A 70,002-nucleotide genomic window follows, 5' to 3' on the forward strand; every position below is an offset into this window, starting at 1 on the left:
CCCATCCTAGGCTGCATACCCTGAGTGCTGCCGGGCCTCCAGCAGCACAGGTTTTTTGCGAGTGGAATATTTATAGCTGTGCATTAAAAGTGGAATCAAGGGTTTAAGTGTACCGTTGCAACACTGCTGCCGTTCCTTTGTCTGGGCCTGTCCAAAAATGCCTCGCTGGGAGCTATTTACAGCGCTACCTTGAAAAATGGGAGCGATATCACATGCATGCCGCTGCACTGGCAGTGAAATCCATTAAAGTGTCACTCTGCTGGTTTTGTTTGATCTCTTCAAGCGTGGGAGAGGTGACTTAAATGTCAAAAAGTCATGTAGCAAGCATTCATTTGAAATAAAAATAAAAACATCTTTATTATGGTTTACTAGATTAACATTAGGAATTGAAATGTGAAAGCTTAAATTCTACCATCAAAGTCTGATATGATATGTGATATAGAATGCCTTTATTCAAATCAGCGCAATCAACACAAATGACAAATTTACACCACACTGCCATCATGTGGCAACAACAGTGCAAGTGTAAATATTAAGACAGTCAACAGCAAAGTAAACCAACTTCCTACTTTATTAGGTCTGAGTCAAACAGTAGACATGTCATCGCTAACAAATAAAAGTAACCAAAGCAACCAAGGGTTACAATGTTCCAGAAAAGCACACAAGGTATTCAGCTAAGGGGAAACAAAATGTTTAATAGCAAATGTGTTCCAGTGCACCCCCAAATAGTGACGTTTAACAGACTGATTCAATGCTCGGGAATTGCTTCCCTCTCGTGGCCTTGGGAGCAGAAGAGCTGTGACAAAGAAACGAGACCATGCCAGGCATGCTCTTGACTCAAAGCCAATTGCCTAACTGCTTACTGTAAATCAGTGTTGCACAACTCCTCGCCATTATTCTGCCATGCCAGTGATTCCCAACCACCATTTGTTTTTAGACAAGAGCATTATTTTAGTATATACAGTGGTGCCTTGAAATACGAGTGAGCCTACTTTCCCTTACGTTTTCCGAGATATGAGCCGTAGTCTGAATGTTTTTTTGCATGAGATACGAGCGCTGTTTTGGTGGCAGTGAACTCAACTCACAACCAGCAGCAGTTTGGCAGACAGTGAACAATCCTTCAAAAAATGTTGATTGCCACTCCCAGTTCAAGTTTACTGTCAAACTAAACCTAAAACAATGGGAATGACACATTTAAAATGTCCACTAGCCTACGTGGCAGTGTTATAACGCCTTAAGGAACGGATATTTAAAAAACAAACGGTGCAACATGTAGACAGATAATATAACAACACTCACAGGCTTATTATTATCTTGATCCTCTGCAAAGAAAGACTAATATTACTGCAAATTACTAGGTCACTTACAGTAGTTGAGTGAAACTCTTCGTTTGTCCACATGACCGTATTATACTGCCGCCCTGTGGCCAAGTCGCAGCGACCAGAAGTGGGCGCAAAGAATTAATCATGACGCACCAACTGTTTAATTCTTCTCATTGTATTTTATTACTATGTTTGGAGGAAGTACAATATTAGTACTACTTTCCTTATTAAAATACATTAAAAAATGTTTGTTGTTTTTTTTTTGGTGGGGGGAGGCTGCAACGAATTTCTAGCTTTTCCATTCATACAAGTGGGGAAAGATGATTCTGGGAAACAAGTGTTTTGAGTTACGAGCATGGTCATGGAATGGATTCAACTCATCTCAAGGCACCACTGTGTGTATACATACACATACATATTATTTGTTTTTGGTGGGGGGGGGTGACATTTTTGTTTGCTGGTGTGCCGTAAGATGTTCCTAATGTATGATTGGTGGGTTGGCTCAATAAATGTTGGGAAACACTGTGCTATACTATCATTCACTTCTGTCACAACTTCTTTGTTTCTGCTTTCGTATACAGTTACTGGTTGCCAAGGTTTGTGCGCATTGCCTTGGTCCTATTCTTTCAAAATATGACAATTCACTATGACATCACACATTCTTACGGGTGGCAAAATCTGAAACGCTCACCGATGGCACAACTAGTAAACAAATACTCCCGTGTCATTTGACTAAGATAGAACCATTTAGAAAACGGGGGAAATGGCTTGAATGACTATTTTAGCCTTCTTCTCTGCTGCCGTAGTTTGAACGTTTGAAGGGTCAGTCAAAAAGATGTTATGTGAGGTAAACCGCTGAAGGGATATTTAATGCCGGCTGTAATTTAAACTTCAACAGGTACGTTGATTCAAAAATAGATGTGGTTGAAATTCAGAAACAGTTAACATCATTCAGGGACTGGCTAATAAATTCCAGCGATAGAAATTAATGCCTGCTGTTATCGCTTCAGGTCAGTGGTGTCACTCGTGTTCCACCACCTGAAGTATCCTGGCACCTATTGTTTAAAAACATTATGAATTGGTCAATAAATATGCATTTACTCAATAAAACAGTGCAGGGAAAGAGTGTACACTAAAATGGAGCAAAACTGCTGACTGTGGCGAGAAAGGGCTGCACAATTACAGGGCCAGAACATAAACACAAATACTGTACATAATTACGCCACGTCCGAGTTCTGTGCAGTCCAAACAGAATAGAATCAAATTAAGAGTTGCACGAGTACCAGGCATGAAGACGGGTCAGAACATCAATATGCTCAAAAGCGTCAAATTCTACACATACTCCCAAACATTTTTACACAGTATGTGAAAACCAATGTTAATCAACAGAAAAAAAAAAAGACAAAATTCCAGATACAGCAGAATCCGCTGATGAAAGTATACAATAACTGGCAGTATCACACCGTGATTACGTGGGGTGGTGGCTGCATTAACATGTAGAAAAGCAAGGGAAGAAACACAACAAGCTTATTAAAACAATATCTGCTTCTCTTTACTACAGTAGAGTACACGTTTACTTACTCACACAGCCCCAAATAGTGTAATCGAGTTTGGGCCCATCCCTGAGAACACATTATGGTTCAGTTCTAAGTACTCCTGAAATGTGGTCATGTGGTCAACATAATTGAATGGAATACAATAGGTAAAATTGCCAAATGTAAAAATGGCTGCTTCCAATTGTCTGTGAGATTCTTGTCATTTGTTTGCTTTGCTAAGAGTTGGCTCCCGGACAATTGTTCACCAAAAGCAATCCTTTTGTACAGTATACTGTATTTGAATATACCATATAAAATCGTAAGTCACCTTGCCTTGGCTTTATTAAGTTAACCCTGATTTTAAAAGCTTCTAAAGATCATATTTTGTTACATTACAAAAATATGATATTTTGTGTGCATAATGTAACTAACATCAGGAAGATGTTCGGGCATATCCTTCCTAACTTACTGCTTTAGGCCTCATCATCCTGCTCACTGTCATCTGACCCTGCCACGTAAAAGAAAGACCATTAGTATTTTTCTTCACTTCGTATATGAAAGCCTAAAATATTGAGACGATAGAACACTTCACTTACCGTCGATCACAATTTCTCCGCCTCCACCTTCTTCCTGGCTCTCATCTGAGGGGAAGATCATTTTTAGTTTTGATGATTCAAAACTGAGTATTCATTCTGAAAAACACTAAGTAAGGGTGTACTCGCAATGGTCGGCCAATTTTTGTTTGTTGTCTTGATTTACGAGCACTCGATTGGCAGCAGCGAACTTCCCAAAATGCGGCACTTTGGCGAACAGTGAACAATTCTTTAAAAAAAAAAAAAAAAGCTGTTTATGTCTACTTCCAGTTTAAATTTATTGTAAAACTCGACATAAGACAAAGAGAATTAAATATGTATTTAACCAAAACTACATTAGCGTTGTTTTACGAAAGTCCAGTACATCAATGCTCACACACAATGCAAAATACAACAGTCGGGTTTACGAAACTACCATCGATGTATTTGAACACAAGCGATAGCAACACGTACACACAGACAAAAGCATACAACAATACACACAGACATATTGTCTTTTGCAAAAAAACATTATTACAGTTTAGAGTGACAATCTTCTTCTGTTTCAGCATCAAATCTTATTATTATGTCTTATTATTATGTCTGTATGTATGACACTGCTCCTTGGTGGCAAAGGGCCACACACCGCAAGTAGCAGCACAATATCCACTGAATTGTCATGATACACAAACTGCTTAATTTTGTTTTCATTCTTATTCATGTCATTACTGTATGTCTTTATAAAGTAAAATACAGTATATATATATATATATATATATAAAAATAAATAAAAATATATATATATATATATAATGGCATTCTCTTTTTTGAACCTCATTGACAAATGACCTGGCCCATCAATTGTAAAAATCCAATTAGTCAATCCCTTGAGCAATGAAGTTCGCCCACCCTTTGCCCCTTGTGAGGACTCCTAAAATTAAAGAACCAACCTGCACTCGGCACCCCCTCCTCCTCCTCCTCCTCCTCCTCCTCCTCCTCTTTTTCCTCCTCTTCTTCCTCTCCGCCACTATGGCCTTGTTCCGGCTCACCAGTTTCCTCGTCTGAGTCGGAGATGACCACACAGTCATCGCCATTGCCGTGGTCAGCTGCTGCGGTGCCGTCGCCGTCACTGGAGGACGGACACAGCGGGCAAGCTCATGAGGAAACCATAAAAAAACATCAATGAGCCGCACAAGTGTGTTGTAGATCAGCTGCGATTTCGCAAAGTGTGGTGTGCATTCACTCTATAACTGGGATTCTCAACTAGTGTGCTGTGAGAGATCAGTTGTACTGTGGGAAATGATCCAATTTCACTTAAATGGTCAAAATATTCATTTGTCTCTTGACTTTCCTACATCATCAACCGTAAGAATAAAATTCTAATGTTTCTGAACAAACCTCCCAATCATAACAGCATTTGAAAAAATAAAATAAATTTTTTTTTTTTTTTTTTTTAAATGCACTGTTCCAAACTATTATACTCCACAGAGTTTCAAGACATTTGACAGGTATAGGTTTGACTGGAAAGAGGCATTTATTGAATTTGCAGTATTAGGAGGTCATATTTACTCAAATCAAAAGCTATTTCAATAAAAACATCTGAACAAGTTACATTTTGACATAGGATCCATTTTTGATATCAGCTTGACAATTCTTAGAACCATAAAGGTTTTTGGAGTTCCTGTTTGAATTATTATTATTATTATTATTTTATTTTTTTTAGATGGTGCATTGTGATGCTTGTAGATTTTGTTAACGAAAGCATGGTTCTTTCTTTTGGTACCATGGAAGAAAGTGGTCAGTCAGAAAGTCCACATACTTTTCAGAGGTCATTTTCACACCTTTAGGCCAACATCCATTGAACTTGTGACTTTTTGGAGAGTTTTTGTTTGAATTTCTTTGCAGGTTGTCAGAATAGCCTCCCAGAGCTACCGTTTGGATGTGAACTGCTCCAACGTTTCTCAACCGGGTTGAAGTCAGGGGGAGGGACGGGGGCCACAACAGGATTTTCTCTCCTTTTATGCCTATAGCAGCAAATGATGCAGAGGTATACCTTACAGCATAAGATTGTCCACTGATGAGTGTCGTGCAAGCCTGGACCGTCAAGACGAATGGAGTAGTGGACGTTTGGTGGAAGGCCATCATGTCCTAACAAGGCTGCAACGTCAGCAAGGTGGCGGCAGACTGGCAGACTCACATATTTGTCGAGCAATGTGCCGGGGAGAGATCTTGTCGGCCCCTTTGGGCTCCCTGAAGGTGGGAAAATTACCTCAGAAAAGAATGTGGACTTTTGACTGACCGCTTTCTTCCATGGTACCAAAAGAAGAGCCGTGCTTTCATTAGCAAAATCATCTCCAAGGCTGACAATGCACCATCTCAAAGAAATTCAAGCAGAAACTCTCCAAAAACTCACAAGTTGAATGATGGATGTAAGAATTGTGATGCTGCTGTCAAATAAAGGCGTCCTATGTTAAAACGGAATGACTTTAGTTTTTGATTGAAATAGCTTTTGATTTCAGTAAATATGTCCTCCTAATCCTGCAATTTCAATTACTATTTCAAGCTCATTAAAACCTGTCAAATGTCTTAAAACTCTGTTGTACATAAGTTGAAACAATGCATTTTTTATTTAAATTTGATACAGCGTTTAATTCAACTGATGACTAAACACGATGGTAGATGCTGTAGTCTTTCGTGCAGACGGTGCAGTTTCAATTCCTGGCCAGTGCCCCATAGAAAAATAGGTGGGTTGACTCGAGAAAGGAGTAAGAACAGTGCCAACCAAATCATGCCAGTAACTCGCTATGGCGACCCCTGATGGCACAAGCTGAAAGTTGCAACAACAACCAAACAGTGACAAGCTATAAACTGCTTGTTTTTTAACTTTTGTTCGGGTGCGCGCAGGAGAGACAGGGTGTGAGGCTTTAAAGTTCGGAAAGGGCTGGTGTAGACAACCACAAGGCTTCCAATTAATTTACTCACGCATTTTGTAAATGTTTGAAAGCACAATTAGAATGACAACCCCAATTCCAATGAAGTTGGGACGTTGTGTTAAACAAAAACAGAATACAATGATTTGCAAATCATGTTCAACCTATATTTAATTGAATACACTACAAAGACAAGATATTTAATGTTCAAACTGATAAAGTAAAAAGCTGGGACAGGTGGCAAAAAAGACTGAGAACATTAAGGAATGCTCATCAAACACCTGTTTGGAACATCCCACAGGTGAACAGGCTAATTGGGAACAGGTGGGTGCCATGATTGGCTATAAAAGGAGCTTCCCTGAATTGCTCAATCATTCACAAGCAAAGATGGGGCGAGGTTCACCTCTTTGTGAACAAGTGCGTGAGAAAATAGTCAAACAGATCCAGGACAATGTTCATCAACGTACAATTGCAATGAATTTAGGGATTTCATCATCTACAGTCCAAAATATCATCAAAAGGTTCCGAGAATCTGGAGAAATCACTGCTTGTGAGGGGCAAGGCCGAAAACCAACATTGAATGCCCGTGACCTTCGATCCCTCAGGCGGCACTGCATCAAAAACCAACATCAATGTGTAAAGGATATCACCACATGGGCTCAAGAACACTTCAGAAAACCAATGTCAATAAATACAGTTTGGCGCTACATCCGTAAGTGCAACTCGAAACTCTACTATGCAAAGCAAAACCCATTCATCAACAACACCCAGAAACGCCGCCGGCTTCTCTGGGCCCGAGTTCATCGAAGATGGACTGATGAAAAGTGGAAAAGTGTTTTGTGGTTCGACGAGTCCACATTTCAAATTGTTTTTGGAAATTGTGGACCTCGTGTCCTCCGGCCAAAGAGGAAAAGAATCATCTGGAGTGTTATGGACGCAAAGTTTAAAAGCCAGCATCTGTGATGGTATGGGGCTGTATTAGTGCCAATGGGATGGGTAACTTACACATCTATGAAGGAACCATTAATGCTGAAAGGTACATACAGGTTTGGAGAAACATCTGCTGCCATCCAAGCAACGTCTTTTTCATGGACACCCCTGCTTATTTCAGCGAGACAATGCCAAACCACATTCTGCACGTGTTACAACAGCGTGGCTTCATAGTAAAAGAGTGCGGGTACCAGACTGGCCTGCCTGCAGTCCAGACCTGTCTCCCATTGAAAATGTGTGGCGCATTATGAAGCGTAAAATACAACAACGGAGACCCCGGACTGTTGAACAGCTGAAGCTGTACATCAAGCAAGAATGGGAAAGAATACGCTGGTTAGAGCGTCAGCCTCACAGTTCTGAGGAGCGGGGTTCAATCCCCGGCCCCGCTTGTGTGGAGTTTGCATTTTCTCTCCGTGCCTGCGTGGGCACTCCGGTTTCCTCCCACATCCCAAAAACATGCATTAATTGGAGTCTCTAAATTGCCCGTAGGCGTGACTGTGAGAGCAAATGGTTGTTTGTTCGTATGTGCCCTGCGATTGGCTGGCAACCAGTTCAGGGTGTACCCCGCCTCTTGCCCAATGATAGCTGGGATAGGCTACAGCACGCCCGCGACCCTAGTGAGGAGAAGCGGCTCAGAAAATGGATGGATGGATGGATGATTATTTGCTAAAAACAATAAGGTTTATGAGTTTGAACATTAATATATTGTCTTTGTAGTGTATTCAATTAAATCTAGGTTGAACATGATTTGCAAATCATTGTATTCAGTTTTCATTTATAAAACAAAACGTCCCAACTTCATTGGGGTTGTACGATTCAACAACTCTGTGAACAATGCTCTAAAGTTCTCTCTGCTGATATTTAAGGAGATATCAGTTTTGGCCCCACTGAGAGCTCAAGTAATGTATACATACAAATTGTGGAGAGAAAAAGGACTATAACTTCAGTGTACACAATACACTTTGGGAATGTGACCGACCTGCCGTTCTCTCTTGGCTGCCAAAGAGGCGTGAGGTAGTATCTCAAAGGGTCCCTGTACAGGTCGTCCTTCAGTATCTAGACAACCACAAAAAAATGAAATTATCACATTTGTGGTAGACAACATTGGACAAAATGCATGCAAGCCAAGTAAGCGTCCTGAATTGTATATCCTTAAAATGATTACTTCAATACAAACAGAAATGCAAACAATTTATTTTTCACAGATACCTAAAGGAAAAAAAATGGTTGCTCCATGAAAAAAATAAAAACGAGACAAGATTATTGCAACTAGGGTTGAGTGTGTGTTGTAATTATTTTGGCTTGTCAAAACATGTTTTCTAGCCTAAATTTTAAATGAAATGACTGAAATTGGAAAATATCTTTTCCACAGCTGAGCCCTGCCTGTAACGTATCAAAATCAAAGGAATCAGAGGACAAATTGTTAAGTGGCACCAAATTATGTATAAAAAATTCTTGCTGTTATTCGAGTGGGTAGGTATCGGATGTATAAAACCCCGTAGTACCATAATGGTACCCTGTTTTGGTGTCCAACCCTACTTGCAAGTGGTGCCAAGTCACTCGCCATCAGCCATACCTGCGCTACATCGTCTTGCCCGGGGTTGCTGTGGTCTCCAAACCAGCTGAAAAACGTCTGGTAGACGCCGCGTGACATCTTCCTGGGTTCGCTGTGGGCCATTAAATTGTGACCGCGATGCCACAGGATGGGATTGGAGAAGGACATGGGAGTTGCTGCAAAAAGGCCAGATGTTAGAAGCAGCGCTGTCCCGATCCGATCACGTGATCGAGATTGGGTGAAAAAGATCAGTTTTATCCATTTTCTGAGTTTTTAAAGGTTAAAAAGTGACAAAATAATCCAAAAGGTACAAAGATCTTGTCAGAAGGAACTGTAAATAGCTTCATTTTTAGATTACATAACGTAACTTTTCGAGGTAATTTTAGTACCGGTATAGAGTGCCTGTACAAGTGCGTGACTCCACTCTTGTACAAACGACACTATTGATTTCATGACCTCGCTAACTGCAACCAGTGTGCAAAAAGCTTGCCTGTCACAAAATAATTCACACTTGTTAAACTTCTATTTGAAGTGAAGTCTTTTGAATGTGTTAAAATTGCTGAGCTTTCTGTTGTTCCTCTCAACTCTTTGACTATGCCGTTCACCGTGACGGCTTGATACATCAGGCTTTGCGGACTTATTTAGAAGTATCTTTCGAATGGGCCTGAGTGGCGTGTAAGCAAACTGTTTTACGTTTTGTTGTCTGAAAGCCTCCACAAGTTTAGGGGACAAAGATGCTGCTCCTTCTACGCGCTGTGCTGCAGAGGGCTAATAGAATCAGCTCAAGACTGTGCACCCACACACACACACCGCTCTCAAAGTCATATATATAGCTCTAAGTCATACCACAGCATCTCAGGACTTTGACTGAGCCAGTCAAGAACATGTAATTTCTTCTTCTGAAGCCATTCTGTCGTTGATTTGCTTCTTTGTTTGCGTTCAAGAGCAACAGAAAACCCCATCCTCTTTACAGATTAAACTGGCCTAAAGTTCTTCTACAAAATATATTGATAAACTTCCGAATCTTTTTTTCCATTGATGCTCCTTGAGCCGTCACCTTATCATGGTGGAGGGGTTTGTGTGTCCCAATGATCCTAGGAGCTAAACTGTCTGGAGCTTTATGCCCCTGGCAGGGTCACCCATGGCAAACAGGTCCTAGGTGAGGGACCAGACAAAGCACGGCTCAAAGACCCCTTATGATGACGACAAAAAAGATTGACTCAGGTTTTGTAGTATATATATATTTTTTTTTACCTCCCTGACATTGCCAGTCAACACTGAACATTATCTTTTTTGTATTGCATCTTCCATGATGCTGGTGTACCAAATTGGCTCCTTCATTTTGTGACCAGTGAAAGAAAAGCCGCCCCGTGTTTATTTGTACCTCCCAGTCCAAGGTGCAGCTCCTTCATGATGATGTTGTTCTGGAAGTACGGGTTCCGTCTGAAGTGGAAGCGGATGCGGAAACCCACTTTGTGATTCTTGAAAGTCTCAATCTGAGGGAGGGATGTTTGAATGTTGCTAGAATAAACCAGTGACACCCAACACAACCACAATGTTCTGCAAGGGAAATTATACTATTTCACATAATTGGCCTGAAAATTATTTCACCAATAAAGTATATTTGTTCATCTACAGGAGTGGTTCACCAACTTTTTCACTTAGTACCACCTCAAAAAAATACCACCATCTTGACCAACATTAAAATGCAGTAACGTAATAAAAACTGTTGATTCCTAAAAAGCACATTTATTAATGTAAGCCACCTCATTATGCACAGTTGGAACATTAACACTGCACTTAAAGGAGCTTTAAAGAAAAGAAAAAAAAATGTACTTAAAAAAATTTACTTTGCTTGAAAAGTAAAAAGTGGACTACACATCCATCCATCCATTTTCTATACCGCTTATCCTCACTAGGGTCGCGGGCTGCTGGAGCCTATCCCAGCTATCTTCGGGCGGGAGGCGGGGTACACCCTGAACCGGTCGCCAGCCAATCGCAGGGCACATAGAAACAAACAACCTGGACTATACATGAAAAGTATAAAAGTTAAGTAATGTACTGCATTAATAAAAAGGTTTAAACAGGCTGAATGGCTAGCTACAATCTTCATTCAAATGTTTTATTGCAATGATTTTTTTATGATGAAAATTCTGTTTAAAAAAAGGTTTGGGGAAACCCTTCTATGAGGGGATTCAAAATGAGCGAGACGTTGCGAGTGCGTCACCTACCTCCAGATCAGTCATGTAGCTGAGAGCATCCTCATCCGTCTCATCGATGTGAGCCGAGAGGTGCGGGTGGTTCAGTAGCTGGCATCTCAGAGTCAAGGTAAAGCATAAACATGGTTACTGGCATTCGGTATTCACTCAAAGTACAGCAGTCTAGGAAATGGGGAAGGTCTTGGGTGGAAGGATACAGCGGTCACCCAGAAGCCAGGGATGGTTTTTGTGATGGAGCTACGTTGCTCGAGATGAGGCCGCCGCATGCGGCCGATCTTCAGCTCCAGGCGCTGGTGGAGCCAGGCGCTTTTCTTCTCAAGAGCTTCCAGTCTCATCTGTACCTGCGCCAGGAGAGCCACTGACTGTCTCATCTCGGGAGCCATCTTAACAGACACAATGGCGCACTCACCGTCCTCATTGTCCTCGTTCTCGGACAGGAAAGAGGAGCTCGGTGTGGAAGAAGATCCAGACATGGATTCGCCACCTTGGCCCGCGTTTGCCAAGTTATCTGCATCCTCTCTGTCTCTGCTGTGCGCAGATGTGGAGCTATCTGCGGCAGCTGCCCATGTTTTAGAATGTGTTCTGAGGAGCAGCTTGTCACCACGCTGTTTGACTTTGCTCCCTTGCTTGACTTGCTTTGCTCTTTCGGACGAGCACGGAGTCTCTCGGCTGTCTTCGCCGTCTCCTCCTGTGAGGCTGGCGAGGGCTTCGGCGGCTGCTAAATCAGATTGGTCCAAAAGATTACTGGGCTTGGGTCCCGTGCTCGCATCCGCATCATCCTTCACATCAGCACATCTCTGAGTCTTTGAGGACTGTGGTTCCTTGGATTTGTGGTCGGCGGAATTGGAGTTGTTGACAGGTGCAGAAGCAGGGCTGTGGACACTTTGTGAGCTTTCTGCTTCCTCTTCACGATTTGAATGTCTCTCTTGCCCAGTTGCTTCAGTGCTCTCACTGTTTTTGCATCGTTCCGGGGCATCCTGTACTTCATTAGATGCGTCCTCTACTTTAGAAGATTTACTGGGAATAGAGGCTCCCTCATCGTGGTCCGGTGACGGACACCTTTTCCTCGATTCTGAGTCGGCGCTCGGTTTGCAATCTGTCAGTTCACTCATGTTGGCGAGCTAGCCCAAACAGCTAACAAGCTAGCTAGCCCGTGAGCTCAATTACGAGAAACTTCAACGTAACCACTAACCGCCGAATCTACACACCGGATTAGTGTCGTGTTTGCGCGATTGTGTTATTCGTCTCTTGACGTAACTTACATCGTCAATGACGACTGAAGAGGAGGATGCAGCTCGCTCGCGGCCTACGGTGAACGACAGGAAGTAGCAGTTCAACGCTAAAGCTAGTTAGCTCGACGTTATCCACGTTGCGTATCCTTGGAGTTACAGCGCCACATTTCCGCAAGACAAAGGGGCGGTCAGTTCAGCGGCATTATCCCACAGTTGCAACGAGAACACGTTGTTTGTATTAGTTCGAGTTTGGTTAATTAATCCCTTATCTTACTATCCGCGTTATCGCCGTGTAGGGAAAAACAATGTCCTGATTGGCTGTAGCACGTCGCGCTAAAAGCTCTCGACCAATCGGATGCAAGGGTGTGTTTATTGGCTGATATCTGCGCAGAAGTCGTCGGCTTCTTCCACTTCCTTGGTTTGAACGGTTCGAGAAGACGCTGCGTTCAAATGTCTCCCCGAGGCTGCATACAAGGTATGGATTTGTGTGACCTTAAAATGACTAATAAGGTTATCAGGATTATTTTAACACATGAATTGTTTCCCGGCCCAGTTAGGAGATAATTTATTATTAGGGAATATAAAACTGATGAGAACAAACAAATTAGAAGTAGATCTCTTTCATTTCCAGACCCCCCCCCCCCCCAAAAAAAAAAAAAATTAAAGAAGTAAATTTCAAAATTCTAAACGAGATTTACCCCACTAAGGAATTTTTAAGACTAAAAATGTAATATTGAAGCAAATAGCTGGGTTTTTTTTTTTTTTTTTTTTTTTTTGAACATCTATTTTTTTTTGTTGCGAATCAGTACAGACCTTTTCGGTTGGATATGCAGGGCTGGCTTCACTCTAAAAATATTGAATTGTCACCTTGGACGATGGAGTCCATTAAGTTTGGTGTGTTTGTCAAGGACAAGAATTTGGATTTTGGTTATGGATGTGTTGCTATTGGAAGTTTTTTATTTTATTTTGTTATTCACACATGCAAATATTTCAAGACAAAATCTTAAATCATTGGTTGAACGAGTCTCTGATTTGTTATAAATCTTCGAAGTTTGTAAAGAATAAGAAAGCCCTTAAACTTCTTTCTCTTCTTGGTAAACTTTAACTTAAATTTATAAAGCCCTCTTGTTTTTTTTTTTGGTTTGTTTTGTTTGTTTGGATTTTACTGTAAAGTTCGACATGCGGCTCATGATGTACAGTTTGTGTGATATTTAAGAAAATGCCTTACGTTGTTTATATTTGTTCTTTCAATAAAACATTTTTTTTTTAAATTGTCTTCTTCTTGTGTTGTTTTATGGCGGTCGGCAACAAAAGCTAAGGTGCATTACCGCTACCTACTGTTATAAAGTGTATTTTAGATATGCCTACTAACTTATTACCCCTAATCAATTTAAATACAAATAAACATAACTATCTATTCTATACTGTACATCCTAATAATATTTGCCCTCATATTCTTTTCCTAACTCGTGCTCTCTTCTGTCACTTCCGATCCATCGCTAATTAAAACGATTATCCACCCATCCATTTGACTTCTTGACTAGATGTCTGTTCCCGAAGTTCATCCCTTACCTCGTAGGTGATCCACTGCTGTTATGACGACCACACAAATTCTTTCTGTTTTAGATTATATCTGCATTCCAACATGGATCTCCTCTGGAAGTTCCTTTTCATCAAAATCCAAATCCAAATCAAAATCTCCGCTTTCTCTGCTCCCCCATTCATTCGTCTTGGAGTTTTCAGCGAGCTATTTCTCACTTTTATGTCATCTTTCATTTATTTTATATAGTCATCCTTAGAGGTACTCCATAAATCAGCCCTTTACAACCACTTCCTCTTTGTGCTCCCACTCGGACCACTTTGCTCACTCTTAACATTGCCAACATATTGAATTATTTTGATGTTCTCCACCAAATCTTCCCCACACCCTATCAACAAGTTCCCTTAACCTAATATATTTCCATATTTGAGCTCTCCCACTTGTTCCCTTCCATTTTTTTTTTTTTTAACTTCTTCGGTGGATCCATGCCCTTAATCCCTCCCTCGCTCTCTACCCTCACTACTTTCAATCTCACTATATGACCCTAACGAGTCGCCTCTTTTTCTTTCTCTTTACCAGCTCCCATTTAACCTTATCCTTCTCAACCCCCCCTTAAATCCATTCCATCACCACCTATAGTCCTCCGACTCTGATTTTTCACTCGCCACACATGATAAAGCTGGTCAACAAACAGCTTCTTCATTCAAGTCATTTCAGTGAATAAAGCAATGTTTCTGTAAGGCATGCATGTGTTTTAGGGTACTTAAAAAAATGTTTTTTTAAAAATTTAAAAAAAAATGAAATGGTGGCAGCCTAGCAGGTATGTGTGGCCTCCCATTTGAATGTGATTGGTTACTCCTGAGCACAGCCACATGTCAGTTATAAGAGGGAGTGCGCCCTTGCGCAACCTGATTTATTCGATTACTATTCTTATTGTTTTATTTAAACTTTATTTAACCATTTAAAAGACCAGTTTAGACAGAACATCTCTATTGCAATGGTGACGTGAACAAGATTATTTCAGTTTATTTTCACCTACCCTCTCAAAAACATCACAAAAAAACCTGACATTTGACCAGGGGTGTGTAGACTTTTTCTATCCACTGCAGCCTTGTTCCGGTTTTTGTAATCTTTGCCTGTTGAGCCTATTGTGCTGTTGAACAAGTGGAAGCAAAATAGTATAAGATTTATTGGAGCGGAATTTTCCTTAAATTGTTACTTTACAAAGATCTTATCATTTCTTTTCTTTTTTTTTGTATTAAGTGACATAGTTCAGCAATTTCTGAATGTGCACATTCATATTTTATGTAGTTATTCTTTAGTTATCTTAATTTTATTTGACGTTCATGTTGATTTAAGTTCCTCACCAATGACTCAGTATTTTAGTTTAGTTTTTTTGTTCACTGAGTACTTTTTTACTCTTAATTATTTGGATGACTACTTTCTATTTTTTACTTGAGTCATTTTATTCTAAAGTAGCCGCACTCCTACTTGAGTACAATATTTGGCTACTGTACCCACCTTTGTAATGTGCCCATGCATGCCGATACTTTTTAATTATTTAAGGTTAATGCCTCATGTCATCCGTTCAGTCTTTTTGTGATTGCCCCCTTTATTAATACGTAAAAACGCCGGATCGAATTTGGACAAATTTTGTATCAAAAATACTTATTGTAATAAAAATTCTGTGTTCAGAAAAAAAAATAGACCAGGAGCAAAACAAAACATTGAATTGTTTTCTCGAACAAAGACTGCACAAAATTATCATTTGTGAACATTTAACCAAAAAAATGTCCTGAAAATACGTTTTAAAATAAAAATTCTCCCTTATTTGCATTTCTTTTCTGTTTATTCTTTAAAGAAAGTGTAGAAAATCATCACTTAACATCAAATGTAAAAAAATAAAAAATAAAAAACTGCCGATATTTACCGATATATTGCGCAAAGGAGCTGCAGAAAAACGATCATGCATCGCCGCAAATTTATTGTCGTTATTAATGAGCTGTAATGATGGTTGAAGTAATTGATTTCTGCCTGCCAGGAATGCAGCCCATCGTATCGCATCTCCTTTGTGGGCGTGCAGCCAGGCCAAACCAAACGACCGGGAAAGCAGGGGTGGCATGGGGAGATCATACCAATTTGAAGACACATTCGCAGCATGGAGAGCCCGATAGGTCAGGGCTAAAATTGGACTCCAAAGGTTGATGTTTTAGCAGGGGAAATACGATCGCAAGTGCTGGCAGCAACAAGTTTCCCATGCGTGACATTTAACGCCGCACGTTAACCGAGGAGAGTGCGCGTAATGCGCCGTCAGTGCGGGCCAGTGCTGTTAATTCTTCCCGGGGGTCGTCGCATGCGCTCCCGTCGGCGCACAGCAGAAATGTCTTTTTTAACCATACCGAGTCAAGAGAGTCTTTTTACTCCCATCCAAAGTGGCAGGTCACCTGACGAGGTGGAAGGCCGTTTGGCGGACGATGACGACGACGACGACGAAGACGACGACGAAGACGAGGGGAGCGAGAACGTGCGCCTGATCCCAAGATGCTCCCCGGTGCCCAGGAGGCGAGGCGCGTCCATCCACGACGAGACGGCCGAGTACCTGCGCATCCAAGCGGCGCTGTCCCCCGGAAAGCGAGTGTCATTCGCCGACACAATCGGCGGCGACCTGGTGGACGTCCGCGAGTTCGTCACCTTCGACTCGGACGACGAAGAGGACTTTGCGCGCTGGGACGAAGAGCGGGCAAAGTATGGCAAGACCGAGCGAGAGCCGGTGTTCCTTGTGCATCCGGAGTTTGAGCCCCTCGGCGGAGGCGCGCTGCTGGAGGCCGTGCGCGCGCAGCAAGTGCGCATCGAGCACATCGGTCCCGTGGACCATGAGCCTCTTGCCTTCAGTGGCCTTGTGCGGGTGCTCAACGTCTCCTTCCACAAAGCGGTCTACATCAGGTCCACCATGGACAACTGGGAGACGTACTTCGATCACCCCGCAGAGTATGTCCAGGGATCCCACGACGGGGACACTGATAAGTTTTTCTTCAAGCTGTCTTTTGCACGCCCGTACGTCACTCATGGCTCTCGCATCGAGTTCGTGGTCCGCTACGAAACCACCGAGGGAGACTACTGGGACAATAACTCCCATTTGAACTATGTGGTGTCTCTGCATCTGTCCTATGAAGAGGAATCGGAGGAGACTGAGAGTGGGCAGCAGGAAGTGAGAGGCATCATGAGAGCCCCCAAAGACTACAGGTAAATAACCCACCGCTGACAATAAGGAAACAAGACTGGCAGCCACTCTCACGACTCAATGCCAATTTGCATTCACGCTTGGCATCGTCTCGCCGCTATACTATTGTTCGCTTCTCACACGTTGCTGTGCTATTCACTCTCTAAACTCAATAACCATTTTGGTGTGCTTTTTCTATAATGCTCGAAGATCCCACAAGATGTAGTAGTAATTGGTGTCAAGGCCTTTTTAAGGTCATGCCACTGCATTTCACTTGGATTCAAGTCTGGACTTTGATTAGGCCACTCCAAAACCTTCATTTTGTTTATTTAAGCCATTCAGAAGTTGACTTGCTGGTGTGTTTTGGGTCGGTAGCCTGCTGGAAAACCTAAATGTGCTTCAACTTGAGGTCACAAACTGATGGCTGAACAGTCACCTTCAGGATTTTCTCTTAAAGAGCAGAATTTATGGTTCCATCAATCCCAGCAAGTTGTCCAGGTCCTGAAGGAGCAAAGCAGCACAATACCATCACACTATCACCACCATGTTTGACCGTTGGTATGATGTTCTTTTTCTGAAATGCTGTGCTACATTTACGCAAGATCTAAAGACACACACACCTTCCAAAAAGATCAACTTTCATCAGTAATATTCTGCCAAAAGTCTTGGGAATCATTCAGATTTTCTTTATTTAAATTGTTTTGGTATAAGTAAGACGAGCCTTTATGTTCTTTTTGGTCAGCAGTGCTTTTGGCCTCGGAACTCTGCCATGTATGCCATTTTTGCCCAAGATCTTCCTTATTAATGTGTCATGAACACTGACCTGAACTGAGGTAACAGAGGCCTGCAGTTCTTGAGAAGTTGTCCTGAGTTCCTTTGCGGCCTCCTGGATGAGTTATTGCTGTTCTCTTGGGGTAATCTTTGTAGGCCGGGGACTTCTAGGAAGGTTTCCCACTGTTCCATGGTTTCTCCATGTGAGGATAGTGTCTCTTCCTATGGTTCACTGGAATCCTAAAGCTTTAGAATTGGCTTTTGGAACGCTTTCCAGATTGATAGATGTCAATTACTTTATTTATTGACCGTTCTGGAATTTCTTTGGAAAACTGTCATTTTGTTGCAGCTTTTTTTTTAGATCTTTTGTCCGACTGGTTTTTGTCGGGACACGATTCTGTTTGAGATTTCTTGATTGAACAGGTCTGGAGGTAATCAGCGAAAATGAAAAACTGTGATTAGCCACAGTTAATTGATGATTTAACAGAGTGTGTGTGTGTGTGGGGGGGGGGGGGGTAATTACTTTTTCACACAGGGCCAGGTAACTGAATATTTTTTTTCTGTTCTTAATAAATGCAATTAACATTTAAAAAGAGCATTTTAAGTTCACTTGGGTTATATTTGTCTATTTACATTTTTTTGATGATCTCAAACAAAGTGGTGAAACTATGCAAAAAAATAAGAATTTGAGAAGGTGGCCAATACTTTTTCTCATGACACAAAGATTGTGTTTTTATCACTCTTTCAAAACACATAATTACGACTATTTTAAAAAAAAATGTATTTTTAAATACTTTTTTAAATGAGTTGATGACCTGTCCACTTAGGCATGTTTGAACATTCAACTGATGGAATATGATTTTAATAAAACAATGAATAAAATAGAGGCAGCACTGTGTGGACAAGTGGTTATCACATCTGGCTCAAAGTAAATATTCTTGGTTTGAATCTCAGCTCGGGCCTACTGTGTGGAGTTTTTATGTACTCACTGTGCTGCGTTGCAAAAACATTCAACCTCACGAGAGTGGACAGCTATTCGAAAGCTGTTTTCTTCTACTGTACAGTATATACTCGCGTCTTGGGCCCTCTTCAGATTCTGGTTTTTGCTTCGGAACTTTCCTAAGGTTTTTGGAATTATAAAAATGCTTAGGAAAGGTGCATCGATACAACCTTTAACCCACCTTCAGCATGGGTTTACGGTACTCCTGACCAACCTTTCTGAAAGGATGTTACCCATAATTCTCACTGGTGGCAACAACCTGATCAAATTAAAATCAAGCGCACACAGATCGAAGGAGTGCTTTTTATAGTTCAACTTTGGAAATATTATGATTTCGATCTCATTTTAAATAGTAATAGTCTTTTCCTATATGTTCGAAAGAAAGGCCCTTTTCATCTCGCCTTGTCCCAAAGATGTTTTCCACAAAGGTTAAGGAAAGGTGCTGTAAAAGTTTGATTTGACTTTCTGAAGAGGCCCTTGACGTCAAAGTTGTGCATTGTCACTGCAGTGGACGCTTTTGTGTAAAAACCCATATACTGCTACCCAGTGCTCAGCTGTTGCAAGACTGGAGTGGCTCATGCACAGAGAAGTACAAAGGTACTTTACTGAAAAGCTTTCTACTGTCGAGACCACAATGCGTGAAAGGGTTAAGAGGGTTATGAAGTCAGAGGACACGCCCCTGAAAACACCAGTCATCCAGTGGTGAGAGAGGACAGTCAAAACAGGCAAAGGGCAGGTGTCGTTTTCACCCTGTGCATTCCCCTTTGCTAAAATTCACCTCTGAACTTTTCCATCTGCCAGCTCTCATTTGCAATATCAATGCGAGCAGATAGTGAGGAGTGCACGGAGCGTACACTACTCACGAAAAGAGAGACATCAGCTTTCGGTGGAAATTTCAGAGTGAATCTAAATCTACTCAACTTTTCAATGCACATGTCCAACTGTTCAATGTTTCAGTACTTTTTTTTTTTTTTTTTTAACACCAAACTTGGAAGTTCTCGCAAAATTCACAGCTGGTGTTTGTTCTGTGAATGGACCAATACATTTCCTGGTTAAATTAGAATAGGTATTTAAACAGTCCTCGTCATCATTCTGTTCCAATTTTGACATATTGAGACCAAGAAAACGACACCTAACAATTGGTCAACCATGATGTTCTCAGAGGGAAGTGGCCACTGAGCTCATTGTCAGCAGGTTGTAAAATAGACTGATGGTCACAGGCATAGGACTTGTATTGATCGATTCATGTAGCAAACACCTGTTGTTAATTTTGCCATTCTGGTCTTTATTAGAGGACATCAAGTTGTGCAACAGAAACTGAAACACTGAACAGTTGAATATGCGCATTCAAGTTCTGAGAAAGACAAACTAAGTTCACCTGTAAATGTTATACAGTGTTGCCTTGCGATACGAGTGACCCGACGTGTTTTTTTAGATACGAGGTGTCATTCAGCTGATTTTCTGCCTTGACTTGGGTTAGGGTAGTACCTCAAATTTTTGTATTACATCAAAGGACATTCTATTCTGCAGCTACGTCAACCTATACATTGGTTGTAACCTGCTTTTTTTTTTCTCCATCTTTAAACACGTAAGCCATGATTACTCATAACCAAGCCTTGTGTATTGTAATATTTTAAAGCACTTTTTTTGCTTTATTGTATTCATTTAATTTCTGTCTTCTTTCAGTACGTGCATTGGTTTAGACTCAAGCGACAATGAAGGTAAAAGTACACGTTCTATTTTGGATGCAATCTGTCAGGTAATTGTGCACGAGATTGATGTGGTAAAGAATGTCAGATTGTTTTTTTTTTTGTCAAGCAGATGAAACAGAGACTTCCAGGTCAGGAAGTGAGGGTCAAGAAGGCCCCTGCCCAGTCATCATACCACCTGAGCTCGACAAGGAGGGCAGATCAATCTTAGAAGAACTGGATAGGAAGCACCAGATTTTGCAGTTATCACAATAAATCTTTAACAGAATTGCAATTATTTTTCTTTAGGAGCAAATAGTCCACAACAATCAGTGTTTCGATTATGTTGAAATGATCTTAATTTACATCCATGTTGAAACAAGCGTTCAAATGTACAGTAGAAGCAGGTTGTGTGTTTTAATTAGCATCCCGCTTATTACCCTTGTGTGTAATCTTGAGCTACATTTTGTTTTTACATCCAATTTACATTAAACTAATTCAAGACAAGCTTTTTAAAGGGATTACATCATCTCATCTTCAACTAATGTGTGCCTGACTGAACACTAGTTGTTGGGTTAGGTAGAAAATAAAGGGATGCTGACCAAACAAACGTATGGCTTGATTGGTAGTAAATAGTTTAGCTGGGAAAAGCACCGAAGTGCTCAAAAATACACTTCTATATTGATTGCACTTTTACAGTAAAATTTTCGATCGAACAGCCACGTTCATTTTGGCCGCTAATCACAGAAATGACATGCGTGTGTCAAATTTCCGGGTTCCTAATCAATGCTTGTTTGAACAGCAAAAAGGAGTCAAAAGAATTCCATACTGGATAACGACATTTTATATAAAAATAACTCTTAGCATGCAGAGGCAATGTCTGCCATGAAAAGGATTTTTCGCAGACCTTCTGGCAAGGATATGCATGCAGGTGCTGTACACACAAGGCATAGTAGCACCTACACTATTCCTGGTGATTGATGACAATCGTGACTGCAAATTCCGAGAGAAAGGAGGCCAAAATGAAGACAAAGGTAGGCACACGAAAGCCACATTTACAGTTACACTGCGTAGACCGCATTTATTCATTTTAGCAATTTCAGTCAAATACAAGTCAAGCCATTTATTTTGAAGTTGCACTTGGCAAAATACTGGCAGCGTGTTACCGTATAGTATGAACAATCATTGTGGCGGCTGGTGTGACCATAGTCTTAATTTGTGCCTGAAAACATGACATTCAGCACTACAGCTTTCTCATCCGAAGGAGGATCTCTCACTGTAGGCCCATTTAGTTGTGTTGGCTCGAAACGATATGGCGGAATCCTTACAGGATTAACGCTAGATGTATTCGCATCAGCATAGTTGCGCCATCTTTGTCCAACGATTACACATGACGTTTCATTCGGGTTATCCGGTCATGTGTTCAATAAACATGGTGCCGCCCTGCATTATTTTTAGTCGTTATTAAATGTAAATAAATTCACATCATCAAATTAATTATGACAAATATATGAACTGTTCACTGCTGCAAAGAAAAAAAAAATCACTATGTAATAAGTACGGTATCCTTTTATTTCTCCTACCAGTTGACAATCCAGTAGAAAGCATGGAATTGCCTACAAGAAACTAATGGTTTGCCATCTAGTGGTCATCCAATGACAACTTAAGATTTTTTATTTTTTATTTTTTTTTAGTTGAGCTCCACAAACATTGCCAAACATTAATTCCCCTTACATTTACTGAGCATTTACGATTTCACTATCACAAATATCACCCAAGATGTTTAACACACACAAAAACACAAAAAACACGCGTGCGCACACAGAAAAACACTACTAATAACAGCAAAGAACACAGGATAACTTTTTAAAAACAAAAACATGCAACATTTGAAAACCAAGATCGATAGAAAAAGAAACATCCATGAACTGGTCTCAACAGCAACCAATAAAATGACATTTTAAACTACCATGGGAGGGAAAAGGGTCCTCGGAACGATGCTCCGACCCTATTGGAGGCCTGGGCTTCTGATCTGTTGGCGAGAGCCAAAGCAAAATGACAAACATGATGTACCTTCGACTTGCCGTGCTAAAGACCAGTGTCGAGGCCAGCCCTATTTTGGCTGGTCTATAGCCGAGCCAAAACTTGCCTTAGCCCACCCTATGAATTCGACCTCAATTTTATTTGAATTTATTTATTTATAGAAAAAAATATATCTGTTGTGACAGTAAACACTTTGGCATTGACAAAAAAATAAACCTCGTGAAAATGGGTTGAGAAATTAGCAAATGACGACTTAATTTCAATGTCCATGCCTTGCCTTTTAAGGGAACGTCGACCTTCCCAACATGGCCGCCACATCAGAATCCTCTTTATTTGCCAAGTACCGGTATGTCAAAAACACACAAGGAATGTCTCCGGTCGTTGGAGCCGCTCCAGTACGACAACAGTCAATTGACAGAGAATACTTTTGAGACAAAGACATTGGGAGGGGGGGGGGACAGTCATTGAGCAATAAGGTTGCCAGTACACTGGTAATGCCGGTACAATTAATTAATTTATTTATTTTACAATTGTGCAAAAATATCTCCTCTAGTAATTACAGCAGTTTGAAATGACTACTAGAACAATAATGACCATTGTGCAAAGGGCGCCGAGACTTCAAGAAATGTATGCAGTTTAAAGTGACTAGTAGTGCGATACTCTGGGACAATGTCGATTGTGCAAATGTTGCAGATGCTATTTAGTCGGTTAGCCGCGCTGCTACAGCACAGTGGCGTATTATCTTCATCACTATGGTCAGAACCACGACAAACATTTCTAGCCGTGTTAACGCTCGTCTTCCATCACAGTCTGGTTTGGTGCTGCTACAAAAAAGGACAAACTCCGAATGCAACGGACAATCAAAACTGCTGAAAGGATTGTCGGTACCCACCATTGAGGACTTGCACGCTGCCAGAACTAAGACAAGGGCGTGCAAAATCCGCACCCCGGTCACCAGCTCTTCCAGCTCCTTCCCTCAGGTAGGCGCTACCAATCAATGCAAACTAGAACTAGTAGACATTCCAACAGCTTCTTCCCTCTTGCGATCAACTTCTTAAACACCTAACCTATAATTCCATTACAACAAGCTGGCAATTTTTTGACTTGAGTTCGTTGTCACATTTCTGTGGGGCCAATTATGTATCACTCGTGCACTCACTGTAGTTGTCTCGCCATGCTGCACTATTTGCATATACTGGCCACTCATGCCAGAGTAGCATCTGCTCCATTTGCACACTGATTGAGGAGTATCTGTAACATTTGCACAACCAACATTGTCCCAGATTTTCGCACTACTCGTCACTTTAAACCGCATCCACTCCTTGAAGTCTCAGCACCCTTTGCACAATGGTCATTGCACCGGACTATTGCAATATTAGTCATTCGAACTGCTCTAAGTGCTAGAGGACTCCGCATCTTTTTGCACAATTGTTTTTTTGTCAATGTCTTTATGTCTCCAAAGTGTTCTGTAAATTGACTATCTGTTGTACTAGAGCGGCTCCAACTACCGGAGACAAATTCCTTGTGTGTTTTGGACATACTTTAAGAATCCTTCGTTGACAATCTACTGGGTGATTGAAAAGTAACTCCCTATTTTTAAGTACTTGTAATTTATTTCTGAACTATAATTCTTACAAGAAATGAACCTGGAGAAGAAAGTGTATTGCATGGAGTTGTATTTAAAATTCGCTGCGGGCGCCAGCATTTGCCACGGCATGGGAACTGCATTAACTGATTTCACAAGGAACGCTTGTGGGAAGGAAGACATAACTTCTCGTATTCGCCCTTCAAGTTCTTCCAAAGTCGTCGGTTTGGTAGAATAGACTTGCCCCTTTAATCATGGAACACACGTAAAAAGAATTGAGAAAAATATTACAACATATGAATAAATAAGGATTTTAAAATAGGGAGTTACTTTTCAATCACCCTGTATATGTACAGCCCGTAACACAACACAACCATTTATTAATTAACGGAAATAAGTGTGAATAACCCGTTAACCCGTGGTTGGCTATTGACGTCCATAGGCTTTCTGCCAACCGAGACACCGTGTCACCATCTGGTGACAACACGGTTAACGCTCCCATTAGCTAATAAGCTAATCAGGCACTTGGAGCTATCGCTAGCTAATTGAATAACGTTTTTGCGCAGTGTATCTGATATGATATGAAATGTCTCCTTAAGTATCTTATGCCAAGATTGTGTGTGTTCATATGTGGTGTTTTTTGTTGTTGTTTCAATGAGTATGTGGGAGAAAAAATTGACATCCCCTGCAAAAACAAAATGTTACCAGGAATATTTTATTTCGAGCCAAAACTAATTAAAATTAGACATAAAAAAATGCCAGTGGAGTATAAACAAAACAAAAAAACTTATTCTCCAGGCAAACTTTTTCTCCACTTTTTTCAAGTAAAAATTATCTTGAAACAAGTGAAAATTGTCTAAAAACAAGGTAATGAGTTTTTTTGGTACGTTTTTTAAATTTTATTTTCACTATATTTTAAATTTTTGCATTTTGGGTGTTTATTTTTTTCAGTTAAAAAAAGAAAAAACCGCTGGCAGTATCAGGTCGCTTTCATTGCCATAACCACATGTGCTAAATTTATTTAAATGCTAGTTTATGACAGGACACCTTATGAAACACTGTGCAAATCTATGCTTTTCAATAGATGGACATATGCTATTTTTTTTTAAAAGTCAGCCACCCAGGTGCAGGTGAGAGACTGCAAAAATATAAATAAATAAAAAACATCATTGCATAATGAGTTTGTCTTAATGTTTTTTTTTTTGTGCAGTTGTTATACTGTATATACTACATTTACAACAGTGTTGTCTATGACTCAAATCAAAAGGTGACCTTATAAACATCTTATTTGTTCTTTAATAGAGCTAGAGACTAGCAATAATATATATATATATGATAATACTGAGACCAGCCTCTTTCCCAAAGATAGCTGGGATGGGCTACAGCATAATTATATTTTTATTTTCTATTAGTGGCGAGGCTCGCCCTATTTTGGGTCGTCCATCAAATGGTCTTTTTCAAGGTCTAAAAAGTTTGATCAAATTTCAGAAAGGTATTTTCCAAAATTAGGCCATAGTCCACCCAAAGTACTCGACCTCCACTTGCCCCTGCTAAAGACTTACCCCTGATGCACACCGGTCAACGTGGTTTCACCCCAAATAAATGGAACGGCTGCCTCGTCGACTTCTGCGTAACAAAGAGATCAATTAAAAGTCTTGAGTTGAACATTGGATTATATACGGAAATCCAAAGCAATGCATTTATTCTTAGAAAAGTAGAAGCTAGTTACCACCGAACTTACACTTGATTAATCTTTTCTTATGCTGATGGGCTGATTTGACACAGCCAAAAGTACCCATTTTAAAATAAAACACATTGCGACTTACGAATTTAATTTGTTCCGTGACCAACCCTTTAACTCAGTTTACACGTGTCATATTAAAATGAATTGAAATTCATCCATCCATTCATTTTCTTCCGCTTATCCGAGGTCAGGTTGCGGTAGCTTGAGCAGGGGCACCCAGACTTCCCTCTCCCCATCCACTTCATCCAGCTCTTCCGGGGGATCCCGAGGCCTTCCCAGGCCAGCTGGGAGGCAGTTTCTCCAGTGTGTCCTGGTAGGACGTGACCGGAATACCTCACCAGGGAGGCGTCCAGGAGGCATCCAAATCAGATGCCCTAGCCACCTCATCTGGCTCCTCTCAATGCGGAGGAGCAGCTGCTCTATTCTGAGCCGCTCAAGCTTCTCGCCCTATCGCTAAAGGAGAGCCCGGACACCCTGCGGAGGAAACGTTTTTCGGCCGCTTGGATCTGGGATCTTGTTCTTGTGGTTGCAACCCAAAGCTCATGACCATAGGTGAGGGTAGGAACGTAGATCGACCGGTAAATTGAGAACTTCGCCTTTCGGTTTAGCACCGATACAACGGCCGTATCACTGCAGACGCTGCACAGATCCGGCTGTCGATCTCCCATTCCATTCTTCCCTCACTTGTGAACAAGACCCCAAGATACTTGAACTCCTCCACTTGGGGCAGGATCTCATCCCCGACCTGGAGAGGGAACGCCACCCTTTTCCGACTGAGGACCATGGTCTTAGATTTGGAGGTGCTGATCTTCATCCCAGCCGCTTCACACACTGCTCAACCGCTCCAGTGAGAGTTGGAGATCATGGCTTGATGAAGCCAACAGAACCACATCTGCAAAAATCAGAGATGCAATACTGACACCACCAAACCGGACCCCCTCTATGCCTCGGCTGCGCCTCGAAATTCTGTCCATAAAAGTAACAGTGGCAGCTGCTCCTCCGCATTGAGAGGAGCCAGATGAGGTGGCTGGGGCATCTGATTTGTATGCCTCGTGGACGCCTCCCTGGTGAGGTATTCGGGTCAAGTCCTACCAGGACACGCTGGAGAGACCCAACAGAATGGGTGACAAAGGGCAGCCTTTGCGGAGTCCAACCCTCACCGGAAACGAGTCAGACTTACTGCCGGCAATGCGGACCACACACGGACACTGGTCGTACAGGGACCGAACAGCCCGTATCAATGGGTTTCGCTACCCCATACTCCCGAATCACCTCCACAGGACTCCCCGAGGGACACGGTCGAATGCCTTCTCCAAATCCACCAAAGACATGTAGACTGGTTGGGTGAAGTCCCATGCACCCTCGAGGACCCTGCCGAGGGTGTAGAGCTGGTCCACTATTCCACAGAAGGAAGAAAACCTCACTGCTCCTCCTGAATCTGAGATTCGACTTCCCGACGGACCCTCCTCTCCAGCACCCCTGAATAGACCTTACCAGGGAGGCCGAGGAGTGTGAGCTTCCTGTACTTGGAACACACCCTCCGGTCCCCCTTCTTAAAAAGGGTGTGTGCTCCTCTCTTCACCCGAGTGTCCAAAATATGCGGCTGCAAGTCCGATGACATAACCACAAAGTCGATCATTGAACTGCGACCTAGGGTGTGTGGACACCCTTATGCTTGAACATGGTGTCCGTCACGGACAATCCTTGATGAGCACAGAAGTCCAATAACAGAACACCGCTCGGGTTCTGATCGGGGCGGCCGTTCCTCCTAATCACGCCCTTCCAGGTCTCACTGTCATTGCCCACGTGATCATTGAAGTCCCCCTGCAGAACGATGGCGTCCCCAGCGGGAGTGCTCTCCAGCACCCCCTCAAAGGACTCCAAAAAGGGTGGGTACTCTGAACTGCTGTTTGGTGCATCGGCACAAACAACAGTCAGGACCTATCCCTCACCTGAAGGCAGAGGGAGGCTACCCTTTCGTCCACCAGGGTGAACTCCAATGTACAGGCACCGAGCCAGGGGGGCAATAAGTATGAAAACCTAATCGGAACCTCTCACCGTGGGCAACTCCAGAGTGGAAGAGAGTCGAACCCCTCTCAAGAGGACTGGTACCATAGCCCAAGCTGTGTGTGGAGGTGAACCAGACTATATCTAGTCTGAACCTCTAGACCTCATACACCAGCTCGGGCTCCTTGCCTGCCAGAGCGGTGACATTCCACGTCCCTAAAGCCAGATTTTGTAGCGGGGGATCGGATCGCCAAGGTCCCTGCCTTCGGCCACCACCCAGCTCACACTGCAACCGACCCCTATGGCCCCTCCCACAGGTGGTGAGCCCATGGGAAGTGCGACCCACGTTACCCTTTCGGGCTGTGCCTCGCCGGTGATTTGAAATTCTGTGTAATTCTTTGTTTTATGTTTATTTTGACGGTAAATTTCAACCAGGCGTGGCAATAAACAGCTTAAAGCCTCATTTTTTAACAATTGTACATGATCTGCCAAACTGCTGCATGTTGTGGTGTTGAGTCACTCCCATCATACAGTGCCTGTATCTCAAATCAAACCGGGAAAAAAAACATCCAAATCAACAGCTCAAAAAAAGTCAGGGTCACTCGTATCTCAAGAAACCACTGAAACGCATGTCAATGAAACGTGATTGGAACCGTTTTCCATCTCACCCTTATCCCAGTCTTCGGTCATGTCGCTGGTGCACACCGAGTGTGACCTGACCGGAACCTCCCATTTTCTCCATACTTCAGTTGTACCTGCCGACAGAGCAGTCATCAACTCAGAAGACACACGTCAAGACTGAAAAAGTTGTCATGTTACCCTCCGTTGTGCCCGCTAGAATCCTGTTGGGACAAGTTTCCATATGGTTGGCGAGTTCATGCTTCCGGACCAGGTGGCAAGCATTGAAGGGGCAGGTTTTCAGCTCCTTGGCCAGTTGTGGATGGTTCTGTATCAGTAACAGAAGAGTCACTGTTGGGTCAAGCTTAAATGTCCTTTTTCATCTGAAATGTTTCTCTGCTCTTTCATCTTTAATGAAATTACTTTACACCGATCTGATCGGCTTGATCGGTACATTTGCATCAAAAAGCGAGTTTATTTTTAGCCTTGTCGCGCGTCTTTTGACGTCATTTACGATCACTAGGCTTTGTCAAATCAAACACTCATTACCACGGCAACAACAACGCGTGTATTGTGTTTAGACTTTACACCAATCCGATCGGCCTGATCGGTATCGGCCGATAATTAGCCTTTATGCTGATCGGCTTTAATGTCATAATTTGCCGATCGTTGATCGGCTCCACAAAAGAGCATTACTCCGCATCGCCGTCGTGTACAGTACATTTGCATCAAAAAGCTAGTTTATTTTTAGTCTTGTCGCGTGTCTTTTGACGTCATTTACGATCACTAGGCTTTGTCAAATCAAACACTCATTACCACGGCAACAACAACACGTGTATTGTGTTTAGACTTTACACCAATCCGATCGGCCTGATCGGTATCGGCCGATGATTAGCATTTATGCTGATCGGCTTTAATGTCATAATTTGACGATCCGATCAACGACCGTTACTCCACGTCGCCGTCGTGTACAGTATATTCAAATCCAAAAGGTAGTGTCTTTTGATGTAGTACTGTAAATATATTTTTTGGAGCAATTAAGTACACAAGTATATAGAGTATATGAACAATTGATTTAAATAGACACATTGCTCCATCTTGTGATCGGATCGGTGATCGGTTGTTGTTTTTTTTAACTCGCTGATTGTGTAAAGCCTAATTGTGTTGGACAAAAAATAACAAAATGGGGAAAAACACGTGGTGGTGGTGGGTCACTGGTGCTCGGGAGAAGACGTTCGTTCAAGGATTGCTTGGGGTACGTTCATGTACTTTTATTAGGCTACGGCTCTCAAGCAGGCAAGAAAACGTTCTGTAGCCTAGCAAGCTAGTGCTAGCACTAACGGTTGTATGTAAACAAGCTGGTGTTCTGTTGAATCATGCTCTAAAGTTTCGGTGTGTGTGAAGTAATTTAATTACAATAAAGTAATTTAGTCACTGATGGTGTAGTGGTACACTCGCCTGACTTTTGTGTGGGCAGCGTGGGATCAGTTCCCACTCAGTGACGGTGTAGATGTGAGTGCGAATGGTTGTCTGTGTCAATATGTGCCCTGTGATTGACTGGCGACCAGTTCAGGGTATAGTCCGCCTTTCGCCCGAAGTCAGCTGGGATAGGCTCCAGCACCCCGCGACCCTAACCAGGATAAGCGGTGTTGAAAATGGATGGCTGGATAAAGTAATTTAATTACAGTTAGTACCTATTATTTCCGTCACCTTGTAATGTTGGTATGACCTGACTGATTAGAATACATGACCTTACTAGAGAACATTTTTGAAGATACTCAGTATACAGTACACAAGTATATACAGTAAATGAACAAGTCATTTAAATAGACACATTGCTCCATCTTGTGATCGGTTATCATTTTTTTGAATTCGCTGATCAGCCCCACAAATCCTGATCGTGTAAAGCCTAATTGCAGCTGCGACTCACCAAGTCTGCCCTTAACAGCCCACACTCAAGAGATACAGAGATTACACTATGAAATAATTAGGGCCATTCCACAGATAAGGAATATACTCTACTTCTACTGGCCAATATGATTGCACCTAAATGTTTACCTGAATTGTGCCCCTTATTATTTTTCTCACTCGCTTTGGTACAGTTCTCAGATCAAATTTTAAAAACTACTTGTTCAATCTTCACATCATCGTTACACTAGTGCACTTCAAAAAAGTTGCTTCTCATTTCTTTGAACAAGTTGCAAATGCTTCGGTACAGCCATGCAAATGATTATGTACAATTCGTAGCTGTCTCCTACATTATCAATTGCTTATGTCATATTGATCAAAATGTATTATAATGGGTCTCTATTCAATAGTCTCACCCCCCAGAACATTTAGGCATTATTTCATCGCACAAGTCTTTACATGCAAAATGGGTCAACAAGTTGTCATGTCAAACATAATTCTATACATTTCGATGAGACTTCCCATCAGACTTTTTTCCCCCCAAAGTGAATCTTGACTTTCTTTAATAAAGCAAAGCAAATTTATTTATATAGCGCATTTCATACACAAGGTAACTCAATGTGCTTTACATGATTAAAAGCATTTAAAAACAAAGAAAAAACAGATTATAAACATTTAAAACAAATAGAGAAAAAAAATAAGAGTACAAGTAAAACAGCATACAGTGAGAGAAATATAATTTATAAGAGAAATGTGTGAAGCACTAGATCAACTGATGTTCAACTAGTTTTCTGAAACTGCGCAAAGGTGCATCTGAGGAACCATCAACTGGCGAGTGTATGTTTTCAATCAAGGGCTTGGGTGTACAAAGACTGCACTGTAATTAATACAGCATTGCAAGTTCAGTTTTCCCTAAGGAGACTGTCCTACACAGTATGTTCACATTGCTACATTTTTTTGTTTCGTTTCTTTGCCCTATGCAGTGGCAAAGGGGTAACTTATAATTGAAAAGAATGGCTTTTAATTATAGTTTACATATTGACAACATAACTAAGCCATTTGACAGTCTTACCTGTTCACAATGACACAAGGACTTGTCATTCTGATGGCGCTGATGTTCATTGACACAGATATTTAATTGAGCAACAGACTTACTTTTACAGGAAATCCATGGTGTTTTGCTATTTGTATGAAGTGTTTTGACAAATGCACTTAGTTTGGAAATGTTGAAGATGATTCAAGAAAAGTACTACAGTGACTGAAAAAACACTAACGCTGCTCCTCTTTCATAGCTGTGATCTTTTTGGATTACAGTTTGCACAAAAAATATCTGCATCGATGAAAACAGATTTATACAGCTTTTATCAAAACGAGGAAGAAAAACTCACCTTCTTGCATTTTATAAGGTGATACGAGAGGCGACAAGCCCGGATTTGATGGCTCTTATCAAATGGACACTGGCAGAGTTTATCTGGGTCAAAGTCGCCCTTTTCAGCTTCAATACGAGACAACAAATGATCACATTAAATCACTGTTTGCTGTGAATGACGCCGCCAATATTATTTACCGGGTTCTTTGACCAAAGAACTCTCTGCAGAGCGGGCCAGCAGAGATGGTCCAATGCTGCTCCCAAACCTGATGGTTGTCATCTTGCTGACCTTGGAAATGAGAACTATTCCCATAGTAAATTATATGTTTGAGGGGTAACACGTGACAATAAAATTCAGTTGTGCTCATAAATTTACATAAACTGTCAGAATTTTATTCTAAAGAAAAGGAGTGATCAGGCAAAACACATTTATGTTTAATGGGATTCAAATTCAACCACAAGGCATTTCAGAATAGCACAAATCATTAAACAAAACATAACAAGAAAGAAAATAATGAAATGGTCCCCGTTCAGACCTGTCATATTTTCACCCAAACTGCCAATATTTCACAATAAAGAGTGCTAACAAAATACTTGGCTTTACACGATCAGGATTTTTGGGGCCGATCACCGTCAGCGAGTTTAGAAAAACAATAACCGATCACCGATCCGATCACAAGATGGAGGAATATGTCTATTAAATGACCTGTTCATTTATTGTATTATACTTGTGTACTTAATTGTTCAAAAAATTATATTTACAATAAATAATGTATCTTTGTTCCTCTATTTATGCCAGTGAGGCATAGTGACCGACAGAACAAATTAATAGTCTTCTATTAGATGGCAGGAAGTAAATGCGGTAATTAATGTATCCCATTTTTTGTGAAATGATTGTTTGTTGGTGTACCGTAAGATTTTTCAATTGTAAAATATGTTCCTTGGCTCCATAAAGGTTGGAAATCACTGCTCTATTCAGATGGTATATTCTTATCAGTCAGGTCAAGCCAACATTACAACATTTCCGTTACTGTCTTTTGCGGAGCCGATCAATGTCGGCGAATGACGACATTAAAGCCGATCAGCATAAAATGCTAAATATTGGCCGATACCGATCAGCCCGATCAAATCGGTGTAAAGTCTACAAAAATACTTGAGCAGTGTAGACAGATGGGATGGGTAAAGGAAGATACTGTTTCTGATGCAGTTCACTGAATTTGCTTACAGTTTGTGGTAATAAAGAGACTGAAGGAGCCGCTATCAGCTACAAGTCACGCTCAACCACGCGACGCACAAACCCCCTCCTTTGAGCAAACTTTTAAATCTGCTCTCTTTACTACTCATCTTCACAGACGTGACGTCACACATGCAATCAACAGGCCCGCCCTTATATAAATTTTCTAATTTTTAGTAGTTCTAACATCTTTGTCACTGCAACAAAATCATTATTATAACTTCCTTTATAACTAATTAACCCATTACTAAAAAAAAAGATGTTAAATGAATCTCAATTCAATAAGTAATATTTTATTTTCATTTTTTTTTCCATTCATTTATCACTTCCAATTATTTAGTGTGCAGAAAATATTTTTTTTCTTCCCCATTGCCAACTGATAATAAAAACAGGACAAAAAAATGTAGCGTATTGACGTACATTTTAGCGTTTGCAATTAATTAGTTGAGTAGCTCCGCAGCTTGGTAAACTTTGAAAGGTTACAAAGAGTGTAAAAACAATGGACGCACGCCAACATTTAATAGATTCTTGATTTGTCCATTATCCAAAATGTCATGGAAAAAAATGAAGACGTTCTTTTTTCTTAAGCCTACTAACCAACAAACAAATTTAACACGACATAAGGGGGAAAAAAAATAATTATTGGGGGGGGGGGGGTGACGGGGGGGCTAACATTCAAAGGCGGTTCCAATTTGAAGTCTGTAAAACTATTACGTACGGTTTGGGTGAAGAAATGTGGCCAGGGGGACAAAAGTCACGGTTGACACGGTGAACGCGACGTACTCCGTTGACTTGCTGCAAATGTAATTTCCGTGCCTGAAAATCGATGCCTCCGAGTAAACCTGCTAATGGGAAATCTTCGTTCGATTTCATGGTGGCCTAAAGGTGCATTACCGCCACCGACTGGATTGGAGGTGCCACTGCTGTCCTTTCCCCCCCTCACCCAAACTAAAATACCCCAATCTTAGTCTACGAACGCAAAACAGGGTGTTGAATTTTGAAGAGAGAAATACAATGACGATTGATTAATAAATTAAGCAGTAAAACAAAGGCACTTGTGTGTTTAGAGGTCCAACCAAGGGGCAACTATACAATTCTATCTATGTCTATAACATAATTACATTAGCTCTTTCCCAGCATATATTTTGCATTAGAAAAGCGAATGGTACACCACCAAACAAAAGGTCACAAAAAGTATCGATTTAAATAATGAGCTCGTCTCAATGTGCTCACAAGTTTCCTTCCTCAGTGTGAAACGTGGGCCTGTTTAGTTGAACACTCAGCGATTATTCTGTTTTATGAACGGCAACCGCTGATACACAGTTGAATTGTGTCTTCAGCCATCTAGTGGAAGAGCATTTAATTGCTCTGCCTGGCTGTCACTATACGTCACTTGCATAGATAGATGAACAAAGATAACTTATTTGTAGTAAAATAATAACTCAGCCCAATCAAGTGAAATTTGATCATTTCACAGATGTATGTATAGTAATATTATTATAAAGAATCAATCACTCAATCATTTTCACATTTTAGTCGATTTCCCAGATGTATGTATAGTAATATTATTATAAAGAATCATTCACTCAATCATTTTCACATTTTAGTCTATTTGATCATCAATCACGTGCATGTGTTTGTTTGATGATCTAAATCTGTCACATAAGAAACCAGCATGCTGGTTGTTTAAGATTAAGGAGTCAGGCAGGCAGAAGTAAAGGACGGATGTAGTGTTGAGGAGGTCATATTCCATAACTATATTACTTTTTCTTTTTTGACATGACACAACAAGCTTGTGTGAGGTGATGATTGTGAAGCATAGACAGATTTGCTCAAGTGTTTATTCAATAGAACAAGTTGTAGCTTCTCTACAAAAAAAACACACAAAATCACAGCATGTATGCGCACTACACTTAGTGTAAATATGAATACGTATCCAGCATTGTAAGAGACTTTACAGGACACCACTGGTCAAAACGTTTTGAGCCATTTGAATTACCATTTGATCAACTCGCGTGTGTGTGTGTTTTTTAAGGTCCGCAGAAACCTGCGAGAGGTAGAAAGAAACAGGAATTATTGTAATTGTAACAGCTGCAATATAGAAAAACAACTTCTTGCAAGTATATTTGTAAATGACATGCACTTCAAGTCAACAGTCAAAGCGATGCCACTCTCTTAAATAACAAAGATTAAGTAGCAAATTGATTTCAGGTGAAGCTAAAAGATCCTAGATGGTCCTCTCTGAGACTTGGGCGACAAGAGCTTTAGGACATAGAGCAGGGAAAGAAAAGACATGAATCTCAAGACCATGTATATGAAGGATCAAAGGTAAACTTTCATCACCTTTACTCATGTAATTGTATTTGTGTTCATCATTTCATCATGTTTCAGTATTTGAGTGTTAGGTACAGGAAGAAGAAAAAAAAGCTCCAAGCAAGCAGAACGAGGTAATTTCTTTGAACAAGAAGACAGTCGTATGAGTCACTGTAATTTGTCGTAATTGTGGAACTGATATTGTTCATTTGTATTTAGTTTTCCGTGTTTGATGACTGCACATGCCATCTGATTCTGCAATTAATCACTGCCAGCCTTCCCAGTCAACATGGATATTTGACTTCTAAAGACGTCAATGGCAGTGAATGTGTTAAAGTGAAGTACCCGTCTGAAAACATTTTTGTTGTTGATCAAAAATGTTTATTAAGCTGTTAAAATGATGGATATTTAAATAAACACAGACAAACACTGTAGTGTAAACTCTCATTATGAATGATATAAGGACACAGTAGAAAAAGAAAGAATAGCACCATAAAGAAAAAAAAAAGGAAAAAAAAAATCAAAAACAGTCCACCTAAACACACTCACATCAATTTTACCACTTCATCACCATCCTGTCCTCTCTGTGATTGTCCTTCATTCACAGTCGGACTCTGCAGTCTGGCATCTTGTGACTTTGTTCTGGGTGGAAGTTTGTCTCGGAGTAGAACGAAATGGACGAGCAAAGCAGAAGGTCAGGGTGCTGCTGGAGCTGCAATCGTAACTTCCATCCTGCTCGGAGAGACAAAGAGAAAGTGGAAGGATCTAAAGTATTTTTAAATCTATTTTCTCTGCTGAATGTCAAATGCAGGCAGTGACTGCCATCCCCCTCTATCTCATTGTCCAGCACCCTCTGAGGATCCTGAGAAATGAGGTTTGACTGACATTCATTTGCACAGCGCAAACTGGTATCTGCTAGCTCAGCAGCCAGCACCCTCTTTTGAGGATTTCGAGAAGTGTAGTTTGACTAACGTACATTTGCAAAACACAAACTGGCATCCGTCACACGGGTAAGGGAAAGATGGGACTATTGTGCTCCACTCACCTCTGCCACGGGAGATCTCAGACTATACGCGGCACCATTACTTCTGCTTCTCCGTTTCTCCTCATTTGGGGCTCGACTGACCTCCTCTCTCTGCCTCATGAATCTGTGGTTGACGATCCTGGTCACACTGTCGCTCCTCGGCAACAAGGACGACGAAGGCCTCACGGGAACGCGCTCTAGCCCGCTGTTCATCTTCTGGGCCGACCCCGGGACCGGTCTTTCTGCCCGCCCGCTAACTCGCCGTAGAAACTCAGTGACCAAACCCCCTGCTGATTTGTTGGGGGGCTTGAGATTCTGACCAGGATGCTCACTATGAAGAGGGTTGAGGTTCTGTCCCGCAGCAGATCTGTGACTCGTTGGGCCAGAGTGGCTTTGGTGATTCCACACTGTTCGACGCCGAGTGTTGGGTGCAAATGAGGAGCTCAAACTAGAGGATGCACCAGACGCAGATTGACTTCGATACAGTTTAGGGGAAGAGGCAGAGAGTCTGGATTTTTCGGTTCTACTAGTTAGTCTCTCTAGTGAGGTGGAGACACAGCGAGAGTGGGAGGAGATCAGAGAGGAGTTGACGACCCGAGAGGGGCTGTTTCTCACAGTTACAGGGCCTTGGTGTCCTTCCGTCTGCAGGCCAACACTCACCATCAGCGGCCTCATGTGAGTCTGCGTACCAGAGCAGGTCACATCCACCCCCCGGCCCACTAATCTTGTTCTGCTGACCTGCGAGCCGCTGTGACCCCCCTGCCTCCAGCTCGCCGCCATCTCCTTCATATCGTCGCTGAGGTTGGCCGAAGAGCCGACACAAAGTGTTGAAAAGGAGGTCGGCGGCGTGCACCAGGGAGACTGCGTTTCCATAGATTCTCTGTCACTTTCGGGGCTTTGCTTCAACTGAGCCAGCTGGACTCTGCGCTTGGACGGGGGGCTGTAGTAAATGCGCAGAGCTGACTTCTCTGGTGCAGTGTGGCTTCTCTCCACGGACATCTGCTCAAAGTCAAGATCAGGGAAGCTAAGCGGCATGATTAGATGGTCCCACGTCTTAACGCGCTGTTCCTGGTCCTCTAGGGAAGCCTGCTGGCTTAGATAACACCAGTTCTTCCGCCTGTAGGCGTGTGGAGAAAGCTGCCGCTTAAGTTTCATCCTAATGGAGCTGCATATTCTGCAAGCACAGTGAGGTACCTGTAAGCCACAACCAAAGAGACCTCATTGATGTAAAACAGGGGTGTCCAAACTACAGGGGCCATTTACAGCCCACTGTCAGTTTTGTAGAGGCCCACGGCAGATACTAAGAATAACAGTTAACGCAACCCAAGTTGTTGTTTGTAAAAAATGGTGGTGGGCAGTGTGAGAAGTGTAGGGGTTGCGACACCCACGTCTTTCACATGACATCTGCTGCTACAAATAATAATAATAATAATAATAATAATAGTACCATTGTTTTTATATAGAGAGTTTCTTGATACATTTCTAGTTATAATGCCTCAATGAATAAAGATAATGCAGTTTAAGTAGAAAATAGTGGGAATTGTGATTGTTTCTTTCTACTCCGTGTCATGGTCCTATTTGTGAAACATATCATGTGGCTAAAACCGGAGGTCACTGGGCCCCCATGGGTTGCCGCTCCCCGCTATATGACAATTTGAGCGTCTTCGTTCGCATCAACGGTTAACCGACGCAATTCCGACGAGCAGTTAGCCAGCTTGCTATGCCTACACCCCAAGAAATGCATCTTCCCTTCGGATAGTCCGCTGATGTGGCTGCTTTAGAACGCCTCGTTGTTAGTCATGAGTGCGTACACGCCACGGAGAGAAGGCGGAAGAGCAGGGTAAAGCATTTTTTTAAAAAAGTCCAACATGACAGCCAGCATGTGGATCGTTGCTTCAGGCTGGCCTCACGGCTTTAGAGCGCCACGTTGTTGTGCCGTGGAAAAGCCCCATGACGACCTGGTGGGATATATTCCAGCCACTGCAGCCTATAAGCGAATTTATTTTTGTGGCTCAAACATGAAGTTATGTGCAGGCATAAGAAAGAAGCTAGACAAAGTAGCAGCCATTTTCCAGGTCGTAGCAGTGGCATTTGATTGACAGTGGAGCGGGACACCCCACCCCCCAGCATTTGACAGCAGAGAGAAAGGATTGATTTTTTTAAAAATGATTTTTAAGCCTCATTTTAGATATTTGGCGATTGTCAAATTTGGCAGTTGTTAAAAATGTATTTAAAAACACTACATAATTATTTAGCATATCTCTATTTACTCTGATGGATTGGTTTCAGCATGTTTAATAAATTAAAGGAGAAGAATGTCAAGCGGCTCTTTTCTGTATGAGGCCCCTGGAGCAAAACGTTTGGACGCCCTTGATGTAAATGTACAAATCACTAACCTGTCGCCGTCAGAGTGTCCTTCATCAGTGACGACACCACTGACAGCACACTGAGCATGGAGAAGAAAATATGGATGACTGAATATGAAAAGGATGTTAAATGTGAGATGATTTGATGCCCACAAAGCAGGACATTTCAGTACAGATATTTAAACAGTTTCTGCATCATTATTAATTCATTGCGTGTCCTGCTGTGCGTAACATGGCCACTGGGTGGCTGTCATTAAGACACAAACGAAGAAGAGTTTCACAACTACTGTAACTGACTCAGTAAACTGCAGTAATATTGGTCGTTTTTTCGCAGAGGATAAAGAACATATGCCCATTAGTATTGTTATATTGTCTGTCCACAAGTGTTAAAGCACCATTTGTGTTCAACTATCCATTGCTTGAAGCATTATAGCACCACCACATAGATGTTACATAGATGTTATTCACAAGCCCATCTATGACTTTTTTATTGTGTATTAGCATTAAGCTAACATAAGGCAAAGCTGTGGGGTTGTTGTCAATACACATGCAGTTCTCTTTGTATTATGTTTACTGGGACAGTCAACTTTAACTGGGAGTGGCATTAAAAAGCTTGAAGATGCTTTTTGGAAGAATTGTTCACTGTCTGCCAAACAGCTGATTGTTGAGAAGTGAGCTGAGTTCACTGCCACCACACAGGCTTGTATCGCAAATGTTTGCTCGTAAGGCAAAGCAGAAAATAGGCCAAACGACGGCTTGTATCTCGAAAAACCCACAAGTCGGGTCACTTGTATTGTAAGGTACTACTGTATTTTTCCACTATTCTCAAAGCAGCCGTGTCAAACATTGAGGGTAAGCATAATGGTTCAACATCAGCAAGGACTGCCACAGTGACTGGTTGAGCATTGGTTTTGGCTGAGTTAAATAAATTGTGTTTCTTTCTTACTTTTTTTCTTACTTAGGGCATGATGTGCATTGGTAGCTATTGACTCTCCACACACGAGAAGAGGAAAAGAAAAAGGATTATAGTCTGGCCCCTGGTGGAAAAACAACCATTAAGGGAGTCAAACTGTTGCTTGCTAAGCAGATGCTGACCCTTGTATTTGCATGAACTCAAATGTTTGGATTTCTATAGCGCATTAACACGTTGAAAGGATGTCTCAAGATGTAGGTTTGGACCTCAGGATGATGGTTTCACTCTGTTTTCGTACAGCAGATTGTATTTGAACATTCCTGGCCTGTTTGGCTTCAGCCACGAAAGGAGATTAGCCCCAATACTCTGGCATGAGTCCGCTGATGGTGCCTGTAGTACTGTCAAGAGGGCGTATGGCCAGAGAGAAAGATCATCAGAAGGACTTCTCGCTTCCCACAGTGGGGGACATGTCCTCACCTCAGCTGCCTTGTTCTGGACACCAATGGTCTGGCCGTCGAGTGTTTCCCCCTTGAGCTCAGCACCGACGCGCTGCAACAAATCTTGCAACTTCGTCACGCGTTTGTCCTTAGCCTAAATCAAATAAATCCACATATGATCTGAGCTTTAGCTGATGCTTAACGGTGAACTAAACCCCAAAACATTTTGAAAGCAAGAATACATTGTACAGTACGTGCCAACACTTGTCAAAACACAGCATTCTGATTAATATTGCATCTGTGGAATAAGAATGCAAAAGAATAATTCATGTAAGGGGGGGGCGCCATGTTGGGCGAGATAGCAACGTCAGACTGAAAGTGACGTTGAAGCGACAATTGAGACTTACCAGCTGCGATAGATTTTGCAATTGCTAAAATATCGCTCTGTCCTCATGTCGTCTGTTATTTTTACACATCATTAGCAAATTTAAAGTGTTGAAATAGCTAGAGAAAAAATCTGTCTGAGAAGTGTTGTAAAATTCCAACTCATTCTTAACTCTGCAGAGCCATGGAGCATAATTGTCACCTCAAGATTATGAGTCTGGATGACAATAACGAGTGAAAATAGTTAGGTTAGATACATTTGAGTGAGCCTGTTTTGTTAAAAATTGATCATTGTAATGCTTCGGTGCAGAAGGAACTGGTCAGCCACGAAGGTACATTTGCGGACAGATTAATTTCCACTGATTACACTGCCACCTCATCGTTTTATTTATTGCCTCACTCATGGCTCTTAGACGTTTGAAGAAGAGTTCGGAAATTGACATGACCACAGCCGATTGGTTTTGGGAAGTATTAAAGGCTATTTATCTCGCCGGCACAAGTGCAGACTAATGTGGATGGCTGGTGCCAGTGCCAAATTCTACCATTTTAAATCCTCCATCTATCCATCAATCCCTTTTCCGTGCCACTTATCCTCACTAGGTTCGTGGGCGTGAGGCAGGGTACACCCTGAACTGGTCGCCAGCCAATCGCAGGGCACATACAAACAAACAAACAACCATTCATACTCACATTCACACCTACGGGCAATTTAGAGTCTTCAATGAACCTACCGTTGCATGTTTTGGGAATGTGGGAGGAAACCGGAGTGCCTGGAGAAAACCCACGCAGGCACGGGAAGCAACATGCAAACTCCACACAGGCGGGGACGGGATTCTGAACCCCAGTCCTCAGTGCTAACCAGTCGTCCACCATGCCGCCCCATTTTAATCAATGAAAGTGTAATAAATTACAGATTTTTAAGCGTATTAAATTAGCGATTGACCATGATTTTGAGTTGGTGTTGAGTTGATGTTGGCACATAACGGTATATGATAGCAATAAGGTATAATACCAACTTGAACGATTAATTTAATTGAATGTTTGGTCATTCAAGCAAGATTTTCTATTTTCTGAAAAGTTGTGATTTTGCAGATGTGAGGATTCCGCCCAATAGCGACAATATGTAGCTTTTTACAGCTCAATATTTAGTAACTCTGTATGCTTTTTCTCAGTCGATAAAGCTGCATAATGAGCCGGAACCGGCGAGTAAACATCACATTCTCGCAAATTCTCACGAGCGTGAACAGACCTAAGAATGGCGGCCCCCATAAACGAGTAAACGAAGGCAGATGCAATGCTTCAAACATAATTTTTGTAGAATAAATACTTTGTAAATTTAAAGAAACAGCAGCTCATAAATAAGATATGCACATTTACAATATACCAGCAAGTTTTGACATCTTGGTTTTAGTTCCCCTTTAGTGGTGAATGCTATATTGAAAAAGCACACAAAAAACATTCAGTTACCTCTTTTCCTTCCAGTATGGATTCTTGACACCACTGATGCAGGATCCACAGAATCTGCATGGAAAGTTGCATTCTCAGGTCCCATTTGGATGACAGCCTTTGTGCTGTTTGTTTTGCTCTTTCATCCACATCAACTTGAACGCATTCCTGCTGTGTTGCTGACTCTATGAGACCTTGACTGATAGTGTCCTGATCCACATATTCTCCATTGAGAGCGGAGAACAAGCAGGAACCCCAAACGTGACCTTCCTGGTGAGGGGGATTTTTGCCACTTAGAAGAACCTCCATCCTCATGATAAAAGCCTGCAGCATGGCCTGCAGAACCTCCAGTGCCTCATTCAAAGGCCCTGAGGAGAATAAGGACTTTGTTTTACCATCTGTTAGTGGAATAAGCGCACTGGAGGGGGATGAGCAATGGCCGTTTTTGGGTGTAGTTTTAATGAGCTGGATGGCCGAACACAAAATGCAGGAATGATCTCGGAGAGCCGCAAGAGTTGTATAATCTGTCACAGTCATTCCTTTGGAGCTGCTGTCAGGTGACTTGTTTCCAACGCTGTCTGATGGGTTCCACTCGCCCCCTACGGGACCTTCTCTTGTGATGTGGCAAGAAGGAAGCTGCCCTTCAGTCTCCACTGTTGCCCGTTCATCATGCACAGCACTTGTCATTTTCAAAATCTGACCACTTTCATTTCTGTTCTTCCTCAAAGTGGAAGGTGACAGATGTTCGTCCAAAACATTCCGATTCTCCTCCTCCTCGGCTCCCCCTGCGCCATCTCTCTCTCTCAAGTCGTTCATTTCCGCTCGCAGCCCACGGTTCTCCATCTCCAGCTCAACGATGCGGCGGCTCAGGAGCATGGCTTCCTCTTCTACCAGTTTCAAATGAACTTTGACCTCCGCCTCCCGGGCGTAGGCGGACTTTAGTTTGCCCTCAGGCGATTGGGAGGCGTCGACATCGCCGTAAGCTGAATGGTACCTGGCCAGCTGCTCGTGCATGACCTCGCTCTCTGACACTAACTTGGTGAGCTTCTTGCACATGAGAGCCAATTCTTCTTTGGCAAAGTGGAGTTGGCACTTGAGATCGCTGTCATCCTGCATTGAAGGCAGGACCTTTATAGACAAGTTTGAGAGTTGTTGTATATAGCAGGGGTGGGCAAAATTTGTGCTCAATGGCCACATTTGTTTTTGTAAACAGACAGATGGGCAAGGATATGGAGCCCCTAAAGAGATGTGAGGAAAAAATAAATAAAACCCGTTTCTTGCGTGTAAGAGAACATTTTCTCGTGTGCACGGAAAACATTTTAGTCCCCATGAGAAAGAAGGACGCATTCTTTTGAACATGAGAAGATTTTGACACGAGAAACATAATTTATTTTTATTTTTGCAACCTGCCCCTTTTGGGGCTCTGTAGCCAGGTCACGTACAAGAGATTTAAAAAATAAAAATAAAAATAAAATAAAAAGAAAAAAAGAAAAGTTCATTTTTCTAATATTTCAATAATTGATGTAAAAAAAATTCTAATAAAATGCTCATTATTGTATTGTTTATAACTAATTATAATACAGTAGCCCATTATTTAATGAAATAATAAAAATGTAAAATTTAAAATATTTAAATTTTTTAATTTGATGTAAAATGGTTTATTTTAAGCCCTGCACTGACTAGGCAACAAGTCCAGGGCATAGTTTGCCTTTCGCCTGAAGTCAGCTGGGATAGGTTCCAGCTCACCCGTGACCTTGAACAGGATATTCAGGATATATATAAAGAAATGGATGGATGGATGGATGAATGGTTTATTTTAATACTAAAAAATGGATTCAAAATCTCATTTTCTTTTGAATTCATTTAAGAATAATTAATCAACCAATTCATTTAAAAGTCAAGACATTTACCTTTCGTTATTTATAATAATCCAATTAACCAGTGATTTAATAATATAAATGCAGGGGAAAAATGAATACACCCATTTGAATTAAATTTTAGGGGGAAAAGTAATAATTAATGCAACTAATACCTTCGTGATAATGTAAATGCTCAGTGGGCCATACTTTGCCCACCCCTGGTAAACTGTATACACTCTGTCATATCTGCAGCCATATTTAAACAACAACAACAAGAACAAAAACAAACCTCAATCTGTTGAGAGAGCCTCCGCTCGGTTTTACTGGCTGTTGATCTGGTGCTTCGCCTCTTTAAAAAGCTCTGAAAAATAAAACAATACTGTATGCGGCTTTGACTTAAAGGTGAGAATTTGATTATTCATTCCATAAAAATAAGGAATTTTACAGTTTTCTAATTCTGCGTTCCAGGTGACACAAAACCTTCCTCGGTGGCCTAATTCCTTGCACACTGCACTGATGCACAAGATGCATCGGCCAGCTCGGCGTGCTGGAATGGAACACTCCACCTTGGTCCTATCATTTGGACTGAAGAGGAGCAACTGGGCATGTCCAACTTTTAACGAGAGTCAATGGGTCAAGATTTGTGCGACCCAAACTGGAAATACGTCATGAAATCAGACAACTTTACTCATAATTACCTATATACTATTTTTCCTGCTCATCTAAGAACAGAAACACATATATTTCAAATTATTATTTTTATTTTAATATTTAATAAAGATTTTTTGTCTCATCAAAGGTGACTCAGCTGAGTGCTGGGGTATTTTCTAATACAACTCATCTGAGCAGCACTGTTTAAAAAAACATTTGTTCCTTCCAGAACTTTTCAATTTGATGCTCACTGTAATGTAGCAAACGGGGTCGCAGACACTCAGTCCAATTGCAATGTGAGAGTTGACAATTCTCAAACTGGGTTTGGGGCTCCTGGATGAGGTAATCTAAGTGGATTTTCCTTGCAAGCAGCTGTCTCAGACTGAGCTTGGGGCAAAGTACAGAATCCTGGATTAAAGCAGACACATGTCACGAGTGAATAACGGCTGCTGGCCTCAAGGATAACATCGATGCGGAAACTGCGACACTTTCAGGGTGTAAGTGTTACCTATCAGTAAAAGAACATTCATTGATGGCTCTAGGTCACTGTGTCGGTATGCCAACTCCCGCCTTGCTGAATGCCATAATGCATGCTGATCCCGATTTAGCCAGGCTTAATAGAAGCAGAAAAGCTTGAGTCTATTTTGGTAATCTCTCTCTTGCTTGCACCCTCTACTCCCTTCTCTCTGTCTTCTCCGTTGAGGATGTCAGCTGCGTTAAGAGGTCAGACTTCAGCATACCAGGCGGCTGCACCCACCACGGCACCAGGCAGCTGCCGGCCCGGCCCGGCCCCTGTACTCATATCAGGGCGTCGTCTGATGTCCTTTGGATGAGGGGGGCAGCTGGCTGGGACGGACGGGCGCAGCTGTGAGGGGTAACCATGGGGTTCTTGGACACTTTTGGATTTTGACTGCATATTTCCACCCAACGCATGGATTTAGTGCTAAAAAGTCTCACCTCTCTGGCTTTCTCCAACTCAGCCTGCAAGACGTGCTTGACCACCTCCAGCTCCTGAGTCTTCTCTCGAAGCATCTCATTCTCCCAGTCCAATTGGCCGTTCTTCTTCTGCACTACCTCCAGCTCATTGAACAGTCGCAGGGAGACGCTCTTCGCAACCTGCATGCAAAACCAATAACGGAATATTTGGTGCTCCCATCAGATAGCTTTAAGGAAAAAGTGGAGAACCGTTGTTTGGTTGGAATTTGCAAGAAAACCACCAATGTTCTCACAAACATACATTACAGCAAATTTAGAAGATGAATTTGGCATGATTCCTTTAAGATTCCTGCACTTTTACCAACCTTTGAAGGACCACTCATCACTGATACACACAATAGCTTGGTAAAGTCAAAAACAGGGTGCAGTCATTCAAGAACAGGAAATACTTCACAGTTGTGGATGTGCGCCTGTCTAATTGACTAAGTATGATGGTTTGTAATCAGCGGTGGGAAGTAATCAAGTACAAATACTTAATTAGATTTTTTTTTCAAGTCTCTATCTGTACTTTACTTGAGTACAGTGGACCCCCGCATATTCGCTGTTCAGCATTCATGGATTTTTTTTGTGTTTTTTTTAGGGGGGAACCTCTTAACCCCCGTTATTTGCTGTATTTTTCCCCAATCCCCTGCTTATTCATGCTTTTTTTCAGGCAAAAATCTTGAGCGAAAAAAAATATTTTCTTCATGGCATTTATAATGAGCATCAATTATTCACGGATTTTCGAGGGTCCACTGTATTTATTTTTATGACGACTTTTTACTTTCACTCCCTACATTTGAAAACAGATACAGTATCTCTACTTTCTACTCCTTACTTTTCAATTAAGTCCACCGCAGTTAAAATCTTAATTGATTAACTTAATGTGTTGTGTCTTGTGCCAACCTAAAAATGACTGGCTTTTGGCATTCCAAACTTTTCCGCTTTGTTCAGTGATTTTTGTTGTCAGTACAAGCACTATGCAAGTTGATAAAAGAAGAAAACTAATTTGTGTGGAGACAAGTTATTTTTTCTCTTGTGCCAAGTTATTAAAACGGGTATTGTATTCAATTGACAGTAAAAATATTTTGCACTATTGTACTTTTACTTCAGGAGTTGAACCACTATTTCTACTTTTACCAGCCTTTGTCCTCAATTATTTGTTTCACATATTCTACATCAGAACAAATCTTTTTTTCCCCACAAGACTGACCTTGATGTCATGTTCAAGGTTTCTGACCAGCTCCCCGTCCACCTGCCCTGTCTGGGCCACTCTGATGCTGCGTCGCTCAGCCTTGCGGAGACGGTACTGAAGGATGCGGCAGGTTTTGTTGGCCTGCTCCAGCTGCTGCCGTAGATCCTGCAGCTGGCGCGTCTCCTCCTCCTGGAACATGTCACGCATCTCCAACATCTCGCAGCGCAGCTCCTCCACCTCATCCTGGGACGTACACCACACGATGCTTATCTACCGACACCACTGCTATAAGGCTTTAGACATATTTCACTGAGCTCATCCATCTATTTTTGAATAGCACTTATCCTGTTCAGCATCACAGGGACTTTGTAGTCTAACCCACACATACTGTATCCCGGCCCAGTGATTCTCAAACTGTAATAAGAGTAGGGTTGGGCATCGTTTGAATTTGAGCGATTCCGGTTCCGGTTCCAAACGATTCTCGATTCCGATTCTTTTAGGGGGCTCGGCTCAAAAAGGTTTGCATGGTTTAAATAAAGGGTGTCCAAATTATGAACATCCATTTTTTAACAGCCTCCAGCATAGATTAAAATTAACATATCAGTATCAATATCAAGCCTATGAACTAAAAGGCAATGTGTGTGGAACTAACCCGATTGACTTAATATTCAATAATGAATGCTTCAGCGAAAAGTTAAATATAGCATTGTTAAAATAGCTATTATAACTATTTTATTTTATTGTTTCACTCACCCAGTTGACTGAGAGTTGACTTCAATTGCAAAAAGACTTTTTTTTTTTCTTCACATATAGCTATATTGCTGCCCCTGTATTCTGGTTTATATGTGCAAGTTTTAACTTGCCTTCTTGTTTTAAGCTTGTAGCCTTTTATTTTGAAGGGTAGGCACCGGAACTCAGCATTTTGACACAAAAAGTAACTTCACACGGCACCTGTGATTTTTTTATTTGTATTTTTTTTAAATGGATGGAACCAAATGCTATGAAAGGTTGATTGAGGCAAGGTTAGCGTTTGTGACAGAGTGAGACGTTTATGTGAATTTTGTCCCAATTCATTGTGATGTAAAGTTGCTACGATGACATTTTAACCCAATGTTCAGCTTTTTTTCCCATTATTATTTATTTGTTTTTGTGATCGCCGCTTACGTTGGTTTGAAGACTAAAACAAACGCTAAAAACCATCAGTGCAAAAGTGCAACCAACCGTTTACCTTGTTAGCTGCCTCAATGTTGGAGACGTGAACGTAGACGTATTTTATCGTTTCACTCACCCAGGTGACTGAGAGTTGACTTCACCGAAGCTCCGCACGGTGTAGGCTAAGGCTCAGAGCGTGTCACAAGCTACACATCGTGAAAGCCTCCTTTGCACAATATAGTCTTATCCCAAGTGTTGCACTGAGGCAATTGGTCATTCACTGTAACAAAGTTAAGACACACTTTTGTTCGCCGTCGCCGCCGTTGGGCACAAGCACGTCATCGCCGCGTCTTCGTTGCTTTTCGCCACTTCTTCTTCGCAGCTGGAGGACCAGGCATTGAAACTGGGAACCGAAATTTTTTTATTTGAACGGTTCCGGGAGAACCGGAACGTTAGTCCCGGTTCCAATCGGTTCTCGATTTTTGATGCCCAACCCTAAGTACGAGTACCACTATTGGTACGTGTGGGCCCCGTTTAGTGGTACATGAAAGGTGCTGATACACTGCTCACAAAAAAAGTTAAGGATCTTCGGCTTTCGGGTGAAATTTCAGAATGACCCTAATGTGCACTAGAACCTTTACATGTGAACTTAGTTTGACCATCTCGACACCTATGCATGCACATGTCCAACTGTTCAATGTTTCAGTACTTTTTTCCTCAACTTTGTCTAAACTTCCAATGCACATCTTAACTGTTCAATGCTTCAATACTTTTTGCACAACTTGCTGTTCTCTAACAAGAAGCTGAATGGCAAAATTCTCAACAGGTCAATGAATGAACAAGTAGATTTCCTGATTCAATTAGAACTGGTATTTAAATGGTCCTCCGTTTCCTGCTGTTCATGTTTGGACATCATGAGACCAAGATGACACTCGAGGAACTTCATCAACAGTACCTCGCCACCGTGTTAGGGATTATAACTCGTTCTCAAAAGAAAGTGGCCACTGAGTTTAGAGTGTCACAGTGTAATCAGCAGAGATACCGAAAGACTAGAAGAGCTACAGAAAGACATACTGTGCGTCCTTGGAAACGTCCATGGCTCAAAAACCTGCTGTGAATTTTGCCATTCAGCTTCTTGTTAGAGAACAGCAAATTGTGCAAAAAGTATTGAAACATTGAACAGTAAAAACAAAGTCAGATTAAGTCAATCTCTGAAGGTTATAGTGCCTTTTAGGGTCACCCTTAAATTTCTCCCAGAAGAGAAATATCCTGATTTTTTTGTAAGAAGATTATGTTGTGGAACAGTTGATGCAAGTTGGATACATTTCCAATTGAAGTGCCTTACCCTCAAATACTCATTCTCCGACCTCAAATCTTCCACTTCCCTGACCAGGTCATCGCTGGTCTCTGCCATCATGAGATCCATAAATGCCACCGAGGAGTTCAACAAGGTGAGGGCTCCTCCAGCAGCAGCATCCAGGGGACGCGAGCAAGCGTTCCCCGCTGCTTGTATGCCCTCTTTGGCGTCGTCTTCGCCCCCACTCACCGGCCTCTTGTAAACTCTCCCGTCAGTCCAGCTTAATTCATTGTCGCTGATGGGAGAGTCGCGCTTGTTGCCCTCCCACGTACAATCGGATATTTCCGAGCTGCTGTCGGAGGAGGAGGGTTTCCCCGACAAGCAGCCGGAGTCTTTGCTCAGGTCCTCGGACGTGTTGCTGGCGTCGGAGAGTTTCCTCTGGCATACTGTCACGGCGATGCCCCCCGGACGTTTTCCCGTTGGTTTCCCGTCTTTACCGGAGCCACGGTTACCTTCCGACGTTCCTCTTGGCTGACCGCTGCTTTGGCTGTCTTTCGACGTCGACTCCTTTTTCCTCCTCTGGACGGTTCCCTGTTGAGACAACCTAGAGGATGGCTTCTGGCTCCGGGGCGCACTCTTTACGCATCGGTCTCCTTCTCTGTTCATCCCGGCGACAGTTTTCCCTCTTTTGATTTATACCAGGAAGAGCAAAAAAAAAAAGTTGGGCGTCATCAATACGGGCTGACCGTGACGTGTTTAAAATCGCCTGTTGTGTTGACCTTTCTGGCTGATGCAAACAGACACCAATGGCTTTTTATCCTCAAGACTGAAAAACGGTCATAACACATTTCCGGTTAGTGTTACAAAATAAAACATTCACTTCAGCGATGGCTACGGAGATTTATGAAGCGTAACTTCAGCTATTAACATATTTATCCTCCACCTTTTCAAGAGAATTACAACCGACATTATACATCACTACAACATACTGTGTTTATGGTGTGCAGCACCGTGGCAAAAGTATTTTGTTGTTTTGTCACTCTACTTCCGGTTTTGGTCTGTCAATGTAACTTCCCGCAACTTCCCAAATAGAGTAATAATACGTTTCACATATTTTTTCTATTGCAACTGTATATACAATCAATTATATATATATATATATATATATATATATATATATATATATATATATATTACGGATTATCTTTACATACTTTTTTTATACTAAAATATAATTTGACATGAAAACGTTATGAGGCATCTCAGTTGCATCCATTTTCTTAACTGCTTCTCCTCACGAGGGTCGCGGGCATGCTGGAGCCTATCCCAGCCATCTTCGGGCAGGAGGCGGGGTACACCCTGAACTGGTTGCCAGCCAATCGCAGGGCACATACAAACAAACAACCATTCGCACTCACATTCACACTTACGGGCAATTTAGAGTCTCCAATCAACCGACCACGCATGATTTTGGGATGTGGGAGGAAACCGGAGTGCCTGGAGAAAAACAACCCACGCAAGGGGAGCACATGCAAACTCCACACATGACAAAAAAAATAAATATAAAATACAGCAATGTAGAAGGCAGAAGCTTTTGTTCTAAAAAATTATGTATTAGCACTCACACAAACATGTTTGAAAACAAACAGTTGTAAAAGGTTCAATGCAACTCTATTTTACTGAAAAAATCTGTATGTGTATATATATATACATATATATATATATATATATATATATATATATATAGAGAGAGAGAGAGAGAGAGAGAGAGAGAGAGAGAGAGAGAGAGAGAGAGAGAGAGAAGAATGCAGCCCTATGGGGGGCAAAAGCCAGTGCAAACTGTAGGCCGGTACCAAGCCCGGATAAATGCAGAGGGTTGTGTCAGGAAGGGCATCCGGCTTAAAACTTTGCCAAACAAATATGAGCCTTTGTGGTGGATTTTTTCGCCTGTTTCCGAGTCGGAGATCACCCGGGAGAACTCCGACTTCCGTCGGACATGGGATGAATGAAGACTTCGAGACACTTGGCGTTTGGGCTAATTCGATTTATTGAACAAGCTTTAGTGTCATAGCAGCTGCTTACATTGCCAGAACGACGAAAAAGCCCCCGAAAACCCCGGGATCTCAGTTTATCAAGGTTCTAATTCTCTGGCCGTGGAATTTGCCCCTCCCTGGTTGCATCCGGAAGGATGGTGCTCCTTATGACCATATTTGGAATCTCACTCGCCAGCTGGTATCTCTTCGTCTGGTCAATCCCCTCCCCTCAGCCCTTTGTTGCGATAATGAAAAACAGTTCTCTTTGAAGATCTGTCCCGGTTGTAAACCCCAGACAGGTTTCTGGGGGGGGGGGGGGGGGGGGGGGGGGGGGGGGGAGCAGGACACCCCAATATACATATAACTGGTTAAAGGAGGTCCTTTGATGTAGAAGTACAAAGAAAAGATAGTTGGTGTGAATACAGGTCTCCAACCATTTGTCCTTCACAAAGGAACTCTGATTGTGTTACTATTAAAATATACTACAACCTTCAGTGGGGGTTTACCCGACTTGGTCCACCTCTTCATCCGACCACTACATATCAGGTCGCAATTCTACAAATCATCACATGCACTGGAAACAGTGCAGCCAAGAGAAAGGCAAGCAAAATGATGACAATAGACTGCTGGCAATCAATTCACACAATTTCATGGAACAAAATATCAGAATTTAGGCTGTAAATGTAGATCAGTGCCCTGACGGCCCACTACAGGAAAAATCTCTGGGCACACCGCCAAATAAAAATACACAAATTAAGTTTGACGAGGCTCGGTGCTCGGGAATCAGCGGATTATTCGAGCAGGTTCTTTATCTGTATGGAACTGAAATGAATTCTTCACCGACCGTGAAAAGAGCTCTTTTCCCCCCCCAAGTCAACTTCAGTCAAGCTTCACATGACGGCGCAAACGCTGGTCTGAAGGGCCTTTCCGATTCTGTTTTTGCCGCACCTGGAAAGAGAGCAGACCTGCGGCGTGAGCACCGCTCCGTCGACTATTCCAACATCGGCAGCGTGGCCCGACGCTGATACGAACCCGTTGAGGTTGGCGGGCTCCGAGTGGTAGATGTACTTCCCCTGCTCAGCGACGGTGGGCGCGCGGTGCGCAGTCTGGCTGGCCTTCAGCGGGCGGAAGCGGCACTTCGAGTCCACGTGGCCGGCGAGCGGGCTGGTGTGATCCGCGGCCGCTTCGGTCTCCTCCTCGGGGTCGAGACGCTTGCGCCGCGAGACCGGAGGGGATGCCTCGACCGCCCGGATCTCCGGGACCCGAGCGGCCTCGGGGAGCCGCTCGGCGTGGGCGAGCTGCAGCTTCTTCATGTGGTTGACGGCCACCGTGGCGTTGAAGGCTTGCTGCCGACATACCACAAGTCCACGTCTTCAAGTCAGAACTACACTGCATTTCAATAAAAGGAACTAAGGCCTACAGTGAATTAACAACGGCACTTCAGAATATTAAATCACGTCCACTCTTCAACCCGAAAATAAAACAATCCCTACTGGAAAAAAATCTCACCTGATGAATAATGGGGATCATTATTCATCCGTGCCATCTTCATGTAAATATTGAAATTCCATCCATCCATTTTCTACACCGCTTATACTCACCGGGGTTGCCTATCCCACCTGACTGCGGGCGAGAGGGTTGGGGGACACCCTGAACTGGTCGCCAGCCAATCGCAGATATTGAAGTGTATTCACATTTTTAAAGCGCTTAATTTCATAAACTTTGCTTCCACCTTTTCATTTTTAACCTGTACATATTTGTGTTTGCATATTTTCCCTATTTTCCATCCAACCATTTTCTGCACCGCATATCCTCACGTGGGTCGTGCTGGAGCCTATCCCAGCTAACTGCAGGCAGGAGGCGGGGTACACCTTGGACTGGTCGCCATCCAATCGCAGGGCACATAGAAACAAACAAGCATTCGCACTAACGTTCACACCTACGGGCAATTTACAGTCTTCAATGAACCTACCGTGCGTGCTTTTTGGGGATGTGGGAGGAAAGCGGAGTGCCCGGAGAAAAGCCACGCAGGCACGGGGAGAACATGCAAACTCCACACAGGCGAGGCCGGGATTTGAACCCGCAACCTCAGAACTGTGAGGCGGATATGATAACCGGTCGATCACCGTGCCGCCATTTTTGCCCTCTTTTGCCATTTGTAAATCTCCTTCTTTATTTGGTTACCAGTAAATACTTTTTTCTACTTTCTATTACTACTTTCTAAAGTCCCTGTAAAGTGAAAATAAGTCAAATAAGTATATAAAATGAGGCTTCAAAATGGTGAAAAATTAACTCACGCTGTCAATTGATTGTTGCACCTCTAATACCCCCATTTATGGTATGTACAGTCTCACCATTACGGCCACACTGGTAAATCTAAAATCCGTTTCAGTAGACACAACTCAAATTTGACTCAGAAGAGCCTTTAGTGAACGCAAACGTGGTAGCACCGGTTCAAAAGAATGCTAGTTCTGAAAAACCTTTTCATTTTTGTGTATTCCGCGGTGAAAGAATGACATTTCGGGTGTTTTTATTGCTGTCAAAAGAGGAGAAATTTGATGGGAGTTGTCGAGTATTCAAGGGTTAACAGTGAAGCGCATTGCCATTTCCGTGACAGTGAAAGCCTTCCATCGGCGACCTCGATTACGCAACATTCGACTGCCCTACATCATAGGCGATTTAGGCCGTCACCCGGTTGATATTCCGTCGACGGCCTTAGCCGATATCGACAAGGCGAGCACTGACCTTCCACTTGGACCTGGCAAAGTTCTTTTGGATCTGCACGCTGACCGAATAGTAGATGTCCTGGCTCTGCGCCGTCTTTCCGATGATCCTAGGAAAGCACGTAACGCAAATGTGTTTTCGGGTAGGCGCTCAGTCTTTCATCTGTTCGTGTGACCTGACCGCTCATCTCACTTTACGTGTGCAACTTCAAAAAGAAACTGCCAAAAACGGCCTTACTGTAAATAAACGAGGAAAAAAGCAATGAGATGAAGAATATATTAGTTCATTTACGCAAAATTATCTGACAATCAAGCAAGAATTTGACCTGTTTCTGAAAACAAGTTAAAATACAGTACACAAGCCTCAATGTCTATTAATACTACCTACACCTGTTGAATTAGGGAATTTAGAAGGGATGCCCAGACTTCTTTCCCCAGCCACTTCATCCATCTCTTCCGGGGGGGGGGGGGGGGGGGGGGAATCCTGAGGCGTTCCCAGACCAGCTGAGAGACGTACTCTCTCCAGCGTGTCCTGGGTCGTCCCCGGGGACTGCTCCCAGTGGGACGTGCCCGGAACACCTCACCGGGGAGGCGTCCGCGAGGCATCCGAATCGGATGCCCCAGCCACCTCATCTGGCTCCTCTCGAAGGAAGGAGCAGCGGCTCTACTCTGAGATCCTCCCGGATGACCGAGCTTCTCGCCCTATCTCTAAGGGAGAGCCCGGACACCCTGCTCGTGACCATAGGTGAGGGTAGGAACGTGGATCGACCGGTAAATCGAGAGCTTCGCCTTTCGGTTTAGCTCCTTCTTAACCACAACTGATCGATACAAAGTCCGCATCACTTCAGACGCTGCACCGATACGCCTGTGGATCTCCCGTTCCATTCTTCCCTCACTCGTGAACAAGACCCCAAGATACTTGAACTCCTCCACTTGGGGCAGGATCTCATCCCCCACCCGGAGAGGGCACGCCACCCTTTTCCGACTGAGGACCATGGTCTCAGATTTGGAGGTGCTGATTCTCATCCCAGCCGCTTCACAATCAGCTGCAAACTGCTCCAGTGATAACCAGTCACAACCAGTCATACAATTTCAATACCAAGTTATAATACCTTATTCGTATTTTGAAGGAAAAACCAAATGCTCTTACACAAAAACTGCCTGATGAGAAGAATGATCTTGGCAGCGATAGAACACGCCCACTTTGCATTCATTAGAGATATTTCACCTCGGTTGGATTGGAGTTTTTGCATTGTGCTAAATTTCTTACGAAGGCTGTTTGGTAGAAGACGCCTTTCATTTTCGAACTGTGAAATGTGATATTGTGGGGCAAGCTAACGGGGATCAAATTGAAGAAATAAAATGGCCAGAAAATTAGGTACACCCAAATGCAGGTGTTGCGAGAGACCGCATCTATGTCCTCAGTTAATGTGCATTATTTCGCTTATGCCACAGCGAGGCGCTACGCATGCACGGCTCATCTTTCTTCCTGACACGTCTTTCTTTGATCCTTTCTTTGTTGAAAGCCGTCTCAGTCATCCATTCATCCGAATGCAACAACTTAACAGCATGCGTTCCACAGTACGAGATGTGTACAAATAACCCACAAGAGGGAGCCGTTCGCCAGGGACGTGGCTCTTCGAGGGAGGGGCAGGAGGTCAAAGTTCAAAGGGAGTTGCTGGCTTTGAAGGGAGCGGTTGGCTGCTTGATGTGAAAACACTCAGGTTGCATGTGGAAAGGAAAGTAACAGGACTGGTTCTCGTCTCCTCGGATCTCCGCAACATTCTCTTTTCGTTGCTGTGGGTGGGCTTTTTTTCAAATTAGGATTTCAAGTTAGGTTTAGGGTTTTTCAATGTTCAAGTTTTAACTGAGTGTTTGAAGTTAGGGTTAGGGTTTTAAATGGGTGTTTGAAGTTAGGTTAGGGTTTTAAATGAGCGTTTGAAGTTAGGTCAAGGTTTTAAATGAGTGTTTGAAGTTAGGTCAAGGTTTTAAATGAGCGTTTGAAGTTAGGTCAAGGTTTTTAATAAGTGTTTGAAGTTAGGGTTTTAAATGAATTTTTGAAGTTAGGTCAGGGTTTTAAAAGAGTGTTTGAAGTAGGTTGAGGTTTTAAATTAGGTTTGTTTTTAAATGAGGGTATGAAGTTAGGTTAAGGTTTAAAATGAGGGTTTGAAGTAGGTTAAGGTTTTAAATTAGGTTATGGTTTTAAATGAGGATTTGAAGTTAGGTTCGTGTTTTAAGTGAAGGTTTGAAGTTGGGTTAAGGTTTGAAATGATGGTTTGCCATAAAGGCTTCCACTCACCAGGGGTGCCTGAGCGCTTGCTCAGTGGTGTAGCGCATGAGGGGATTCTTCTGCATCATGTTGGAGATGAAATCTTTGGCTGCGTTGATCAAGAAAGGAGATGACGAGAGACGAAAGACAAAAGAGTGGGGCGGTCACGTCTTACCCGATGTGGAAATGTCGTCCCAGAAGGGCGAGTCAAACTCGTACTGCGCCTCGGTGATCTTGGAGAAGAGGCGCGTCTCGCTGTCTTCGTAGAATGGAGGATATCCGCACAATCTGAAAAGACGCGCCACACCATTCGGAACGAGGAGATGTGTGCGGAACGTCATGGGAAACGAATCCTCAGAAAATATTTTTTATGTTTGTTTCTACGGCAAGACCTTTGAACATTTAACAGCAAGACATCTGCAATTCAGTTTGGCCTAGTCGAAAGGAACAGTTCAGATATCCCTAATTCAATTTTCCTGTCCGTAATGAGCATTTCAGATATCCGCAACGTAATTTCACCGAGGACGTATGAGGTCGTCGCTTTTGCCTTTCGTGTGTTTGTCATTACAGATCTCTACGATTCAGCTCCGGATATCTGCAAAGGGAATTACGGATATCCACGACGGGATCGTATACTAGGAGCGGGTAAAAATATGAATTCAGCAATGTATTGCAATTTTTCTTTTCACAATTCAAATTGGGTTCAGCAAATCTGCTCCTGGCCACTGTGAGGCGCTGTACACGTGCTTCGCGTTGTGTGGACGGAAGCCAGACAAAATGGCTATTTGAGCGAACAGCGGGAGTGGAGGCAGCGTGAAGCGAGCGACTTCTACTTGGAAATCTCAGTTTGGATTCCCCCGCAAATCCGGAACACAGAAATGGACTAAAGACACTCCGACCACGGTATGCAATTCCAACACGAAAACAAGGCAGAAGTCGCCATCCCGGAACTATACACGGAGTTAAGACGGCCGTTTTAGAGTCATTGATGTCGACAGAAAGAGCGACTGACCCCCACGTACCTAGCTGACAAATGTTGTGCAGACTCCAGCCCCCTCCGCGGACGCCACGCAGGGAGGGAACAAAATAGATTTTTAGTTTTATTTTTAATATTTAGCAATATAGCCAACTTGTTGACAAACGCAATAAATGAACGAACGAGGTTTGACGAAGAAAGTGGCTTGTCTTACAATGCCGCAAACATGCTACGTCACCAGGTATTACTTAAATACTGTAACCTGCAAATAATAACAGTAACCCTAAGAAGTCAAGAAATATTGTTCAAGTATACATGCACGTTACGTTTGCAATAGAGAGCTATCATCATGATTTAACTTTTGTACTCCATATGTACTCTTTGGCAGTGGCCGATGGCGGGGACCTTGTCGATCCGATCCCCGGCTACAGAAGCTGGCTCTAGAGACGTGGAATGTCACCTCTCTGGCAGGGAAGGAGCCAGAGCTGGTGTGTGAGGTCGAGAAGTTCTGACTAGATATAGTCGGACTCGCCTCCACACACAGCTTGGGCTCTGGTACTAGTCCTTTTGAGAGGGGTTGGACTCTCTTCCCCTCTGGAGTTGCCCACGGTGAGAGGCGCCGAGCAGGTGTGGGTATACTTATTGCTCCCCGGCTCAGCGCCTGTACGTTGGGGTGCACCCCGGTGGACGAGAGGGTAGCCTCCCTCCGCCTTCGGGTGGGGGGACGGGTCCTGACTGTTGTTTGTGCCTATGCACCACACAGCAGTTCAGAGTACCCACCCTTTTAGGAGTCCTTGGAGGGGGTGCTGGAGAGCGCTCCCCCTGGGGACTCCATCGTTCCGCTAGGGGACTTCAATGCTCACATGGGCAATGACAGTGAGACCTGAAAGGGGGTGATTGGGAGGAACGCCCCCCCTCTCCCATCCTCGATCAGAACCCGAGCGGTGTTCTGTTATTGGACTTCTGTGCTCATCACGGATTGTCCATAACGAACACCATGTTCAAGCATAAGGGTGTCCACATGTGCACTTGGCACCAGGACACCCTAGGTCGCAGTTCGATGATCGACTTTGTGGTCGTGTCATCGGAAGAACGAGATCCCGGATACGAGTGGCCGAAATGAGTTTCCTCCGCAGGGTGTCCAGGCTCTCCCTTAGAGATAGGATGAGAAGCTCGGTCATCCGGGAGGATCTCAGAGTTGAGCCGCTGCTCCTCCACATCGAGAGGAGCCAGATGAGTTGGCTGTGGCACCTGATTCGGATGCCTCCCGGAGGCCTCCCTGGTGAGGTATACCGGGCACGTCCCACAGGGAGGAGACCCCGGCGACGACCCAGGACACGCTGGAGAGACTATGTCTCTCGGCTGGCCCGGGAACGCCTCGGGATCCCCCCGGAAGAGCTGGATGAAGTGGCTGGGGAGAGGGAAGTCTGGGCGTCCCTGCTGAAGCTACTGCCCCCGTGACCTGACCTCGGATAAGCGGTAGAAAATGGATGGATGGATGGATGGATGGATGGACTCCATATGAACAAATACATTATTTTGCATTTTTGTTACAATTTCTAAGAGGAAATAATTCAAGTTTACATGCACTTTACTTTTTCAGTGTTTATACACAACTGCAATATTTTTTACTTTTGTACTCCATATGTACAAACAAGTTATGTGCATTTTTTTTCTGTTTATTGCTTAAAAAATGTGATGACATATTTTTACACAGCATAAAATATAAATGTAATTGACAACTCTAAATTGCCAGTAGGTCTGAATGTGAGTGCAAATGGTTGTTTGTATGTGCCCTGCGATTGGCTGACAACCAGTTCAGGGTGTACCCCGCCTCTCGCCCGAAGATAGCTGGGCTAGGCTCCAGCACGCCCGCGACCCGCGTGAGGAGAAGCGGCTCAGAAAATGGAGAAATTGAAAATATAAATGTTTCAAAATTGTCAAAATACACTCTTATTTGTGTATTTTTTACTTCTTACTTAATCGATATCGGAACATTGAAATCAATATCGAATGTAATTACAACCCCAAAGAATCGATATCGATTCGAATCCCAACGGAAAAAAAATCTAAATTGAATCATGAGATTCTTAACAATTCCCAGCCCTATTGTAAACTGTATATCTCTAACATATCTCTTGGACATATCTACAATTTGATTGTGGGTAGTTATAAGTCCAGTTTAAGATACCTTAAAGTCACCTCAATTCAAGATATCGCCGGGCCTTTATCTGTAGTTCACTAGCCAATCTCTGCAACTGAATTGTAGATATTTTTCATGTTGAGAAAGCCCATACAAATGACTGGAAAAAGTCACGATATCGTTTGTCCATTGCAGAAATCTGTAATCCTGTTTTGATGTACGTATCGCTACCTGTTGTTTCGACAAGTCACAATGTCTTTACAGATAGTATCATGAACTATTCGGGATGTAATTATGACAAGTCAGAAAGACACTGTTGTTCGCTATCATGTTAATTCTGGATTGTCAAATTGAACTTGTAAATGTTGAATCTGCTTGCCATATCTTTCTCGTCGTTCAGTTTATTTCTATTGTGCAAGGTCGCGCTTATCATGAAGAAGTCGCCATCACATTCCAGTAAGAGTATGACACGAATGCGATCAATTTCCTCATTGGCCTCTGGGGCCGATTGTTTGTGTTTGACACTCACAAGATGTACGTGATCACGCCAATAGACCAGCAGTCCACTGCCTTGCTGTAAGGTTTCTGTGCCAGCACTTCAGGAGCTGCCAGGACGGAAACATGTTGAACAAGTTAGGATTCTTGTAATCTACGTAAGAACAAATACTTGTTTGTGGTAACAACATTTTCATGTATCTCTACTTGATTTTGTTATTCATATTTTGGACAACTTTCACTTCACTACATTTCTTAAATGAAATTTCCCCTAACCATCTCCGTGACCATCTCGTTATTGCAACATACGTAAAATCAGAAGAAATGGTTTGTTGACACAATGCCTGAAGCATGCAGCACAAAGCGGAAGAATCGTCCTTGCTGTACAGAAAACAATGCGAATGAAAGAGGTGGCGGCAGCACCTGCTGCTGCTCACGCAACATCTCGACGACCGGGGTGACCATCGTGGTGATAATGACGATAACTTGACACACCCGTGGGCGTATTTACAGGAAGAATGTGACAGGACTACTGTATTCACATGGCGGTAAGTTAAAATAATAATAAAGTCAAAACATCAATGTTCTTTGAGTTATTGTGAGCTTATTTTGGCATACAGCTAACGTGATGGCTAGGCTAATGTGTGCTAGGCTATCTTTGCACATTAGCCAACATGCACATCTTCAACGACTGTACACTCGGTATGTTATTTACAGTATTCAAAATAGCTACACATATAAAAATAGAAATAATAAAATGAGCCCTAGTTTGTAGCAGCCGGATAACGATTAAGGATTTTACGCCTGTTTGTATGTCACAAATAAGCCCAAATTTTCTTGCCCAAAAATCAATGTAAATCATTAGGAAATTTGTGCCTGAAACTTTGACTCTTTGGTAAAAAAAATGCCCGGATATTAGTCTTATTAGGTGAAATGTGATGTTTGAAAAGGGCATTTTCCCTTACTTTCAATCGAGTATCACTTTCAGGTACTTTATGCAAAATGGATTCTAATAAGGATGAAGAGGAATAAATCAACAAAAAAGATCCAATCAACAAGATGATTTTCCTCACCAACATAACCCGGAGTGCCACAGGCAGTGGACATTACACCCTTGTCCAACATTTTAGACAAGCCAAAATCACTGATCATGATCTTGGAGTTCTCCTCCGGGCTGTAGTACAGGATGTTCTCCGGCTACACAAAGACAAAATATGCAGAGTGACATGAAAAGTGCAGCAGTGCTGCGAAGAGTGTCATCCTGATTTGTAGAAGCCGAGAGGGAAAACGTCTACATTTTCCTGATGTAAGATGATTTAGCATAAAACTTACAGTCTGTAGTGAGGTCAAGTATCTGGCACGTTATTCTGGATCAAATGACAGCTGATGAAGACATTTATAGGTAGCATCGCACGTTGCATGTACAAGCAAACACGCTTGGATGAAACTTGATTGATGGTACAGATGCCCATGAGGGAGCAGAGGCTGGGTTCTTTGAGGTGGGCTCGCCTATCTCTGGGGTTGAGGTCACCAAGGTGGTTAAAAAGCTCCTCGGTGGCAAGGCCCCAGGGGTGGATGAGATTCGCCCGGAGTTCCTCAAGGCTCTGGATGTTGTAGGGCTGTCCTGGTTAACACGCCTCTGCAACATCGCGTGGACATCGGGGACAGTTCCTCTGGATTGGCAGACTGGGGTGGTGATCCCCCTTTTTAAGAAGGGGAACCAGAGGATATGTTCCAACTACAGGGAGATCACACTCCTCAGCCTCCCTGGTAAGGTCTATTCAGGGGTGCTGTAGAGGTGCTGGAGAGGAGGGTTTGTCGGGAAGTCGAATCTCAGATCCAGGAGGAGGAGTGTGGTTTTCGTCCTGGCCGTGGAACAGTGGACCAGCTCTACACCCTCAGCAGGGTCCTCGAGGGTGCATGGGAGTTCACCCAACCAGTCTACATGTGTTTTGTGGACTTGGAGAAGGTGTTCGACTGTGTCCCTCGGGGAGTCATGTGGGGGGTGCTTCGGGAGTATGGGGTACCGAACCCCCTGATACGGGCTGTTCGGTCCCTGTACGACCGGAGTCAGAGTTTGGTCTGCATATCTTGCAGTAAGTCGGACTCGTTCCCGGTGAGGGTTGGACTCCACCGATTCTGCTCATAACTTTTATGGACAGAATTTCTAGGTGCAGCCGAGGCATAGAGGGGGTCTAGTTTGGTGGCCTCAGTATTGCATCTCTGCTTTTTGCATATTATGTGGTTCTGTTGGCTTCATCAAGCCGTGATCTCCAACTCTCACTGGAACGGTTCACATCCGAGTGTAAAGTGGCTGGGATGAGAATCAGCACCTCCAAATCTGAGACCATGGTCCTCAGTCGGAAAAGGGTGGCGTGCCCTCTCCAAGTCTGGGATGAGATCCTGCCCCAAGTGGAGGAGTTCAAGTATCTTGGGGTCTTGTTCACGACTGAGGGAAGAATGGAACGGGAGATCGACAGGCGGATCGGTGCACCGTCTGCAGTGATACAGACTTTCTATCGATCCGTTGTGGTAAAGAAGGAGCTAAGCCCAAAGGCGAAGCTCTCGATTTACCGGTCGATCTACGTTCCTACCCTCACCTAGGTGTGGGTCGTGACCGAAAGTACAAGATCCCGGATACAAGCGGCCGAAATGAGTTTCCTCCGCACGGTGTCCGGGCTCTCCCTTAGAGATAGGGTGAGAAGCTCCGTCATCTGGGAGGATCTCAGAGTAGAGCCGCTGCTCCTCCACATCGAGAGGAGCCAGATGAGGTGGCTGGGGCATTTGATTCGGTTGCCTCCCGGACGCCTCCCTGGTGAGGTGTTCCGGGCACGTCCCATCGGGAGGAGAACCCGGGGACGACCCAGGACATGCTGGAGAGACTACATCCTTCGGCTGGCCTGGGAACGCCTCGGGATCCCTGGATGCTGGATGAAGTGGTTGGGGATAGGGAAGTCTGGGCATCCCTGGTAAAGCTACTGCCCCCGCGACCTGACCTCGGATAAGCGATAGATCATGGAAAATTGGAAATATTGGGAAAGACCAAATGTGTCTTGTAGTCTGATCCAGCCATTAGCTAGTGACCTAACATTGAATAGAGCTAACCTTGCAGAGATAACTGGAGACAATAGTTTGACAATAGGTTGACATGTTATACTATAACTATACTAACAATAACTAAATATCGTTTTTAGCGCTACTTTCTTTGTGTCTGATTTCTTTAACATGAAGGCTCTGAAATTTTGTGGTGCTATCTTAGTTGACACACCTCTGCAACATCGCGTTGACATCGGGGACAGTGCCTCTGGATTGGCAGACCGGGGTGGTGGTGATGTGTTCCAACTATTGGGGCATCACCCTCCTCAGCCTCCCTGGTAAGTTCTAAACAGGGGCTCTGGAGAGGAGGATCTGCTGGAAAGTTGAATCTCGGATTCAGGAGGAACAATGTAGTTTTTGTCCTGTTTGTTGAACAGTGGACCAGCTCTTCACACTCGGCAGGGTCCTCGAGGGTGCATGGGAGTTCGCCCAACCAGTCTACATGTGTTTTGTGCACTTGGAGATGGCGCTCGACCGTGTCCCTCGGGGAGTCCTGTGGGGGGTGCTTCGGGAGTACCCCCTGATACGGGGTGTTCGGTCCTTGTAGAACCGGTGTCAGAGTTTGGTCCACATTGGCGGCAGTAAGTGGAATATGTTTCTAGTGAGGGTTGGACTCCGCCAAGGCTCCCCTTTGTCACCAATTCTGTTCATAACGTTTATGGACAGAATTCCTAGGTGCAGCCGCGGCGTTGATGGCGTCCGGTTTGGCGATGTCAGTATTGCATCTCTGCTTTTTGCAGATGATGTGGTTCTGATTGCTGCATCAAGCTGCGATCTTCAGCTCTCACTGGAGCGCTTCGCAGCAGAGTGTGAAGCGGCTGGAATAAAAATCAGCACCTCCAAATCTGAGGCCCTGGTCCTCAGTCGGAAAAGGGTGGAGTGCCCTCTCCGGGTCGGAGAAGAGATCCTGCCCCAAGTGGAGGAGTTTAAGTATTTTGTTCACGAGTGAGGGAAGAATGGAGCGGGAGATGCACAGGCGGATCGGTGCAGCATCTGTGTGATGCGAACTCTGTATCGGTCTGCGGTCACCCATTCACCCATTCACGTGCACATTCATACGCCAATGGGCGGCTGCTACCATGCAAGGCGCTGCCAGGCCTGCTGGAAGCAATTTGGGGTTCAGTGGCTTGCCTAAAGACACTTCAACAGTGGACAGTTGGAGCCGGGATTCGAACCGTCGACCCTTCGGTCATTGGAAGACCTGCTCTACTGATTTAGCTTTACTGAAGTATTATTATGCTTTTTTTTTTTTTGGGCCATGTGGCACAACAATATCTAAATATCGTCACTGTTGGGCTGAAACCTCATGTTGAAATTTTTTGACTTTATTTTTTTTTTTCACAAATTGATACTATTGGCAAGTCCCCAAATTAATGACCAACATAAAGTGTTGGAAATGGCTTGCTCTCTTTGTCGATGCAATGTCAATGGCTCAAAATATTCTTGTTTTTTTACGGGGGGGGGGTTCCTGAAAAGTGATGGTTTTGCAGATGCGAGGATTCCGCCTGACGCCAGCCAGCCATATATCAAATGTCAAAAAGGTGATTTATTAAAATAAACCTAACCCTAACATAAAATGCGGGAAAAGTGAAGGGCTGTGAATACTTCCCCCAATGCACAAATGTTTTTTGTTTTTTTTGTACCCATGTCAGGAGGGGTTTATTTTGTTGATATCTAGTTTTCCAAGTTGTACCTTGAGGTCCCGATGCACAATGTCGTTGTGATGCAGGTAGCTGACAGCGTGCAGCACCTGTCGGATCACGCGACTGGCATCCATCTCAGAGTACACGCCTCGGTCCAGGATGCGGTCAAAGAGCTCGCCGCCGGACACGCTGGTCATACGTGGACAAGCAGACACTCCCGTCAATCAAGCTTTCGTTTTTGAACTGCTCCCGGTGCCAGCAGTCCTCCAATTTCCACTCACTGTTGCATGACCAGGTAGAAATAAGTCTGACTTTCATAGAAATCCTCCATCGCCACCACATTCTCATGTTGGATTCTGTTCAAGGACAAAAAATAAATTAATTAAATTCATCCGGGTTTCTTTTTTTTTTTTACTAAAATATATTCCTATAAATAGTAAGATCAGAGAACAATTCTAGAGCTGTGTATATAAACGCAAAAGTATTTCATGTGGATCCAACATAATAAAGACCGAGGGAAGCGTCATGGATTTTTCATGACTTTGTTGACTTACACGTTTTTTGAAACATGAGCTGTCACTTGGCTGATTTTTTTTTTGTCTTGAGATACGGGTACAAATTTTAGATACTCGTGCGCTTTGGACCCCACCGCTAGATGGCGGCAGAAAACTTCACGTCCGGCTACTACAATTCATTTTAATGGGGAAAGACGAGTCACTGATAGTGTAGTGGTACACTCGCCTGAGTTTGGTGGGGGCAGCATGGGTTCAGTTCCCACTCAGTGACGGTGTAAATGTGAGTGCGAATGGTTGTCCGTGTCTATGTGTGCCCTGCGACTGACTGGTGACCAGTTCAGGGTGTAGTCCGCCTTTCGCCCGAAGTCAGCTTGGATAGGCTCCAGCACTCCGCGACCCTAACCAGGATAAGCGGAGTTGAAAATGGATGGATGGATGGGGAAAGATGATTTGAGATACGAGCGCGGTGACGGAAGGAATTCAACTGGGATCTCAAGACGGCGCTGTGGAGTTTGATTTGGGACGGCTTGGCGGCGGTCGGCCAGATCTCACTTCATCCCCGCAAACGTCCTTTTTGTCGCGAACTCTGACGTGATAGGACAGGCCCTTCCGATTTGAATCAAATTTGAATTGCGACACTCTTGTCCAATTCAAATTTGGAATCGCAGCAAAAACTTTTGAACTTGTAGCGCAACCCGCAGGCACACGGCCCAACAGTTGGCCAGCGTTCGAGATGCCGCTGCCACGTACCTTCTGAGCACGCCGATCTCGTTCTCCAGATTGACGTCCTTGCTTTGTTGCTTCTTGATGCACTTCATGGCAAACGTCCTTCCCGTCTTCTTCTCCCGCACCATGAAGACCTCGGAGAAGGCCCCTCTGTTTCAGGGAACGCACAGATGCACAGAGGATGAGCTCAATATTTGATTTTGTGGCACTAGAGGTGGCTTTCAATCGCCTGGGATGGCTCATGTCACGAATGTACACATAAATAAACCTTTATTGTCTTGGAGTTGCCCTTTGGGATGAGTCATGGGGTCCAACACACAAATACAATTAAAACAGCGACGTTAAACAACACAAAATATATATACATACACAAACACATGCTGTACGTCAGCTTTTTTTGTAAAGTGCTGCAGACAGTTGCGATTTGTTTTCTATGTCTGATGAAGAAAGACTCATATTTTTGTTTTCACACAAAGTGTTGCAACTTGCACAATTTGTGTTGAAAGCATTTCAACAGCATAAGAGGACACTTTATATCTGACGATGAAGTTCGAGTTTATTGTTTAAACATCGTAAGGTTGATTGGCCAATGAGCACCATTTTGTTCAAATTTAATTTTGTTCTTAGTTACAATGATGCCAGCACGGTGGACGACTGGTTAGCACGTCCGCCTCACAGTACTGGGGACAGAACTGTGAGGCTGACGCTCTAACCAGTCGGCCACCGTGCCGCCCTAGTAATAATAATCATAATAATAATTTTTTTAGAGGCGCCTTTCATGTCACCCAATTTTCGAACAAGAGCAAACTACAAATACATAGTAAGGAATGGTAGAACAAGCCGGCATGGTGGATGACTGGTTAGCACATCTGCCTGACAGTTCTGTGGACCGGGGTTCAAATCCCAGCCCCGCCTGTGTGGAGTTTGCATGTTCTCCCCGTGCCTGCGTGGCTTTTCTCCGGGCACTCCGGTTTCCTTCCACATCCCAAAAACATGCGCGCTCGGTTGATTGAAGACTCTAAATCGCCCGTAGGTGTGAATGTGAGTGCGAATGGTTGTTTGTTTCTATGTGCCCTGCGATTGGCTGGCGACCGGTTCAGGGTGTACCCCGCCTCCTGTCCTATGATAGCTGGGATAGGCTCCAGCAGCCCGCGACCCTAGTGAGGAGAAGCGGCTCAGAAAATGGATGGATGGATAAAAAGGAAACATCTGAGCCAAGAGCGCGTCACAATTTACGCCAGTGGCGGTGTGTGTGAATAGATCAATTTAAATCACATCTGCACATGCAGAATCACAGAAAAATATATTGATCAGATTGTGGTAGTCACACCCACACACACCCCAAGGACGTCTCGATTGGCCGAGAGGTTGTTTTGTGAACCGACGCCTCAGCTGACCGACGAGCCCGGGGAGTTGCCGGCAAGGTCAGACGAGCCCGCCGCAGCCGCCACGTGGAGCTCGCCCGTAAAGTAGGCCTCCTCGCGCTAATTCCATCAAACTAGTCGCCATGGCCGCCGACCGCATTGGAGATCGAGCGGACGATCGGTCGGTTTTCGACTTTTGAGTTGCCGTCGGTCCACATTGAGTACATTAAGGGAACAAAATGTAAAACAAACTGCTTCTCTTTCATGTGAACTGAAATGACATTTAAAGGGAAACATTAACAGCTTGAATCATTTCTTTTTTTGGAAAGCACAACATCAATAGTTTGTCTTCTTTTAAGGAAATGAAGGCTGCAGACACAAATGCAACGATAACAATCTGAATGATCATGTTGGTTTATTTAAATGCCACTGAAAGGTATCTTACGTTACTTTGACAAAAACAATTTCAACCTCCACATGATGTTAAAAAAAAAAAAAAAAAAAAATGTAAATAGAGACGTCAAGTCAACCGAGATCTTGATGGACTAATTGATTGAAATTTTGTGGTGTTAAAAGCTAGAAAAAAAAGGGACAGCAGCGACACGGAGGAACGTGAATTCATATTCCATCCATCCATTCTCTGTACCGCTTATCCTCACGTGGGTCGTGGGCGTGCTGGAGCCTATCCCAGCTATCTTCGGGCGAAAGGCGGGGTACGCCCTGAACTATTGTGACAGGGTAACAATTCCGTGATTCCCGAATGTTGTGCACTTCATTTGTCCCAAAATGATTTATTTATATATTACAAATACATCTTTGGTGCACTTACGATCCCAACTCCTCTATGAAGTCAAAAATCTCCCGGATGTCTTGCGTGTCCTTTTTCCACGCGTCGTCGGCCTCCTGACGGCCCATGTCTGCGCCGGACCTCGGCACGGATTGCTTGGTGACACAAAGGAGAGAAGAAACACTTTCACTGCACTCACTCGAGACCAGACGACGCGACAATTGAGGAAGCGCTAATCCCGAGCGAGCGAGAGAGCGAGCAGACGTCCGTCGCGACGCAAAGCAGAAAATCTTTTGGGATGAGAAGAAGCACACATCATGAAGGTCGCCGCGACCGCGGCCTGAACGCATAGACTTCATCTGGCGGGTAACGCAGGCGTTGGCTAACTTTTGGCGATGGGGACAAAGACATTTCTCCCCCCAAATTCACAAGGGGTCGCTTACACACACATTTGGGGAAATTTGGCAACCAACACAAAAGATTTGTGGACGGATACGCTGTACTGGGGACTTCTCATCCCCTCCCCGCTCATCAGTACGACACTAATATTAGTCATTCTTGGCAAAGGATTGAGACTATGGCGATGGCAGCCGGGCACTCCAGAGACGCAACTTGGATGTCATGAACAAGTCCGTGTTCCATAATACGTCGTCGCTTTGAAGAGAGATTGCGAGATAGCGTATTCCGACGGCCAACCGGACAAAGCCCCGTTGATGGGACCGATCCTCGGAACTACTTTCAAGACGTTTGGAAATTCACACCGGTTTTGGGGGGTTCAATTCCACGGCGGGAGCGCCAGGAGCCCGACAGCATGTGATGAGTTCAAAGGCAAAAGCCGACGACAAAAATCAAGCTGCTCCTTGCTACTCGCAGACAGGCGGCCTTTAACGGCGTCACTCCGTGTTGGGTTTCAGAATTTGCAAACCCAAACAACTCCAATGTAAAACTCATCGAAAATCAACTTTTATTTCAGAAACCCTCGAGTGTCAGGTAGCGTCTTCTCCTTCAAACCCAATCAGCCAGTTGCTTTGACAGACAGAAAAGCGTAAATAATAAGTAGCTGATCGTCACGCTCGCATATCGTGTAAAAGCCTCGCTGCCAGTGCCAACTACAACAGAAAGAGAGAAAACGGATTGAGACAATTGACTGATTCCGTGCAATCAATGGAATTGTCTCTCCCTTCAGGAGATCAAGAGTTCATGTAAATTCAAGTTAAGAGTTAGTTCAAGAGACTGGAGCTCTACTACACTCACTTGTTATTCATCTTGATTCACAAAGCACATCATTTAGCATTTTTTTTAATATTTGGGACTTCTTTTCTTGGAGTTGTCTGCTTCGGTGGTGAAATGACACGAAAGACCTTTTTGAAAGACTATTTCCAAAAATTATCTTTTACATTTTTTTATTACATTAGAATATCTTAAATAAAAAGTGGAAACTAGGATTTAAAAAAAAAAACTCTTCACGTGCTCTCACGTCCACTGTAGTTTAGGGGTTCTCACATTTTTGGGTTCCAGGGGAGACATTTTTCCAAGGACCCCTCATAATCCAAATAGCAAGTCGACATTATGCACCCCCAAATGCCACTGGAATCATTACTTTGATTTCCTTTCAACTTCAACGTGTGTGAATTTGCAATTCTTAGATGGTCCCTGAGTTCTTCGGACTCTCCAATTGTTCTGTGTATAGCGCTGTCTAACAAATGACAAATGAACGGCACGTCAAATGCGCTTGGCCTTGGTAAGGACACTCGAGAACCTTCAGCACCACAACAACAACAACAACAACAACAATTGCTTTGAATAATATGTATGGTTTTGATCCTTTGTTGATTACAGAGAATCCGAAACAAGTGTGTTTGTGAAAATAATTAAAGATGTTTATTGTATAAAAAGGAAAACAAAATAAAACAAAAGATGTGACGAATGTTACTTGGAAAGGAATTAAAGGCGGATTAGGGACACTTGAGAGGAGAAGGTTACCCACTTTGCTCTCCTCTGCTGCTCTCTTTTCTCTTACGTAACGGATTAGAAAGTCTTCATCCGCTCGCCTCGACAGCTTCAGAATCCTCACACGCAACTTATGTCAACTGTTTCCTTCGAAGAAAAACCAAACGCATTCATGTTTTCACTTGAAT

General features: G+C 43.2%; 5 protein-coding genes and 1 long non-coding RNA gene across 11 annotated transcripts in view; 2 read left to right on the forward strand and 4 right to left on the reverse strand.

Annotated features, from left to right (window-relative positions):
• Positions 1-553: 553 nt before the first annotated feature.
• Positions 554-12,833, reverse strand: tspy (testis specific protein Y-linked). 2 transcript variants are annotated; one of them, XM_061771300.1, is made up of 9 exons: positions 11,533-11,662; positions 11,321-11,464; positions 11,136-11,213; positions 10,289-10,400; positions 8,926-9,080; positions 8,329-8,405; positions 4,380-4,558; positions 3,454-3,498; positions 554-3,365 (listed from the first exon to the last, which is right to left on the reverse strand). In XM_061771300.1, exons 1-9 carry the CDS (start codon positions 11,635-11,637, stop codon positions 3,331-3,333), a joined length of 930 nt encoding a protein of 309 aa, XP_061627284.1. In that variant the 5' UTR covers positions 11,638-11,662; the 3' UTR covers positions 554-3,330. The 2 variants fall into 2 exon arrangements, with proteins under 2 accessions (XP_061627284.1, XP_061627274.1); XM_061771290.1 differs by having other exon boundaries at positions 11,321-12,833.
• A 3,072-nt stretch (positions 12,834-15,905) lies between these two features.
• si:ch211-167b20.8 (protein phosphatase 1 regulatory subunit 3A) lies at positions 15,906-21,095 on the forward strand. The gene is made up of 3 exons (XM_061771317.1): positions 15,906-17,138; positions 20,573-20,607; positions 20,708-21,095. The coding sequence occupies exons 1-3, from the start codon at positions 16,198-16,200 to the stop codon at positions 20,848-20,850; spliced, it is 1,119 nt and encodes a 372-aa protein (XP_061627301.1). The 5' UTR covers positions 15,906-16,197; the 3' UTR covers positions 20,851-21,095.
• Positions 21,096-22,237: 1,142 nt separating this feature from the next.
• Positions 22,238-33,973, reverse strand: zgc:56699 (uncharacterized protein LOC405758 homolog). Of its 2 annotated transcripts, none has more exons than XM_061771339.1 (7): positions 33,801-33,973; positions 32,047-32,137; positions 31,868-31,974; positions 28,773-28,899; positions 28,622-28,708; positions 25,765-25,828; positions 22,238-22,606 (listed from the first exon to the last, which is right to left on the reverse strand). In XM_061771339.1, the coding sequence occupies exons 2-7, from the start codon at positions 32,126-32,128 to the stop codon at positions 22,540-22,542; spliced, it is 534 nt and encodes a 177-aa protein (XP_061627323.1). In that variant the 5' UTR covers positions 32,129-32,137; positions 33,801-33,973; the 3' UTR covers positions 22,238-22,539. The 2 variants fall into 2 exon arrangements, with proteins under 2 accessions (XP_061627323.1, XP_061627313.1); XM_061771329.1 differs by having other exon boundaries at positions 32,047-32,151; positions 33,801-33,971.
• A 900-nt stretch (positions 33,974-34,873) lies between these two features.
• LOC133477062 (protein SOGA1-like) lies at positions 34,874-50,122 on the reverse strand. Of its 3 annotated transcripts, XM_061771363.1 has the most exons (10): positions 49,143-50,122; positions 46,664-46,888; positions 45,433-45,591; positions 44,114-44,185; positions 41,987-43,093; positions 40,176-40,289; positions 38,816-38,865; positions 36,441-37,593; positions 35,945-36,127; positions 34,874-35,129 (listed from the first exon to the last, which is right to left on the reverse strand). In XM_061771363.1, the coding sequence occupies exons 1-9, from the start codon at positions 49,758-49,760 to the stop codon at positions 35,993-35,995; spliced, it is 3,633 nt and encodes a 1,210-aa protein (XP_061627347.1). In that variant the 5' UTR covers positions 49,761-50,122; the 3' UTR covers positions 34,874-35,129; positions 35,945-35,992. The 3 variants fall into 3 exon arrangements, with proteins under 3 accessions (XP_061627347.1, XP_061627336.1, XP_061627357.1); XM_061771352.1 differs by having other exon boundaries at positions 34,875-36,127; positions 49,143-50,121; XM_061771373.1 differs by having other exon boundaries at positions 34,876-36,127; positions 41,987-43,075; positions 49,143-50,120.
• Positions 44,653-46,494, forward strand: LOC133477071 (uncharacterized). Its single transcript, XR_009788220.1, has 3 exons — positions 44,653-44,972; positions 45,187-45,349; positions 45,456-46,494. It is a non-coding gene; the product is annotated as an uncharacterized LOC133477071 (long non-coding RNA).
• Positions 50,123-51,122: 1,000 nt separating the features above from the next.
• LOC133477068 (calcium/calmodulin-dependent protein kinase type 1D-like) overlaps positions 51,123-70,002 on the reverse strand; it is a 19,614-nt gene continuing 734 nt past the window's right edge. Inside the window, exons 2-13 of one of the 2 annotated variants that reach the window (XM_061771396.1) lie at positions 69,852-69,961; positions 67,907-68,019; positions 65,738-65,863; positions 64,754-64,828; positions 64,523-64,661; positions 60,807-60,930; positions 59,768-59,843; positions 56,295-56,407; positions 56,150-56,228; positions 53,873-53,960; positions 52,160-52,473; positions 51,123-52,075 (exon numbers count right to left, since the gene is read on the reverse strand). In XM_061771396.1, the coding sequence (XP_061627380.1) occupies positions 52,018-52,075; positions 52,160-52,473; positions 53,873-53,960; positions 56,150-56,228; positions 56,295-56,407; positions 59,768-59,843; positions 60,807-60,930; positions 64,523-64,661; positions 64,754-64,828; positions 65,738-65,863; positions 67,907-67,992 (1,278 nt within the window). In that variant the 5' untranslated portion in view covers positions 67,993-68,019; positions 69,852-69,961 and the 3' untranslated portion in view covers positions 51,123-52,017. The remainder of the gene's footprint in view (positions 52,076-52,159; positions 52,474-53,872; positions 53,961-56,149; positions 56,229-56,294; positions 56,408-59,767; positions 59,844-60,806; positions 60,931-64,522; positions 64,662-64,753; positions 64,829-65,737; positions 65,864-67,906; positions 68,020-69,851; positions 69,962-70,002) is intronic. The other variant, XM_061771385.1, reaches the window with a different exon arrangement.

Source organism: Phyllopteryx taeniolatus, chromosome 1, assembly GCF_024500385.1.
Source record: "Phyllopteryx taeniolatus isolate TA_2022b chromosome 1, UOR_Ptae_1.2, whole genome shotgun sequence".
Lineage (NCBI taxonomy): Eukaryota > Metazoa > Chordata > Actinopteri > Syngnathiformes > Syngnathidae > Phyllopteryx > Phyllopteryx taeniolatus.

Bases quoted from the DNA above. Each gene is read 5' to 3' on its own strand.
- zgc:56699 (XM_061771339.1), bottom strand. From the start codon at position 32,128: ATGACAACCATCAGGTTTGGGAGCAGCATTGGACCATCTCTGCTGGCC. The intron at 31,975-32,046 runs GTAAATAATATT...CTCGTATTGAAG, and splicing joins TTCTTTGGTCAAAGAACCCG to CTGAAAAGGGCGACTTTGAC. The intron at 28,709-28,772 runs GTAACATGACAA...CTCTGTCGGCAG, and splicing joins TCTAGCGGGCACAACGGAGG to GTACAACTGAAGTATGGAGA.
- tspy (XM_061771290.1), bottom strand. From the start codon at position 12,235: ATGAGTGAACTGACAGATTGCAAACCGAGCGCCGACTCAGAATCGAGG. The intron at 3,499-4,379 runs GTTGGTTCTTTA...TCTTCCCCTCAG, and splicing joins GGAGGGGGTGCCGAGTGCAG to ATGAGAGCCAGGAAGAAGGT. The intron at 3,366-3,453 runs GTAAGTGAAGTG...TTTACGTGGCAG, and splicing joins CGGAGAAATTGTGATCGACG to GGTCAGATGACAGTGAGCAG.
- LOC133477062 (XM_061771363.1), bottom strand. From the start codon at position 49,760: ATGAACAGAGAAGGAGACCGATGCGTAAAGAGTGCGCCCCGGAGCCAG. The intron at 46,889-49,142 runs GTAAGGCACTTC...TGTACGTCCCAG, and splicing joins CGGAGAATGAGTATTTGAGG to GATGAGGTGGAGGAGCTGCG. The intron at 37,594-38,815 runs GTTAGTGATTTG...CTGTGCTTGCAG, and splicing joins GGACACTCTGACGGCGACAG to AATATGCAGCTCCATTAGGA.
- si:ch211-167b20.8 (XM_061771317.1), top strand. From the start codon at position 16,198: ATGCGCCGTCAGTGCGGGCCAGTGCTGTTAATTCTTCCCGGGGGTCGT. The intron at 17,139-20,572 runs GTAAATAACCCA...GTCTTCTTTCAG, and splicing joins AGAGCCCCCAAAGACTACAG to TACGTGCATTGGTTTAGACT. The intron at 20,608-20,707 runs GTAAAAGTACAC...TTTGTCAAGCAG, and splicing joins AGACTCAAGCGACAATGAAG to ATGAAACAGAGACTTCCAGG.